Below are 72089 nucleotides of genomic sequence, written 5' to 3'. Positions count from 1 at the left end.
AGCGATTAACAAACCTGCTCTTGAGAAAAATAACTGTGTTAATGTGACCCCAGGGTGGCCAGTCCCTATGGCCAAGCTAATAACACTCAACACTAGACAAGACATGTCATGCAAACTGAGAGAAGTTAGAGACAGAAATCTGAGGCATCTGTGACGTTTTTTTCTATGTGTGTGTGTGTGACAGAGAGAGAGAGAGGTTTAAAGAAGAAAGACAGAGTGTTATCTGAAGCAGCAAAGCCGTCTCTGGCTGCAGGGATCTTTGATGGTGGAAATCAATAGATACTCACTGCATAGTGGCGTAACCTTGTCAGGCCAGAGCAAGGGTACTCTGGTTAAAAATGTGGGTGGAGGAAAGAGAGAAGGAGAAGGGGAGGGAGAGGAGGATGGTGAGAGTGTCATGTGGCTGCCCTCAGCAGATTAGTATGTGAGTGTCCGGTAATCAGGCCATGGCCTTAAAGGCCTTTTAAAAGCCTTCCGCTGAAGCAGATCATCTAAATGTGACCATGGCAGAGTAAAACGAACAGTGACACACATAAACTAACACGGTTACTTCAGGGGTGAGAAACAAGCAAACATCCAATAAATCCTCAGCTTGTGCAGTCAGTGATGTTTTACAGAGGATTGATTCACACACACAGTCATTTCCAACAAACAGAGTCGGTCTAAAGGTTAGCCTGTAAACACATGAGCCCAGGGTCATGTGCACGCGTACCTGCACTGGTTTTGTTAAGTCCAAGACGTGTGATAGCGGCCGGCACAACATAAACAAAAAAATGACTGAGTGCACCTCAAAGAATCAGACAAAGAGCCCAGTGGCCACGTCAATGGGCGAGTGTTTGCATGCGTGTATGTGAGAGACAGACAGATTGAGAAAGATAAAGCCGGCCCTTTGAATGGGTAGGGGTACGGACAGGCCTACAAGCAGTGCCAGGGGGCACAGCCATTGTGCCAGTGTGGGCTCTTTCTTTGAGTCCCAGCTGAAACAACAGTGCTGCAATTACACCTGCCCATCTCCATGCTCCCTGAATCTCCCTCTGTTCGCTCGCTGTCTGTAGTGCCCCTGTTGTTTCTGTTTGTTTATATCATTTAGCTTTTTTACTTTCATTTGTTTTTCTTTTTTTTTGATATCTCATGCTTTTTGTGACAGGGCATGGGGGCTGCCTTTGCCTCCAGGAAATAGCAGACAATTTGCAGCAGCTGTGATGCGCAATAATACAGCAAATTCACTTACTGAATGACAACGGCTTTGTTGACAAGCCAATTCAATTAGCCAGTGAAACCAACGGGAGTAGCAAGCGGGCAGCCAGTCAGACCCCGGGTCTCTCTCTCTTTCGCTCTCTCTCTCTCTCTCTCTCCCCTTAATTCCCTACATCTCTTTCTATCTGTCCAAATGAGAGGATGGCTGTGTGCCTGTGTTTGGCACTGAGAGAGAAGGCCAGAGTTCTGGCCGTTCTGTAGTCAATGAGAGCTGAATGAGTAGTGTGTGTGAGTGTGAAGCTGTGTAATGCTAATTAATGGTAGTTTTTCACACAGACTCACTGGTAATGGCAGCAGAGCTATTATAGCATGGCTCTGACCTATGCCCAGACAAACTGGCCTGCCAGCTTGACCCAGCTAATGGCGGAAGAGGAGTGGGGCCTGCTATTATGCCTTGATCAATCATTTTCCCAGGGCCCCATGTAAAATGTATTGCGCTTGTCTAAGCTAATGTATCGATATTGGACCTTAGGAGACAGCTTAGTCAGACTCGCTCACTTGTTAGCTTAATTATTTCACCTCTTTAATATCCTGTTATTAACATGTATGTGTGTGTGTGCTGAGAGGTGTGGACTCTGCTACCACTCTTTTTCAGTCCTTCTATCTTCCCCCATCTTTTTTTGGTCATTTTTTTCTTGTGAGGAAAATAGCGAATGTAGTCTTTAACGTTAAGTGGGCATTTTCTACACTTCCTGAAGTTTACTGTTATTAAAGACTCCCTCAATCAAATTATAGTGAATTGTTTTTATTATTATTGAAATTATATGGAGAAAGTGACAAAAGCCATTTGCAAATACTTCAAATTCATACGTTGTGCTAACAAGTCCTATATAAATTGTCACATTTTTCTCAACAGACTGAAACCAGTCTTTAAATACATGTTCTATAAACTATCTATCTATGAATTGCTGCTCATACGTTTCTCTTTGCCATCTTAATGCTATCTAAATAGTCAAAAGTGTAGCAGTTTACTGTGCATGTAATTAAGTAAGGATAATAAAATAGCTCCTTGTTACAGTAACCATTAGAAAGTAGGCGACACTGGCTTTTAGTGTTTGTTAGCTAGTCTATATAAGCCGTGTTTGAAATCGCCCACTATACTCTCATTCATTATTCCAGTAATACAGTCCAGTTGAAGGAGTGAATGAAAACAAGTGAGTGAATTCGGACACTGAGTGCAGCTTTTGCATAGTTTGTGCTTGCTGTTTAATAATCATTTGAAACTTGGGAAACTTGGGAAACTGGCAGCTCTAGTAGTAATGAAAATATTTATCTTGAACTCTCATGGAAACTAGCATGTAAACCTTAATTTAATAATTTAATAATCAATTAAAAATAAATGTATACAATATTGCGATTTACCGACATTGGTCAAGCGGTTTGGAAAATGGATGGATAATTCAGCCACAGACGCCATGTTCTGGCGAGGCGTGGGAATTAATTCGGCACTACCCTCACGGTGCATTATGGGTGTGTTGAGCGTACATTGGTTGGTACACTCATTATTGCGGTGCATTATGGGATTAAATAAGTGCACTTGATAATGTGCAGAATGGTTAATGACACAACTAAATGGCTGGGCCCTATTTAAGAGTATAGGGGAGGGGATTTTGGACACATCCATAGTCTGTTAGCATCTACTGCTAGCATTTGATAATTGATAAAAACATATTTAAAATGTATCTCACAAGAGTTCCTAATGAACGGCCAGCAGCAGCAACACTAATTCATTAAAGATGCTTTCAGTTTGTGTGGCTTGCACACCATCTTGGCTCAATATGGAACAGGTCCCTGGAGGTTGTCCACCCCTCCCTCCAGCTACCAGCCCTAATCGCACCTCTGCCCTCCTACCATGACCTTGGGAAGAGCACTTGACCCACCCTGTGGGTCATTGCTAGTGGTTGTAACTGGAGAGCAGAGCTGTTTCTGACAGAGCTGGCCGTGTTTAGTCCAGTGGAGAAATGCTAAGGGCCAAAGCTATTCAAAGAGCCCCTGAAAACTAGAGCCCCACTGTTCCACTGAGTCCCAAAGGCTTCAGATGAGCACTAATGGATGCAAATAAAGCTGATGTGTCACCTGATACTTTTAATTTTAGAGAAGGAATACACAGCCACCACAATCAGAGACCCCCATTATTCGAGAGCAGTTAGTGCTGAAGGTGCTATGCTGATTGCAAATCTGAACAGAATCTGCAGTGCATTTTCACACTGATTCGAAAGGAAAGTCATGTTAAAGTCAGAATGTAATGGAAGTAGCGACAGATCATTTCTTCAGTTTTGAAACATACCGGTACATTCAAGCGTAACGGATTATCCACAATTTAGGATGGGTACTTAGTTCAATTCATTGGTTGTTGTTTATGGAGGCAGGTCTGAATGTGAGCTTTTGATCGATTGTAAGAAAGGGACAGTGTTTAAGTGGACTAAATAATTGGAGAAATCTGCCATATGTCACTAAAGAAAAGTCTGTGTTCTACCAGTAGATTAAGTTATGACATTTTGACTAAAAAGGTTTTTAAAAAAATTGCATGAATGATTCATTCATATTAAGATCTTTAAGATGCATTAAAAATAGGGTGAATTTTTAATGCCAACTTTAAAATGTTATGTTTTAACATGTCTTTAACACTTATTCATAGCTGGGAGCTTAAATGATCTGAAATATTTAATAAATTATATTAATGCATTTGTCAGACTGCATTGTGCAGCATTCAGAATTGATTTGAAAATGCTTTTTATATTCCAATTTAAATTGATTTTAAATTGAAGTAGCAAATAGGATGCAAACCTGCAATTGAAATTTGAATACAAGTAGAATTAAATTAATTGATATTCAAAGACATTCATGTTTTGTTTCCTACAAATTCTTACAATGTTGAGATTGATGGAGCCTTTTTGGTATGTGAGTGCTAGCTAGAAAGCCTGGAAAAACATGGAGCCGAGCTTACAGTATATCAAAGAGGAAATCGATGGAAAATGGCCCGTAGTTGGTCATGACATATATTTAGCTAAAGCAATTTTCCCCAAATAATATCACTGCATAATATCAGTATATATGCCAAAAGCTGTTACTTATCCATGGGAGTGCAGCACCCACTGAAGCTCCGCAGACTCTGCGTGGGCCTAGCCTGATTTGGTATTCACAGGATGTTCTTGCTTTTATTTTGCAGAGATTTAGTGGCGATGGTGTGAGTAGGAAGTCCTCTCTCAGGTGCTGTGGAAGTCAGAGAGAGGGTACAGAGAGAGGAGAGAGTAATAAAGCGCTGATGGTAATTTAAAAAGCAGGCATGCATATCTGAGACTGGCCATGACACCCCTCTGTCCTCTACCCCTCTCCCTCTCTTTGCTTACCGGCCTTCCATTTTTCTTTTTCTCTTCATTTCCTTTCCCCCAGCCTAGACAATCAATTTCCGCCCCTGGCATAGCGTTCATCTCTCTTTTTCTCTCCCTCTCTTTTTCACTCACTCTCTCTCTCTCTCTCTCTCTATTCTCATGGTCAGATGACTGGAGCTGACCTTTTCGCTATAACCCGTTATTAGAGAAACTGACATTCAATCCCTGAGCCCGGAGGACACGGAGAGGCAGCGTCAGTCACCCAGGCCCCCACTGCTGCCCCTGGCTTGCCCCTGACCCTCCCCTTCACGCCGCGCAACCCGTCAATCAACCCGCTATCCTCAGGCGTCCGCCATACCGTTTCTCTGAGAGAAAGGTGCTCTTCGGGAAGGATGGTCTTCGGGGTCGTGTGACCGTCACACCTGTGAGCCGGGCTGTTGTCAGTCGGGGTCACAGTTACTACACAGTAAAATTGGGGAACATTTTGCTTTTTACAGTTACATTACTACGACCCCGTTTACACATGATATTAAGATTCATTTTGGGTGACCATTGCATTTGTTGTGAAGAATTTAACTTAATTTTAATTTTTGATCAAATTTACTTAATGATCAAAAGTGACAGTAAAGATATTAATAATGTTACAAAAATGTTATTTCTATTTTTAAAATAAATGCTGTTCTTTAGATTTTTCTATTCATGAAAAACTCATTAAAAGAATATCATGATAATGATAATATTAAGCAGCACAACTGTTTTCAACATTAATAATAATAAGAAGAAATGTTTCTTGAGCACCAAATCAGCATATTACAATGATTTCTGAATGATCATGTGACACCGAAGACGGGAGTAATGGCTGCTGAAAAATTATATTTAAAATACAGTAGTCAGTATTTGAAGTGGATCAAAACCTTTCATCAAAGTTATATGAATTTGGAACAAAACCTGTTCTTGTCTTAGGACAACTTTGATTAACTTTTTTGATCCACTTCCAATGTTGACTAAAATTGTCATTTTAAACTGTAATAATATTTCACAATATTACTGTTTTTAATGTAGTTTTGATTGAATAAATGTAGCATTGTTGAGCATAAGAGACTTCTTTCAAAAATATTTTAAAAAATCATACCGAAAATCAGAGACCCTCCCCTCGAAATTCGAAGTGGTCACACATCTAATGTCCGTTTTACTATCAGGTGTAAACAATAATGTGCCTTGGCTGACTACTTGTGATCGGATGTGACCCGAGACAGATCTTAAAGGAGAACTCCGGTCAATTTTAACATTGAGCAAATTTTTTGGTACATTTGGAGTGCTGTCAGTACAGAGAACAACGACAAAAATCGGTGTTGCCTACACCGTGTTATCCTCGTTTTAAAATTTGCACCCTGTTGACTTCAATGGGGCAAGTTTTAAACCTGCTTTTAGCCTCTTAACATCCTTGATGTGTATGTACAGGTATGTGCGCTGGCTGAATAAACATCATTTTTTATATATTTCTTTCACATCTACTGCAGTCAGATTCACCCGCGTTCACTCCGAAGGAATCACTCGCATGACCTGTGCACTTGTAATGACACATCAAGGATGTTAAGAGGCTAAAAACAGGTTTAAAACTTGCCCCATTGAAGTCAACAGGGTGCAAATTTTAAAACGAGGATAACACGGTGTAGGCAACACCGATTTTTGTCGTTGTTCTCTGTACTGACAGCACTCCAAATTTACAAAAAAATGAGCTCAATGTTAAAATTGACCGGAGTTCTCCTTTAATAGCCTACCAAGTTTAAACAAAGGCTAAAAAAATTTAGAATCAAGGAAGGGAATAAAAATAAATAAAATCAGGTTTGCTTTAGGTCTAAAGTGTTCTCATTAAATGTTCATTACCATTGGAGTTTAATGAGCTTTTGAAGAAAAGATTAAATGGTAGGCGATGGTGGAAAATTTGATACAGAAAAACAGAGGCATAATTTGCTAGGGAATCAATTCAGGTTTTTTTTTTTTTTTTTTTTTTTTTACAGCAAAGTTTATTGACTGACCAGATGAGACACAGACACTGGCAATTTGGACCGACTGCATGTGTGCTTTACACAATGAAAACACACTTTCTCACACTAATTATTTGCCCTTTGCCTTGGCAGAGAGGGGGGCTCAGGTTATGATAATTTTGTTATTTTTAGGTAATTGTTTCCAGTGTGCAAGTTCATGAACATTAAAGGGCTTGCCGCGTTTTTAATCTAGTGGATGAAGGTTTAACGGCAACAGCGATGTGCTCTAATGACAGGGGAGCCAATCATCGGCTCTCCTCACGCACATGGCAGAGCAAATAAACGGCCACTGGGCTGGGCTGCCTGCTCTCTCAAATTCTCAGTTCCTGCAGAGGCTTGCATGCAGCTCCATATGTGTGCGTGTTTACTTACAAAAGTGTCACTCAGTACAGTGCAGGTGAGAAGCAGGTATGTAGGACGGGGTGTGGTCCAGGCCAGTCGAGCAGGTCAAGCATGTGACCAGCGCCAGCGGGCAGAGGGTGTGGAGCAACCCGGAGAGATAAGCGGAAGAAGGGCCAATCGGGGCCGATTCAGCTTTAGGTACAAAGTGTGCCTGCGGGAAGAGGAGGAGAACTAAAATTTCACACACACATACATAAGCCTTCGGGCTTTTTCCACTGTTTCACAAACAAAAATTGATATAGATGAGTCAGTCTCTCATGCTCAGGTTAACCTCTTAGTGCCTACAAGACAAAAGAACACTCACACTTGTACAGTGAACTCAATGTATGATACACATCTTCAGATGACTTTAGTATGATTGAAAATGAAGTGCACTAAAGTCTATTTCAAATCTTAAACGTATATTTGAAGAAAAGAAAATTATTGCAGATAATATTTTAATGAAATAAAAGGCACGAAGTGCACTTAAAGGGAGTATAATTTCATGATTTCTTAACATACTCAAGTACACTTTGATAAAGTGTACATTGTAATAATGACTAATTAAAAGTTATATTTCAGATCATTTGGTTTCAATAATCTTGTCGTGCTTTCAAGAAGTAGGCCTAAACTTATCTAGAGTACTTTATTATAATTGTAGATGTAGTGTTTTAAGAAATGACATTTAAACTTTATCATTACAAATGTGTTGTTACGAGTTTGTTTAAATACAGTGTAATACACGTTTCAACAGAAATGACATTAAAGCACATTTTAGTTTTTCATAAATAATTGTCAGTATATCTGACAGTACACTTTAACCATATTTCAAAAACAATAGAATTATGAATTTACATCAAAATTGACAGCTAATTGCATTTAATATTTTATGATTTAATATCAGTTAACATGCAATTAATTGTCCGAACATTACATGCAGTTCACAGCTATATTCTTTGAAACACTATTAATTCTGTAATAAGTAGCCTACTCTTTTTTAAAGTGTGCTAAAGTGTACTTCTTTTGCGCAAGGATGACCTTTCAATAAGCCATACATTGTTACTGCTGTCACCTGCCATTTTCTCAAATAAGCTTTTGCTCTTCTTAATATGTTCTGTGAGAGGTCCTTGTGTTTGAACAATTTGGAAACTTTTGGAAATGATCCAATAATGTGGTAATATGAAAAAAAAAAAAAACAATTGTTAATCGTGTAACTGTATAATTTAACAGTTTCTGTAAAGGAAATGGGCAAAAAATGCTTTGTAATGTCACTGTTGTTTTACCACTATGAGGATATTTAATTGAAAATCACTCAACTCATGGAAATCATCAGGACATTCTGAAAAGCCTGTCTGGGTTAGCAACAGTAGCAAAGAGGGCAGAGCTTAGCAAAGGCTCAGTTGAGTGAGTAGAAATTCTATCATTTACATAAAGCTGAGCTATCAGAAATAGTCAGTAATGGGGTACAGAAGCACTTTAAAGTAGTGCAGCTCATCTCAAGGGCCTGGAATCTGGGCCTGGTCTCAATAACAGAGTCGGCTTGATAATGTGAGAGAAAGAGTCAGATGAAAGAAAAAAAGAAGAAATTCTCCACACACATCCTTAAAATAATTAGAACATGTAATCCAGCAAAAAATGTTAAAATTTACAGGAGTAGATGACCCAAAAGGCTTACCTCAGTTTAACAAGCCTCCACAAGCACCAAGTGCTGAGCTGGGCAACTGAGGCTCCTGGGAAATGGGGGACCAGTGCATTAATGCCACTTGCTGGATGGGTAAGTGGCAGACATTAGCAGACATTAGCAAGCCTTGCAGGAGCAGTGCATCAGAATCTACTCGAATCTGCTGGTCATAAACATCCATTATTTTAAAACTGAAACTCAGTTTCTAATGCATGAAGGACCTTTTGGGCAGAAAAGATTTAGAGGGGGATCTTGCCCCCTTTTCCAAAGTGGTCTTGTCTAAGAGAGTTCCGGAATGTTGACTGAGCTGACCCGAGTCATTTAGCATGATAAGTAATAGGCACCTGTGGCCATCCACAGCATTCCAAGAGGACACGACCACTGATATGATCAGCTACTCCAAATACTGATTTCTAGGGCTGAGCACAGAGGTCAGCAAGTACACACACTTACTTACACACACACACACACCCAAGCATAAACCGCATGGCCAGAGAAACAGGCGCGCAGCCATCTTTAGAATTTTAGAACTGTAAGACACCTTATCATACAAAGTGAAAGCTAGAAATGGTTTAACATTACATATGATTATATTTTATTTAAATATTTTTGTATGTATTTTGCCAATATGCCACCTCGTAATACCTGAAACATTGTCAACATATTTTTACAGTGAATTTATGGCAACGACAGGTGCTGTTTTTTGCAGTAAATTTAACGCGATATATTTTGTACAGTGTGTTTCTCCAAATCTGTATGACTTTTTTCTTCTATGGAATAAATGTGAAAGGATTTTCCATGTACTGACAAAGAAAAAAAGAAAAACCTGCCATTTTTCAAATTCTCTTTTATAATCTACAGAAGAAAGTAAGTCATACAGGTTTGGGTAAACATGATGGTGTTTTGGTGAACTGGAGTGAACTGGAGGGAAAAAAAAAGTGTCGGACAGTACAAACTTTGGTCTGTTTGTTTGTGTGTGTATGTCGAATTAGAGGCTGCAGGAGAGTGTCCTCACTGAAATAAATATCTCTCTGACCTTGCACGTGTCATCGCTGTTCAAACACAAATACACTGGTCACTATAGCTGAAGACACCACAACTAATGGGCCCCCACTATTCCAGCCAAGGCAGGAAATGAAAATGTTGATGAAGAGGGTATCGATCGCTCAAATTAATTCGGCCCTGATGGCCTAATAGTCACGGTGTGGTGTGTAAACAGAAAATCCCTAACGCAGGAGGATGAGACAGAAACAGAGAGCAAAACTCATCCACTCACTTCATAAACTGAAGTCTACAGAGTCAGGTTTCAGACATTGAGATTCAGTGTATTGTTTAGTCTTTACCAGACAGGTTAATGTAAGGGCTTTTCACACGTTCACATGTTAATGTAAAAAGGAAGGAAGCTTTGACGCTGTTTGTAATAGAGGTGTTGACCATAAGGATAGTGGGACAGTTAGAGGAGGTGAGGTAAGCAGCTGTTTATGTTATTTATTTATTTATTTATTTATTTAATTTTTTACTGACCCTAAAATTTTCAATGGTAATGTAGCCTATGTTTAATTACAGATAACTTAACTCCTCATTTTTTATCTACTTTTTTTTTTTCATAAAAAAAATAATTATAATAATAATGCTAATTTGGTTGCTCCAAAAGAACTGTAGCTGTTATACTGTAATTCACTTTGAATAAGATCATCTCCTAAAAAAAGCATTACATTTTTTACTAAATATTAATATGAGAATAACATGTAACATATTTTGATAACAAATAAAAAATAAAATGAAATAAAAATGGCAGATGAAAAACACCACTTTATGTGAAATATATAGCAAAATAACAATAACCTGTCTGTACTTTCAGGTTTCAAGTTTTTACATTTGTAAAAATCTCTTATAAAAGCATCTGAACATTGTTCAGAACTGATTGGCTGAACATGACTTCAATCTCAAGTGCAACCTTTGCTGGCTCTCCCCTTCCATTCAGCAGCATGTGTCAGGCCAGACATATTGTAGTTCATGAAAGGGTCTGAGACACTGCAGATCAACCAGATTGTGTAGCATGCAGAGTTCAAAACACCCCCCTCGGACGAGCAAACATAGTGAGGCTGGTGGGGGTGTGGGGGTGTGGGGGGGTGCTGTATGGTAGGCATGCTGCAACGGTGGCCAATCTCAGCACAGTTCTCAGAGGGAGGAGTTGCACGATCCTCCTCTTGGATTCAGACATGCAAGACGCTTCCTTTCTAGTGGGCCGCCGCAACAAAGGTGCTCAGTCATGTGAAACTTAATCTGCAGCCTTGCCATGCTGACCTCTCACCCCCACCACCTTAAGACTGAGAGAAAGAGTGAAAGCCGTGCTTAGACAGAGGGAAACGGCGTGGAGAACATACCAGAGAGACCATGAAGTTTTGAAATGAAGATGGAATGGCCTTTTCAAATCGCTTACAACACATGAAAAATGGTTACTGTGTTCCTGCCACATTTCTCTGTGTGCTTGTTCATGCCTCTGTGTGTATGTGCATGACTCTGGGGATACAAATGTGAACGAGTGTCAAAACGGGCTTAAGCGGTAGACAGAGTGCACTGGGGGTCACTTTAACACAAAACAGTAGGACCACTAGACAAAACACAGCCTCAATCCTGCCCACACTGTTCTTCCCCGGCCCATGTTATCCGATCACAAGAGATCAAGCAAGACAGATCGACATTGACACATGGTATTGTTGTATGAAACAGAAGTTGCGATCGTCTTATGTGCCCTTGTAATCTTTAATCAAATACAGTAATGTATCCTCCCCCCTCGCAATGACAACTCTTCTCTGTGCAACCAGTCACTCACATGAGAACGCAGCAATAGCAAACAACAACGATCCAATCAAATCAAGTCCTGCCCTATTTTTTTCTCATTCAAGAATGTGGTTTTGGACTCCATTTACACCTGTACTTAGGACTGACCACTTTTAAACGGGGATCACCTGAGACCAGTTAATAAAGCAATGCCTCACACACCTGTCCCATCCTCCCCTCCAAAGCCCTCTACCAGCCATTAGGAACTGTCCTGAAAAAAATCTGTGATTCAACTTCAGCCGTCCTCTATGATTACCTCATTCCCCCCCACCCCCCCCATCTCTATCGTAGAGAAGGTGACCCAGGCTGTTCATCTCTACAGCTGCAATTAACCCAGGTCACCCTGCACAGCTCCCAGAGTTGAGCAGAAACGAGACGTGTTAACAGCCAGCACGGACAGGCTTTTTTTTTTTCTCCCGCAGATTAGCTCCAGTCTGCCTGGACGCACTGCCTCGCTCTCAACCATCAGGCTACGCTGGGATTAAGGCCTGCGCCAGATGCCCAGAGGAGAGAAGAAGAGAGGTGAAGGCTGTTGTATATGTGGGTGTGAGAGAAACTACAGACTGTCACCACAGACAAGCACTTGCAAACTGGAAAACAGATTACTGGCCAGTTAATACAGATGCAACTTCAGCACACACACTCATAAATGTTTTTCCTTAGGGAGTGAACTTGACTCTCTGACCTTTACACTCCAGACCATCCATTCACACACTCACACACACACACACACACACACACACACACCCTGCCCTTCAGTCCGCACAGTCTTAACTTTATCTCAGTTGTCCACACCTTGCATTCCAAGTCTCTTGTCTATCTATAGACTTTAGCCTTCCCAGCTCAGCAAACAGCCAGGGTGAGAACAAGGCCAGCCATTAGTCCAACATGCCCTAGGGCGCTAAAAGAGGACAAGAGAGAGACACACACACACACAGGAAGACACTGATAGATTTATGGTAATGACACACTCACTCTGTTGACCATGCAAGGGCAGGGGACTCGGATAAGTCACCAAACACTAAACTCCAACATCTGATGTCTGAGGTTCAAGGCTTGAGGTGTGTGTGTGTGTTAGTTACTATTTATTTGTGTATTTATTTATTTATTTATTTATTAAGTCTTGATATCTTATGCAATTGTGCTTCTCAAGTAAATTTATATCCAAATGTATCAAAGGTGATATCAATAAATGTGTAGTACTCTCAGCTCAGATTAACACATTTAAATCCATTCTGCAGAAATCCACTGGTGTCCCCCCCCCCCCATCTGCACAGAAAATGCAGGAAAAGTCCTGCATTCCGTTTGCGCAAGCAGATGACTAACCTCTTGGCCTCTTTAAAAGTATTATGCGACTGACGGGTTTTATTGGGCTTCGTGACAACTTAATAAAAGTCATTTCTCATGTGTCTTTAAATATGTGAACCTATAACTTCATTAATGCTCACAGAAGGTATATTCGACTGTATGTACAGTATGTTCTAAAAATGACACGTCTCTCCTGGGCCTCACGCCACTGGCGAGAAAAAGAAAGAGAGTCCATATGTGACATAGTTACAGACCGTTCAAATGACACACCTTCTAAGAATTCAACACGCCTCATTCAAACAGGCTGTTATCTCCAAACAGGGCTCAGTGTGGGCTGCGGGCTCTGTTTATTCAAACCTAAAGGGCATTGCAATCTCCACAACAAAGTGTTCACCTGGGATCAATCAGTTAGCTTATTAAAGCACTAACAATATTCAAATGATGCTGCTGCTGTTTAAGTGTGTGTGTGCGCATGTGTGTGTATTTTGCTCCCCTGCACCATTTGTGATTAATTATCCCTCACAAATCTAATCATAGAACACACATGGTTGCTTCTAACTATCTATCTGTTGTCCTGTGCTTGAGGGGGAAAAACAACAATGAAGAGACTGATTCCACCTTTAATGAGATTGGAGTCAGCATACAAGTTCTTGTGGCATTGCTCGACCCCCATTCAGCAAGCAGGTGTCCATTTCTAATGACTCCAAGATCCTGACAGCCTGCCATTAAAAAAAAGTGAGAGAGAGAGAGAGTGAGAGAAGAATAACATGTTAGATATGGCTCACTGGAATGGGGATAAAATGACACTTGACCAATTGACCCCACAAACCTTTGAGCAGGCCTGTCAGGGTCAAAGGTTGAGCTTGGTGTGATGTCTGAGGGCTAATCTAGTTCCCATAACCTCCTAACCAATGGCATTTGACAAAGGGTAAGGAATTGTCTCCAATGTTTTGTGTCTCCTTGAGATCAAATTGTTGTGGAAGTTGTGTCTGTGTGTAAACTGCAGTGCGAGGCCGTTCTGTAAGAGCCAAGTAGTTTGCGTTCAGATGATCTAAGCTTGGTTAACTGTCACGTACTTTGAAAGCGGGCGCAAGGTGGTCATTGTCCATTAAGGTGCACTTACTTTGTGCCCACTCAGCTCCTCACACCGCACAATTAATAGAGCAAACCCAAGCTGGGGTAAAGGAAGTGATGCAAAGCTAGTTCAACACACAAGACGGGCATTGGTGATGAGGCATTCGTGTCTAGTGGTACGCAAACTCTCAAACCGACTAAAAAGTTGACAACGTGTAACGTTTAAACAACTGAGTCAACCTCTGTTTAGACAGCGGTACAGTCCTCTCTGGCAACCTCGTGCTGAATAGCCCAAAGCAGAATGCCTGCCAGCGGGCCATAAACACAAGGAACTTTTGATCAGGAGACCAATTTGCACGGCCAAGCCCACAAAGACACAAAACTAAAACAAACCATGCACCTCAGTGTTTTGAGACTCACATTTTCCAAGTCACTGGAGAATTCTGAACTACAAAACGCTTGGAAAAGAAGGATATCTGGGGATACTGAGTGAGTAATGCCCATATGGATTTTTATAACAGTGAGAACATAATAACAGTGCCAGTGTTCCGATCTTGTTGTCTTTTGTTATCTGTATATATATTGTTGTATTAGTTGCTGGTTTGATTTTTGACAGGCCATGACAGGGACAGTTCATCCAAACGGAAAATTCTTGAAAATTAACTCACTCTCATGTCGTTCCAAACCCGTGGAACACAAAAGGAAAAGTTTAGTAGAATGTCCAAGCTGCTTGCTTCCACACAATGAAAGGGGATGGAGACCAGGAGCTGCCAAGCTGTTAAACGGGGAAAAAAAAGGCAGCATGAAAGTAGTCCATTTAACTTTCACACCAAATTACAGATCTTCCCAAATCATATAGTTTACATATATATATATATAAAAAAAAGCAGTTTGAAATATGTTTTAATCAATGGAAATCTTACATATATTGCTTGACAGCCATGGTCACCATTCACTTCCATTGTATTGGAAAGACCAATTTGGGCATTTAGACTAACATCATACTTTTCTGTTCCACATAAGAAAGCTACAGGGGACATGAGGGTGCGTACATGATGGCAGAATTATCATAAATACAGCATTAAAGTCTGTAAAACTTAAGTACAGGGGTTTATGTGAGCATTCGTTGATCAGCCGTGGAGAGAAAAGTCAGTGATTTGTTTTATTTGTCTGTCTGTAGTTAGCATTGTTCGAGTAGAGTGACATGTTGTCCTTAAGAGCCAGATGAATAAATGGGAATGATTGGGTAGGGAGGGGTTGAAGTTTTGCGTTTTTCACACCTGCCAAAACACAATAGGCCTCTCTAAACACAAGTGGCTGAAGGGAAATCTAAAAGAAACACATCTCTGCCTGGTTTTATGGATTTGTGTTAGACAAAGGAGAAAATTTGAGAGTACATCATTATAAAAAAAAACTTGGTTTGTGGTCAAGGCCTTATTCCACTATACAAAACTAACTTTTGTTGATTTTTGTAGCATATTAAAAATAAAAGAGATATACGAAATAAAGGCGGATTCAATAGTGATCTTGCATATAAGCTGTGCATGTGGTAAACTGCTAAGCTGCTCTTCTGACCTAAAGAACTGGTAAGGTAACACTTTTTAAGTCACTTGGTCACATGACCCCAGAGATCTGCAAAGCAGCCTGAAGGTCCTCCTTCGCCCAAGGGCTGAACACACCAAGCACACAGTAGCGGGCAAAGGAATGGGGGGGAGGGGAGAGGTGCCACGAGTGCAGTAGAGCTGCTCAAGACCACCTTCCTAATTATTATATGCATACACTGAGTGGAATTCAAGGAATTGAAAGTTAAACACCATCATGCTTTAGTATGATGCTCAGCTGTGTGTGTGTGTGTGTGTGTGTGTGTGTGTGTGTGTGCGTGTAAAATATCTATATATATAAAATTAAAAGACAAAAATGCAGAGAGAAATCTTTGTCACCAGACACAGATATACTTTAATTTTTTTTATTAATTGTTTTCAATAAAGGGACAAAATTGGTTGGTGAACAGGATAATGTAGACAACTGCCAGAAAACACAGACAGTGGTTTCTCCAATAAAATTTAACATAGACCAGAAACAAACAAAAAGCAAGTCTGTCAATGACCTTTGGTCATTCTTTTCTTTAAAAAATAAAATAAAAAATGAAAACAAACGAACGAACAAAAAAAGGATCCATTGTATGTCTCCGTTTTGAACAGAGTATTTAAGCAATAATAAATAGTGACTCCCATTGAAAAAGATAAAGTTCAAGTTCAAGTTACAACAAACAGCTCTCATAACAGGAATAGAAAAGGCTGATAACAAAATATTCCGCATTGCCATTTACAAAAGAGTATGAACTTAAGTGGGCTGCTCCTTTAGTTCCATTTCATTTTTAAATATGCTTTGCATATGAAAGTCGTCCCAATCTAAATATAAAGCACCATTTAATATTTGGCAATGAAAAAAAAAACACCTGCAAAACATTGATTATTTGAATGATTTTTTTTTTTTATTGTTTGTTTATTTACTGGTATTTTACTGCATATGAAGTTAGCTTTTTTTCAAGATGCTGGAATGTATTCAGGTGAGACAGGTGAAAAGACAGAAGCACACTACAGAACAACCCAACATTAGCTTGCTGTACTGCATACAGAATGGCAGCAGAGGAGATTTTAAAAAAGAAGAACAGAAAAAAAGATATGTACAACCACCTGTTTTAGCTAGTGTGGACATTCTCAAAAGACTCCTCGGGGAAACCATTGAATGGCCTCCTTTGTTCAATGCCACATACTTTAATTTTTTAATTTGATTTTTTTTTTCGTTTTCTTTTTTTAAACATACAAATAATTCGCACTATATTATCCTGCCAAATTAAAAAAATATACCGTGGCAGCTTGTTGTTTTTTTCCACTACCAAAAAAGGTACAATAATACCTTTTGAGAGAACAAGCAACAGTTAAAAATACAAGCCTCAATATAAATACTGTAGTACCTACACTAGGTGAACATTTAATTCAAATACCATTCTAGAAATACAGAAGAAAGTAGACCATAAATGTGTTTTAGCATAGGAACCGACATGATGTGCATTTTCCTATATTTAAGTTTCTCTATTATATATTTTATATATAATCTTAAACCTTTCCCCAATGCAAGTTTGACCTGAAGAGCTGTGAAGAGCCAAGATGTAAAAAGAAAAAGCAGAAAAAAAAACATATTTTTTCCCATTTTATATATAATGTGATCAAGTCTTGAACACCACCAAGACAAAGAGGAAAAGAGAAACAACAAACTTAAATACAGTTTCCCCTAAGATAATGAAATGTTACCTTTTAAAAAAGTCATTTTATTTTCATACTTAAAAAAAGATTTGTACAAAAAAAAGTTCTTGCAGTGAAAGCAGCAAGTTTCAATTGTCCGTACTTTGTCAAGCACTGTGTGCTTTGACACAATAATATTATATCGGAGTTGGGCTTTATCTTCGTGAGGTGAGAGGAGGAGTTGGCTTTTTTACATTAAATAATGACACCATGTTCGATTCTTTTGGAAGTTTTCCCTCTCGTGAATACCTGTAAACTGGGAAACTTTAACAGTGCACTTCGTTGTCCAACAAGCAAGCAATTGTAATTTATACTCAACTACTATACTTCCAATTAGCATGTCTAATACAAAAAGAAGGGCAGAGTGGCAGGTGCTGTCTAAACACCAAAAACGTTGTCTAAAGTCCTTGATGTCATAATGCAGCAGTGAAAAAGAGTCTCCTTGAATGTCAACTTATACCACACTATGTGTGAAACTCATATAAAACAAAGGAACAAAAGTGACATATATGGTTTTCCCTCTCTCTGTTTCTCTCTCTCTCTCTCTCTCTCTCTCTCTCGCTCAGACGGTCTTTCAGGCTCATTTAGTCTTTTAGGGAGCTCAGACATAGGCAATAATAAAGAAATAAGATTTTGACTCAGACCTGTAGGCAATTCATAGTTAATCATCACTGACAGCTGCAAATATTTCAATGCTTTCTTAATAACCAATTCTCAAGTGTACATTACATTAGTTCGGTCCAAATGCCCTCAAGTGTTCCTTCACAATGGACGTTCACACTAACAATGGTCATCAAAGAAACGTCAAAATGTTGTGCTACTGAAGATAAGACTTGAACAAACACAGAAAAGTCAAATGATTGTGGATTGAAAACTAGTACCGCCAAGTACAGTACCTTCAGATAGAAGAAGTAAACAAGACTGAATCTCACACCATATACTGCTTGTGCCATGCCCAGGACATAAACCACAATGGAAAGATACATTTTACATAGGTACCTAATGATGATTAACTAGAAATTTACTTAGCTTTTTGATTACTACTATTTCTCTCTAAAGTCACAGTTGACTGTAGCGGTCAGGTGCTTGATGCAAGAACCTTTTGAGGATCCAATCGATCCTTACGTAGTATCTAGCTGAGACTCCAGAATTACAGCAGATGAGATTAACCAATGCAATTTCAAGATATCCAAGGCACTCTTTTTGTTTGTTTTACCAAATGATAGTACAAATTCAAATCTTAATGCTGTTTCCTTTTCAAGAAATTCAAAGGCTGTCATTACTTTTATTCCATAATAGGGGCCAATTAATATTTTAACCCTATGTGGACAGAACATCTTTTTGAAAGATTAGTTTAAGTGCGATATCCAGCCCGTCCAAAGAGGGTTAAGCAATAGCCTGTAGTCCTCCATGTTACAACACAAAACTGTACATGATATGTATTACAGAATGTATGCAGCATGGTTGTTTTTCTTTTCTTTTTCTTAGATCTTAAAATAAAAAAATAAAATGAAAGAAAAAACATTTCAAAATAATGAACGTTAAAATAGCAACACATTTACTAAACAACTAACCAACCAGGGACAATTTATTTTAAAATTAGCCAAAATATATCATGCATGCTGTCATAATTTTCCAAAATGGGAAAGAAAAAAGAAAAAGTACACAACATGTAAATTATTGCACAAGAGAAAGGCTCCAAGTTTGCGTCAATGCAATAGTATTGCCCCGATACAGATCATGCATTCAACGGTAAATGAAAAGGGTGTGCTGGTGGTGCCAAGCACGTTGTCTTAGCCGCCACGGGACTAGTGAAACAGGGAAATCTACAAGGATGAGGGTGGGAGTGGGGTAAGGTGTTATTCGCTGTTAACAGGCAAGTGAGTCACCACACTTCACCGCTACTCAGTTTTAATTTCGTTGTTCAATGCGCGGTCACTGTGCCATTTTTTCATGTGTTTCTCAAGGGTGCTGTACACACTAAAAGGCATCTGACAGATTTCACATTTGTAAACGTCCTTGCCCACTTGCCCGTGTGTTTTCATGTGCCGTGTTAGCTTGCTGCTCTGAGCACATGCATAATTGCAGAGATCACACTTATAAGGCCTCTCGCCCGTGTGGCTGCGCCGGTGCACTGTCAGATTGCTGCAGTTTTTAAATATTTTGCCGCAGAACTCACAGGTGTCACTGCGTCGGCCATCTTTCGAGCTGGGCCGACCGTGACCCCCAAGGTGTGGCGTGCTGCCACCACTGCCAGTCCCGCTGCGGCCCGAGACGCCACCATCCAGGTCCCCTGGTGGCGTAGAGAAGCGCAGGCTTCCGTTCTCTGAGGAGTGCTCTGAAGACGAGGCGAAAGGCGATTGTCTGGAATCCCCAAAATTCAGAAAGGGGTCCTTGAGCTGCCGAGAGGCAGCGTAGCCAGCCAACCACTGAGAATAGACATTCTCAGTGTTGGGGATTGTAGGGGTCGAGAGGTCAAAGTCTTTCTCCAGCTTGATTCGTTTGGAGAAAGGACTAAGTGAGCTAGGACTGCCCAGCAAGAGCTTCTTGGACAAACCAACGGAGGCAGACTCGCTGGGGGACGAGCCGCGACCATTGATAGCTGAGCCACAGCCCTCGTCCACTCTGTCTGATTCCAGAGCAGAGTCCTCATCACACATGCCCCTATGTGCATTATTGTCAGAGTTTAGAGCTCCTCGCTTGTGTTGATGAAATGCCTCGCTGTAGTGCTGCATGCTGGCAGCTAAGCCCATGCCCTGAATAACCTCAGGCAGCGAGCGCGGGATCCCATCCTCACCCTCACCTGCACCCAGACGGCCACCGTTGTTCTCGTGGTGCCGTGTAGCCTCAACGTTGAGGCTAAAGTGGTAGTTGTTTCTACCTCTCTCCCTATCCAGCTCCTCTTCCTCTCCTTCCTCCTCTTCCTCTTCCTCCTCCTCTTCTTCCTCCTCCTCCTCTTCCTCTTCCTCTTCTTCCTCTCCATTCTCTGGAATCAGATGATCGTTTTCACTCTTGAATTTGGCTACCACAGACTTGAGGGCATTACTGGCACTACCCACCAAGTCGCTGGTTCCCGGTTCAGGGGAGCTGGCTGTGGACAAGCCATCATCGGATTTGACAGTCATTGGTGATGACTTATTCATGTGTGTCTTCATGTGCCGCTTCAGCTTGCTGGCCTGCGTGCAGGCGTGGTCGCACAGGTGGCACTTGTACGGTTTCTCACCCGTGTGACTGCGTCGATGCACTATTAAATTACTCTGGAACTTGAAGGTCTTCCCACAGAACTCACAAGACTTGGACTTCAAGGGCGTGTTGGGCTGTTGAGTAAGAGGGGTTGGGGTGGACTGGGAGCCAGAGGGGGACTGCATGGAAGGTAGGGGAGGGCTAGAGAGAAAGGGTGGCTTGGTTCCTGACTGGAATGGTTGTAGTAGCCGTTGCACAGGGCTGGGACGGTTGGGTGAGAGAGGAGGAGTTGACCCTGAGGTGTTACCAGCCAGCTCCCTCAACCTACGAGAAAAGTCCATAGCTGGGGGATCCATGGGTATGGGGTTGAGGCGCAGCACCCTGTCGAAGGCACTCGGGTGATGGGTGGCCAAAGCCAGCTCCTCCGGGCTCAGGTGCTCCATGCGATGAGGGTCCAAGTGATGGCGGGGTGGAGGGCTAAAGAGAGGCGGCGTAGGGGGAAACCGACCCTCTCGGAGAGGAGGTCCATCACGTCCAGAGTTGGGTATCCGCAGCAGGTTGAATGGGCTTCCCTCTGGGAGATGGATGCCATGCAAGGGGGGCTGAGAGGAGCAATCTGCGCCCATTCCTGAAGGAGCTCCCACACGGGGCGTGAGCGGACTTCCGCGCTCGCTTTCAAGGTAGATGCGGAAGCCATGAGTGTTCTGGGCATGTTGCAGCAGAAACCAGGCACTGCTGAACGGCTGTTTACAGGTTGTGCAAGTGTAGCTGCTGGGCTCATCTTTACCTGCAAAACACATAACAGAAGAGTTAATTCTCTAACTGTACCAAAGACATTAACTGCAAGTCATGTAAAGGAAAACCATTTGGTTAATAGGTCTCTACATCTGCTACATGTGTTTGTTCACACTCATTCCCTTTCTCAGTTGCTCCCTGGTGTATTTTGGACGTACAAAAACCCTACAGATTGGGCCTTAATCATTTATGAACCTGCCTAGACCCCGGGCCTTTGCAGCCCCCCATACTAACAGTCTTTCAACAGCTTTAGCCCCTCAGCAGGCTAAAGTAAGTATCACATAACAGTAAACACAGGTCTTATTATAAACATGCTCCCAAACAGCAGTACAGGCCAGAACCCAGTGGAGCAGAGCTTTTCACAACATAAGACCAGACAAAGCACTGATATTCCAGCAGAGAAAGACTGTGTTGGGGTTTGGCTCAGGTCTTTGCATGGGGTGATACACTTCTGCTTTGTGGTTGTCAGCCGGGCAGTAAAAGCAAACAATACTGCTTTCTCAAGCTGAACGCTTTCATCCATGTACAAAAACAGATGAACAGGAAGCATACAGTAAACAAAATTTGGAAGGACTAAAGTAATAGATCCCGTAAAGGGAGCAACAGAGGAAGAACACACATTGTTAGGATCTGTTTAAGGTTGCATTACTCAATGTCCAGGTGTTGTAAACCAGTGCAAAGCTAGAGGGGAATAAGAACATTTGTTGTAACACCTCACACAACACTTTGTTTTTTGTTTTAAAATTAGAATTCCATTTAATAAATTGTCTGCTCTTCAAATGCAATTTCACAAAAGATGCGTTCAAACAAAAATAGCTTCAAATGGAAATAAAAGAAGGTAGAATAAAAAAAGAAAAACGAGAGAGACTATCCCCTCCCTTACAACTGAAATTGTGATGTGGACAATTGTCACAGCAAAGGAACACTTAAAACAATAATTGACTTTCAACGGCACTTTGACAGTGACCTGTGATGTTCCTCCCATTGCGTTTGTAATCTCATTTGATGTTTCTGACTCCTACGCCACCTTATTTAGGAGATTAAATAATAAAGGAGGCTGGAAACAAGAGCCTTTCAACATTAAACACACTGTGCTGACGCCTGATGCAGTGTTACCAATTTATGAAATATTTTTCTTTCTGCATTTTGGAGGAACTGATACAGTATTCCCAGTATATTCACATGTGAATGCCTTATTATTTTTGATTACCTGGTCTCAGCTCCCAATGATGACCAGAGATGCTTTTATAACTTAAAAAATAAAAAATAAAAACATCTTCATTTACATACACCTCTCTCATAAATATGCTTGTCTAAATGTTTTATGTAGTCCAGATAAAAAGCTGTCAAAAGCTACAGAACCATTTTTGATAATTACACTGATTACATTTCTAAATAAATAAAAAAAATGTGATGAAAATGGCATTTGCATCTTCAACAGGTAAACAAGCAGCGGGTTCAGGATGCCTATAGTTAAAAACACACGATTAACTCACAAATGGCAATGAAATGGATATTTTCATGAAGTAATGAGTGACAGTTTGAACTCTGAAAATTACCAGCGCTAAAAGGGATGCTATATGCAAGATACAGATATCTACCTACGCTCCCAAAAACGCAAGGTCAAGCGGTCAGGAAAAGAGCCATCATCCACACAGGAACCACAACAACAAACATCAAAAATGGACAGGGGAGATGGATTTAACTCCCCCCACAAGCCAGAGGTCTCTAAACTGCTATCATGTACTGTTTACAACCATCCCGAGAGAAAGAGGGGGAGAGGAAAAAAAGCAAAAAATGGAGAGATGGCGAGAAGAAAGGCTGAAAGAGGTGCTGAACGGTGCCGAACAGGCAGCGTGCACTCTTTCATCTAGTTTGTTTTCCTCAGAGGGGCTTTCTCTGAAGTCTTCAATAGCCAGCAAAGCATGTAACGAGGCAAGGCCTTTCTGTTGCTCAGCGGAGGAAAGGCAGGCCAGAGCCACTGTGGGTTTTCTCAGATAATCCTGTTAATGCACACAAATGGGGGTGGTTCTGGAAGGCTCTGTTGCGGGCAGACAGCCACCTCCGGACATCGCTGAACCCTTTTGTGCTGTCATCATTTTGTCTCTGCCTTGGCACTTCTTAAACATGGTCAACGAAAACACACACCTACATGATGAGCAAGGTGTGTAACAAATAAATGATAGTGTTTAGGAATGGCTGCATGTTAGGAATGACATGAGTGAAGCTAAAAATAATATAACAGATGGTGATGTTTACCAGTGTTTCCCAAAACTTTGCCAACTTGAGCCCTGTCAGTAACACCACCGTAATGTTCTCTTTTACTCAAAATATACTGAATATCAGTTAGCATTATCATTATTCTAATTAAAGTGTACATTTTGAAAATCACCCACTTTTAAACTAAATATTGTCTCTATTTAATAAGACAATTGAACTTGCTTGTCTCTCCCTGAGAATTGAAAGGGACGATATAATATATATATATATTTATGAGATTTATTATGAGATATTTAACAAAAGTACTCAAAAAAGTGTGCGTGTACACACTCAAAATGTACTCTTTAACAAAATTTGAACTTTCTTATTCAAATATCATTTCAAACCTATGATATATCACCCACAAGCAAGTGCACCATAATTAGTACGTTTGTCTATTTTGAGAAGTTATGAATTAAAGGTAACAAACCATACACATTTAAAAGGCCAAAATCAAAATCTTTCCAAATACCACCAGAAACTGCATATAGCCCTGGTATGTGCTAAAGACAAAGCCATTCGGACCTCAAAATAATATCAGATTTGACAGACATTTAAAAAAATAAATAATCCAAGGTCCCAGAACAAAAGAGCAATGGTGACGATATCACATGCCAGCTTTCAGCTGAGAGAGATGGGCAGTGAGGGAGGTGACGGTTGGTGTAAATAGAGAGAAAAATAACAGCACATTGCTGATCTGTGGCCCTGCCACCCACGAGCACCTCCTGACAATCTCACTCATGACCAACAGCTGAAAGCCCTGCACCAAATCAAGACTGCACACTACTTTATAGCAGGGGGGTTGATGCAAAGGCCAGCTAAATTATGGATCATTACAATCTGCAGAAATTACATTTAATTGCTGCCACCTGCAGAGGGTTTAACCTAGTATACATTTTTGTATTATCATGCAAAGGGTATTTTTCACTCCCGTCACACAGCTACAACCATAATGGCTATCTGTTGTTGTCGAGTTGGAGAGAGAGTTTTAATTTGCCTCATGTCGAACACAAAACCCGATTCGCTTTCGAAACCGGGTCTACGGAAGGTTCGAGTCTTTAAATAGACTTTGAGGATTCGGCATCTCCTCACCAGCCATGGGGATCTCTGAAGGACAGGTTACCGCATCTCCATGTTTAACAAGGGCCGACTTCATTTCATTACACATGGCAACGCTCAGCGGAATATGTAATCATCTTTTTCACATGACATTTTGAATATCCAACTAGACAAATAATTGCGGCAATAATTGATAGCTTCACGCAGGCTGCAGTATTATTGACTGGCGTGCCTCTCACAGGCACCGGCGTGTGCCATGCGGGCATCGTGCTTGGCACGCTCGCAGCCAGGTTCTTCTTCTGACAAAACTGTCACAATCTGTTCCGATGACAGGAGTCGGCGAACCACCGACAGGTGCTCCAATAATCTGCTATTAGACTCTGAAGATTTTACTGGGTGGAATTAAAAGCAGCAGCCTGCCAAAGAAATTAGCCTCCCCCTCCTTTTGGTCTAATTTTAATTTTCTCAAGAGAGATGAAAGAGTATTCTTTGCATCATTGACTGTCTTTTTGAGACGGGAAGTCGAGAGCTGAGCATTCGGGATGGATGAGCAATAAAAGCAGATGAGGGACTTGTGGGTTCTCAGCTGTTTAATGTGTGCAACTTACGTGGCCACCGCTGGGTGCGCAAGCTTGCTAAATGTAATGATAATCTGTGCCTTGACACTCTAAACACTTAAGAGAAGTCGAAAAGCGGCCTTGCTCTAATTTTCACCGATTCCTCAGATAATTAGAAAGCTCTCCAATTTGCAGCGAAAGCGGGTCAGTCCGGACAAGCTGGCAAGACGTAGCGTTGGAGGCAGAGACTGCCGGTGACAGTTGTTGGACTGGTCTGCGGGAGCTGGCAGCGGCATGGCTACTTACAGACGGATGCGAGCACTCAGTGCATTGCTGGCAGTTTTTACACAGGGAAATGTCAGAGCAATGTTACAGCACAGAGCCACGGGAAAACAAGAACAACCCCCCCACCCCCAAAACTGCCAACCACATCCTCACAGGACCGACTAATCCAGCTAAATCGGCACACACACACACACACACACCCGCATTAAACTGCAGTTAGATAAAGCCACATTAAATGATCTTGACAAAAAGTAAGGCTGTATTACAGAGCGGTGATGGCTTGGCAGAGAGTGACTGGTGCCCATGGTGTAACCGGAGACGAGGAGGAAGGAAATATGTTGTGAGCCCCCCATCCACCCAATCCCCCCCTTGCTGAGTCCTGCATCTTGCACAGGAAAACTGTAGCACACCAAACAGATAGCTTTACAGTGCAAAAATAACCAAAAAGTGTCAAGTTATGACTTGCGCAAATTTCAGACAGCTCGTCTGGGGTGCAGAATGTATAAAATCCGCCTAGGGGACAGGTCAGTCGAATAATATTGCAAAAGTGCACTCGAACGCACACACGTAACCTGTTTGTCGGTGTTCAAAAGGCATTGTGTTAGTTACACAAGCGCATTTACAAATGAAAAATTGTTTTACCGTCATACCAATTCCATTAAAATACAGTTAAATACTGCTAAGTGCATGAAACGAGCATTACCAATGGATTTATCTTGACTGACACACATGGATGACTGACACGTATAGATGGAGAGCGTGTATATTTGGAGTAATGTCTACAGTTGGCTTTGTTAAGAGAGCGGGGTGCATTTCTATGTGTGCCGTCTGGATCGATGGCGCTGGCAGACTAAGATGAATGCCAGATTAAAACAGCTCGGGCAGCCCAATATCCCCGACATGCAGATTCATCCATTGTTCTTCCTCCCACCACTAAAAACCACCCCCCTCACTCACACACTCACACGCAACACAAACGGCGTCCACGGCAAACAAAAGCACCGGATATGAACGCACTTGCGTAGAGCAATTCAAAACCTCCTACATGCGAAAGCGCAGGTCATTTGGACAGTTGCTGGCATTTCACGAGCTGTACTCTCAGCCTTCCATCTCGACAGCTTCACTGCTGTCACTAGCCGAGACTGCGGCTCCTTTTGTTTTGTCCTTGACGATTGTGTTAAGACAGCTCTCAGAGATAATGGTAATTGAAGTAATGCAACAATGCAGTAACAGGATTACTGAATGCAGGGGGGGAAAGGACAATGCCATGTAATATCATTTTTGAATTTTATCAGCGGCTTATGCTTTCAAGAGCCTCTGCATATATTTGTGTTTGAGGTGTCCCTTCACCTCTGCACCTGCTCAAGTCTCAAAATTATGAAATTACAATTTTCATATTACATTTTCATAAAGTTAATTAAGCACAATGCATCCTGTTTACAACGAATAAAATACATTTTATAAATCAATCAATGTCAAACTTTTTAATAAGTATTTTGGGTTGAAATTTATATAAACGTACATTATAAAGAATACACTACCGCCATTCAAAAGCTTTTGAAAGAAGTATTTTTGATCAAAAATACAGTAAAAACAGGAATATTGTGAAATATTATTAGCATTTGAAATAACTGTTTTGTTCAGTCTTCAGTGACACATGATCCTTCAGAAATCATTCTAATGCTGATTAAAAACAGTTGTACTGCTTCATAAAATGTGATACTTTTTCAGGATTATTTAATGAGAATAAAGTTCAAAAGAACAGTATTTATTTAAAGCAAAAAAACTGTAACATTACTAATGCCTTTACTGTCACTTTTGATCAATTGAATGTGTCCTTGCTAAACAAAAAATATCTTATTGAACCCAAACTTTTTAAATGGTAGTGTACATCTAAAAATTGGAAACTAAAAGTTTTTCACAACTTTTTTGCATTTGCTAGATCATTTTAATTGCCTTGCAGTGTAACAAATGAATTTGTAAAAGTTCAAATATTATACACGCACATACACACGTTTAAAGCAAAATACTGTTTAAAATACTTTGTGGACATGTGAATCTCCCTGTTGAATACATACCAAACATCTAAAAACACAATAAAAAAAGAAAAGAAAATGTTTGTAAATCTGACCAGAGTGAAGTTTCTAATGAGTGTCTGTGTTCAGGTCATGTGTGCCTCCGGCTTGTATCAGTATTCCTCCAAGCAGTCTGGTCGGGTCAGCCCAGCACCGCTCTCACACACTTGCCTCTTTGTCCGGTTCCAGACTCTTTGTGGTGTGCCGAGTGACTGGCCACAAACAAAGGCCTGTTTGACCAACACTTGTTCACTGACAAAGCTGGACAGAGGAAGTGCCATAAAAATCCTGCAAAAGACTCTGAGACACTTCTCACACTGTGTGTCCTCCAAACCCAAACATTATGCATTTCTCTCCGCCTTGCCAAAAGAACGCAGAGTAATATCTAAACAATGAGATGCAATGCGCCCTTTATTTGCACTTTCCAAATAGACAGAGAGGGGGAAAAAAAAGACTTAATTAAAAGAAATACTGAGATGACACAGAAACTATTATCTATGTGTGGAGTTAAGAAACAAACTCGTCTTAAAATCTGTGACACTTGCAGCACTATAGCATTTATAAGGAATGGAGTAAAAATATGGGTTAAAATCCTGCTGGAATTCCCTTTCCACATTATGCAAGTAATCCCAGCATCAACTCATTCCGATGTACACCATCATGTCTCCAGTCTGCCTGCCTGCCGGACAAGCAAACGCAATTAAGAGCAGGAGAGATTTCCACACACCTGATTCCCCTCTCCTTATCATTATTACAGCGAGGAGAGACGTGTCCCCTCCAATCAGAAATACACACGGCTAAACAGGGCCTGCCCAGCTAATGATAACTGCAGAGAGTGGCATACGTTTCCCTCTCAAGCCAGTCAAATCAAACCCGGCTGCTCGGGACCGACCATAACGCGTGCATGTATACAGTTATTGCTGAATACAAGAAGCTGATTTCAGTATTTAAGAGCAACAATGAGGCTAATTTCACAATCCTCTCGGTGTGTCATTAGGCACTGCTCTACAATCTGCCACACAAGAACGAAGACAAAACACAATTACCCCCCAATGCTTTTAAAGAACCGGGATATGAAAGCGTTATTGTTTTGGCGAGGAGGCCAATCAGGACTTTATATGTGTGTATAAATGTATATTTGCGCATGTGAGACACGTGCACATGTGTCATAGTTGGTTTGACTTTTGCTGGGGAGAAATATAAATACTGAGCGCCAGAGAGTTCGACTTCCCTGCTGTGACACTGTGCTTCTCTGCTTGTCACACACACATATTCACTATACGATATAACATTTATTTTTGGCTTTTTTTTTTTTTTTTTTTAACATACAGCCCAAAGCAGTTTATGTTTTAAAGGATAAATATACACCATTCAAAAGTTTGGGGTCAGTAAAGTTTTTTCAAATATTTCATTTTTAAAACTTTTATTCATCAAGGACACATTAAATTAATTAAAAGTGACAGTAAAGACATTTGTTACAAATCATTTATATTTCAAATGAATGCTGTCCTCTTTTATAGTTTTTAAACTGTATTCAACACTGAAGATAATAAGAAATGTTTCTCGAGCATAAAATCAGAATGATTTCTGATCTTGTGACACTTGACACGTGACATCTGTTTTGTATTTTAATATATATATATTATATATATATATATCTTGCCATCCCCAAACTTTTGAACTGTAAAATTGTGTATATTTATCACAACAAAAATATTGTATGAACTTGTTTATACAAAGTCCGTTCTTCTCATTTAGAGTCCATTTAATTAAAAGTAACTGCAAACAGGTCTTTAAATAGTGAAGTGAAGTTTTGGAGAGAAAAAAAAGCATCGTGTGTTTGCAGGTGTCACTTGGTTTGTTATTAATACAAATGACATTCATACACCTGACTTAAGTGACCAAAAGTGTTTAAATGCTCCATATATATGCAGACTTAACAACCCCAGTGAAACCTTTTCTTTATAAAGCACTAACTCAGCAGTCAAACATTACTCTGCTTATGGATGTGAATGTAGGGAGAGCGTGTACCCTGATGATGACTTCATGCAGAAGCAGCCCAGGAGCTGTGCTGGGGATCCGCTTTACCACTGGGGAACATGCCTGGAGAGCAGAAGCCCCAGAGGGACAGATGGAGAACTCTTGGCGAAGACACCCGTGAACAATGAACAGAAACGTTGTTCCGTCACCCGGATTATTGTAACTGCTGCTCCGACCGCTCCTGCACTTTGGATGTGCGAATCAGGCTTCCATAGACGCTGGAATGGACTGTTTAAAAATGAATTCCTGCATAACCTCATAAACATAATTTTAATAATACAGTCAGAGCCTCTTAAACTGTGTTTATGATTGTAATTAAATGGCCAAATCTTTATATAACCGTCAGAGCGTAAAACCATGCGCGCATCCTCTCTCTCTCTCGCTCTCTCTCTCTATCTCTCTTGTGAGGAGAAAACCTCACTGCTGATGGTAGCAACTGTAGACTACTCTTAACCCAAAACCAAAATGTCAAAATTATAGAGAGCACAAATTACAGCATGGGAAGGTTGTGTGCTTTGCTCTTTTTCTTTTTTTAAGCTAAGGAGAAAGAAAAAAAATGCTCAGAAACAAATACCAGGCTAACCTGCATCCAGATACGCACACACAAATCTGGGACCCTAGAAAGAATGACAAGACTGTAGAGGAATGGAAACAGAGAGTGATGTTCATTGTCATAAATAGCCTAATTAATCAATGTGCAAACTACTATACTGCTCCAAATGCATCAATTAATTAAACCCAGATTCATTTAATCCTGTGAGGAACACAGGCTTTGTGCCCAAAATAATTACTGCAGAAAAAAGTCATTATTATTGGAATTATTGTTATAAAATAGATTTCAGTCTGAGGTATCCCCAAAGATTTACAAAAATGCATATTTTGAAATATACTTTTCAATATGGCTGAGTACTAATTAAGCCTTAGCACTCATTTAACCGGCACAAACACCGAAACGGCATCAGTGTTGCCCAAACACACAGATCATTCCTATAACAATGCGCACGGACGGGGCTTCAGCTGCAGCCTCTGAAGCGCAGATCATGGAGACCTCTTTTCTTCATTGTCTCTCTCAGAGCCAGAGAGAACGAGGGAATGAAATAGAGGGGAGGAGGTGGGGGTGAGTGAGATATTCACAGCACGTTCTGCATAAATGTATCGCTGCATCTGTAAGGAAGAGAAATTGGAGCTGCGCAGAGCTGGGGCCCGGGGCATGGCTTCAGACACTGTCAAAACATTTTCAGCCATTTTAATTAGAGGACCAAAGCCAGTTCTGAGGCTCCATAACATTTGCTTTCACATAATTGCACTTCGCTCAGCGTTTTCGCCCTTTCTGTCCCCCATCGTATTCAACTTGGGCAATTCATATTTCCATTAAGGCTTTTTTGTGCTTTTTCAATTTGAATATATTTTCTTATAGGACATTCAAACATTTATGAATAGCGTGTCCTACGGTGGCTGAACAGCTGGAAGTCTGTTCGCTTGTACTTCATTAATTATTCAGCTACCTTCGGCTCTGTCACTGTGGTGTAGTGTATATAAAGTACAGTATCCGAAAAGCTTCCAATCGCGTTTTTTAAGGTTCTTATTCCGCATTTATCCCCTTTGAATCCATATGCTCAGATAAACCTACAACCACACAAATGCTGACACTTGTGATGGGAGGTGTTCACATAAATTCAGAGGGGTAATTTTTTCCTGTTCCTTCACACGCAATAGGTCAGCGGTCACCTGTACGCAAAACACACACACACACACATATACATGGAGAGAACGGGGATGTGCAGGGACATGCAGACCAGAGCAGACAGCAGCAGCAGCTGGCGGCCACAGAAGATCACTCATCAGCCTTATACTATCATAAAGCTCAGCAAACACCAGGTACTGGCCTCACGCACTTGGAAAGACACACATGCATTAAACACAAACACTTTGCCTCTAACAAGCCATTATTTTCTATGTTAGCAATAGGCATACAAGAACAGCTCTAATTTATCTGAATGGATTTCATTTCAATATTTCACTTAAAATCTTTAGCTTCTTTTGCAAAAAAAAAATGTTGCTATTGATATTTTATTAATACTAATACATACGGTAACATCATAAATAATCCAGTGCCAGAACTGATCTAGTTGACTTAGTAGTAGGTGGCAGAATTGCACCTTAATGCTGGGTATAAAGTGCAAAAAAGAAGTAGAATATGATGATGATGATGATGATGTTGATGCAGTGTGTAGCTACTACTGTCACACAAAATCATGTCATCAAAGATGACAAACGAAAGTGACACATTATCGGCACTCAAAAAAGTTAGATAAAACACAAAATGAAGGTAAAGATTAATTTGACTGATAGTCATTTTTTAATTGTAAAATCTGATATTGTGACAGGCCTTGGTCAGGTAAATTTGCATGTGTGCACTCTACAGGCAATTCTACAAACCGAAGGACTCTCATTCCTACATCTGCCATATTAAACATTGTTATTTCTCTTGTGCATCTCCTCTCCTTTATACTGTCTCTGGTATCTCTCTCTTTTGCTCTTTTTCATTTGTCCATCGTCACTAGGGGGCTGTTCAGGTGTTTGTTTTTCCCAGCCCAGACTATCTTTGGAAATGTTTTTTTCTTTTTTCTTCACTATCTGGCTGCAGGTCTGCACTGACTCAACCTTAGGGGTTCAGAAAGGAGAGGAGGGAGTTGATGATGGAGAAAGAGAGAAAAAAAGAACAAAAGGAAAAGTTAAACCTGTAAGTCAGCGCCCTTTTTGCTCTGCAGTCTCCGGAGAAGAAACCTCAGCAAGACTGACCCTCTCTCATAAGCACACACATTCACAATCTAACGCACACCTCACCTCACCAAGAGGCCGCTTTCTTCCTCACAGATGCCCAGAGCTCTCAAAACAACAAGGAAAGATGAAGAGAGAAAGAGAAAGTAAGAGAAAAGGAAATGGGGCATATGGGACTGTGAGCCGGATTCTGACATAAAATAGAATATCGAGAACATTAGAATAGAAAATTAGTCTCAAGAGCTTTTTTTTTTTTTTTACTTTTGTAGGAGAACTGGGTGAGAATTGATTTAATTACTGTGCAACGTACTAAAATCAGCATTTTAACAGCTACAGAAAAATAATCATAATTATATTTTTCAGAAAAAAAGCCTTAATCAGAATATGTAAAATTATGTGCACATAAACATGGTTACTGGAAACACACAGAAACCATACAGGCTTTAGCCAGTTATACAACTTTATCTCATCATTTCATCTCAGCATTTTTCCTCAGTATTAGAAAATAGTCTTCAAATATATTTAACCAAGAGCTACGATCAATAAAAATAATTGTTTAACGCAGATATATACTCGTCAACAGTAAAATCCCCTCAATGATTGTAAGTGGCAGTAAGGGGGGTGAGAGAGCCATAAAAAAGTTTATTCACATAACTCCCTCCTGGAGCCACTGACCCTTGCACTACAAGAGCTGACAGACATGCAGAGAGAGGTGTGAGGAGCCTGTGTGTGTGTGTGTGTGTTCATGAGTAACACATGGGTAAACCCCTGAGATCTGACTGTAGCTAGCTTCTACGCTAACACAAGCTAATACTCAAATCAATAGCAGAGAAAAACTCCCCATGCAGCGTCCACATGGCAACTTTGAAATGCACATAAAAATCACATCCATAACCTATTTAATTATTTATTTTCTTTAGACCAATTAACCAAAGAAAACTGTGTGGTTTTGTGGAATAATTATTTTAATTAATGAGTTTAAAAAAGCTATTTAAGTTATTAAGTATAATTCTGCAAATTTTATTTTAAAGAATATGCATGTTAGTGCCTCGATGTCATACTTTAAAAGATTATTTTTAAATATATATATTTTAACAATATCACACTCAATTCAAAATCATATTCTGGGGGGGGGGGGGGGGGGGGGGGATAATAAGATATAGTTCATTAAACAGTTCGTTAAATTTACACTGTATTTACTTTTGTGAATTCACAAACATGAACTGTGATAAAAAAGTGTATCCAAAAGAAGAAGAAAAAAAAACATTTGAGACTTTGTTAGAACATAGTGAGAAGTCTGCGTTGGTGAGGCTTGGTGAAAATAAAGAGATGAGAGAAGGTCCAAACAGATAGATCACTCACTCTGCCTCACGGCTCAAGCCTGTGTCTGACAAGAGGACAAAAATTTTTCTAAATTATTCAGAGTGGACAAGCACACATCTACTGGGCACTGCCCTAAAAAGAACATATCCAGAGAGCGGAAAAGTAAGCGAGAGGCTAGCAGGGGTTGGGAGGGAGAAAATGGGAAAGGGAGAGAGAGAAGCAGCAGTTTGATGAACGTCAGAAGAAAGGCAGTATTGCAGCAGCAGGCCGCCTGGGGCTAGTTGTGTAGGAGAACACAGAGGCACACAGCCGTTACAGAGCAGTCAATAACGACACAGCCTCTGACATTTACACAAACACCAAGGCCCCGCCACTAGCGCCAAACAAACACCCCCAAAACACATACACACCGCCTTTAAAGGAAGCCCACAGTAGCTCCTCACACGGCAAAGCAGAACGGGAAAGAAAAAGAGGAAGCTACGGACAAGAGTATGTAGAGGCTCTTTGTGCAGGAGTGGATTTAAAGACAGGGCATGTAAGGAGATTGAGAGGTGTTGAAGATCCCTTTGCTTTACCGCTTTCTCTTATCATCAATCTCGTCCAGAGAAATTACCGACCACCCTGGTTTCATTTTTTATCTTACTTAAGAGGCAAGGGAGAGGGCAACTGGCAAATTACAGAAATATATAAATCACACATTAAAAAGTTCCAGAAAACTATTTGCAATCCTTTTTTTAGTGGTGTGTGCGTGCTGGAGTGTGAGTGCTCCATTAGGGCATTTTGAGAGCAGTCTAATGTGGCTAATGTTCCCATCAGAGATACTCTAAGTGCTGTGCCATTCATTTCCCTTCCACCCCCTTGAGCGCAGCGGTCACAAGCCCTCCAAATGTTTCCCTTCGAGGAGTGGCCAGCGCCTTTTAGCCAGGCCCAAAAGATCGGCCGGCTGCGCGGGAAGAGCCAGTGCCCGACCACCGACGCCCTCTCCCAAAGCTATGGGTCTACTAATTACCCCCATCTCAACACCAACAAACAACTTTTAAGACCTATTAGAGGGCAGTTGTCCGGGAAGGGGTTTTATATCCCATTAAAACCAGAAGATTAAATTGCTATTCACATAAATTCACCCGGCCTCATACCAGTAGGACTCGGATGCTAATAGCGTGTGGCCTATCGCTGCTAAACAGGCTACAGCAGGATGGCACCCTCCTGGAAAATAGCCTCGAGTGCGATCACATAAATAACCTCGGCTTTTCCGTTGAAGCCATTTCAGGTTTCAGTGGAATTCCTGTTCTCACGTCTCTCCCGACCTGTTTTTGTCTTTGCGCTCCACTCCCAGAATCCCCTCAGCATTCGCTATCTGGGTTTCTTTGTTGATCCTACCTTTCTCAGCTTTCGGTACGGCCTGGAGGGGGGGGGGGGGGGCGGGCAGGACGAACGGGCTGGATCTGCCGGGGCAAGAACTAGAGGTAATGTCAGCCAAGGCCAGAGAGAGCGAAACCCAGCAACCATGTCAAAGCCAACAAACACTCCCTATCTCATTCCCAAAGGAACTCTGTGACTCACTCTCCAGCAAGCCCCCGATTCGCTCTCAGCGTAGCCATAACATACATGCCTCAAATTTGGCGTAGAAACCACAGCGACTAATACCAGAGACGTGAGTGTTGGGGTGAAAACGGGTGAAGATGTAAAACTTGATAAAACTTTTCTGGGCGCGAGGACACCAAACCCAACAGAACTCCGGCTGACCTGATACATCACACCACCCTCCTGACTGCCGCCCCAAGCTGTGTGACATGTCCACCGGGTCTGGGGAGAACATGTGACATTCATGCCTTTAAGAAGGAGCTCTCAGCACATCTATCGAGCTCAGCTGGGACACGAGGCCACACACAAACAGAGCACTGTTTCAAGAGCGGCCAAGGCAGTGCTGTTGCATTCCTCCCGACTGGCGCATGGCCGGCTGGTGAGAGTGCGGTCGGCCTCCAAAGCTGCCCCTCATCTCAATCACTCATAAGCACTGGGTCTGCTCTCACTCACTCTCTCTCTCTCCCTGGAGACGTATGTTTTGCCGGCCTGGGCCGTAATACTGTAGTGTATACCAGGAAATTACATGTTCATTTAAAGCTTCTCATAAATACAGCTAAATTTATAATAAATTGGTGACTCATCTGAAGCCAAATAGGAATTCCCTGCCATCTAAAGTACCCTTTTTCCAAACTTTTATGACTTCATATTATCCAGTGTAACACAAAACAAGGCAGCTGAAGTGTCTTGGTGTTTTTTGTTCATACAATGATTGTCAATGGGGTCCAATGTTGTTTTGGGCCCCATTGACTTTGCCTATGGACAAATACAGTTGAAACCATTTTTAAAGTATCTTTTAAGTTCTGCAAAATATAGAAAGTCATACAGGTTTGGACAACATGAGGTAAATTATGCCTTCAAATTTTATTATTTAGGATTGCTAGTGTCCAGAGGGCAATGAAGTAGACCAATATCTTAAAGAGTTCAATAAAGTATGAATGAAAGACCCTGGTGGAAAGATTGCCTCTGTCTATCTCATTTCACATTAACCTTTGGGCTTGAAATCTGCTGCTTGAACTCTTTTTCAGTATCTTCGTTTACAGTACATGTTGGTGCTAGAGAGGTGGAATGTCCATCAGGGCCAAGGGCCAAGGCTATAGAGGTATATAAAAGAAAGAAAGCAAAATTCAGATGAGGGAGGGTGGGGTGTGAAAATGATAATGAGACAGACATCAAAGATCAGACCAGGAAACAAACTGCTTCCACATGGTCATAAAACAATTTGAGCCATGCGTCAATACGCTGATAAGGCACATCAGATGCCCGTGGTGAGGCAGTGAGGCAGAGGTGAATGGACAAACACTTGTCTGTGTGTATATGTGTGTGTGTGTGTGTGTGTGTGCTTTATTCATGTGGGACGGAGCGCATGACTCAAAGGCACTCGGCCCTGCACTTTATTGGGATAAAAAATTCAGACTGACCCTTCTACTGCCCCCGTTTGCAGGCCACAGCCATTAGCAGAAAGAGAGAGAGAAGGAAGGAAAAAGAGAGAGACCTTTAGGTTTTTGTGACACCAGAGCACTTCTCCCACAAGTCTGATATAGCAGTGATGGGGAAGATACTTTGAAACTTTAGCGTCTAAAGTTTAAAAGCTACTCAACATTTTAAGTATTTAAACTCAAGTCAAGCTACTCCTTTTTAAAAAAATAGTCACCTTCTCTTGAAGCTACTAACAAAAATCTAAATAAAAATATCTAAACAAAAGTATAATATACAATACATTATAAAAGTATACAATAAATGATCAAATATAATAAAATATAATAATATACATTACAAAATATATAATTATATACAAATTATGTCTACTATATATAACTCTCAGAGAGATTGGCATGGTAACAGAAATTGGCATGGTAATGGATATAGCCATGTTAATGTATTTGGTCTATTGATGATAGATCTGCTACGCTGCTGCAGAGCAAATACAGAGACTTGCTACTGCGAATACATTCACAGAAGTTGCTGTGAGCAAGTAAGACATGCTGCTGCTGCACATGTAACATACATGAAATAACCCTCATAGCAGATCTACACAGGTGGAGTGTTTCTAAAAGCGTGCTGCAGACTGTAACAGCAACACTACCGGTATTGGAATGTTGAGCCGCAGCTCATTGGCCGCTAATGCAATCAGCTGCGCTATGTAGATAATGATGTGATCGCTACCAAATGAGATAAAGATCTATCAGCCTGCGCCATTTACAGTTTCATCCCAGAACTAGGTATATATATATATATATATATATATATATATATATATATATATATATATATATATATATATATATACAAACACTATATAATACAGCAACAAATCAATCACGATTACACTGAAAAGATAAATTATTAATAGAAAATGCCACAGTTTCTTGAAATGCTGCAGTTCACCATGTTTTCAATTCCGATACTATACCTACAGAAAGATTTTATTAACACTGACATGAACTATTCCAATTATCCTATGAATCAGACTGCCCAATGTTACACATAAGAGAAGGCAGTGTGACTATTTCTTTAACTTTCTTGGCTGCAAAGTTACACACACAATAAAATATGTGTGTATGTGTGTGTGTGTGTGTGTGTGTGTGTGTGTGTGTGGGGTGGGGTGGGGTGGGGTGGGGGGGGGTGCTGCAATTATAGCATTTGTGTATTATTATTTTGACTACTGTCAAAAGTAGCAGCTACTGTGGCACTACTAGAAAGTGTAAAGTAGAAATGCTGTTTTTAGTTAGTTACTCCACAATTCTGTATGACAGTCTGAGAAAACGCTGCAAATACTTAATTGCATCTCTCTGAGGTTGTTTGATGGGTGGAGGGGACAGACATTAGCACGGTGTGGAAAGAAGATGCTAATACTACAGTATAACATTTACCATTTATAACGGGGTGGTAAGATGGATGCCATGCATGCAGGGCTGTGGCTTTTGCTGCTCAGTCTAATTCTTCATGGCAGCGCTTCTACCCACATTTACTCGCAGACCCACAGATAATTCAATACAAGTGTTCTAATCCATATCATCCCATCGTACGTTACCACTGACAGCTCAGCATTGGGGCTACAGACACTCCGCCTCTAACAACCAGTCAGTACGGCCACAGTCCGAACCCGCCTCTGCAAAAACTAACATATTACCATTTGTTTCATCTCCATCCATTTTTTTTCTGCTTGGAGACAGAGTTAGTGATATGAGTTGGACACAAAGCAAATGCTCTGAGCTCAGCATGAAGGCCTTTTCATGTATGAAAACCAGCCATTCATAAGCAAAAATGTGACTCGTTCCAACCCGGGACGCTTACACAACTGATACAAAAATCTTAATCACTGCAGATGTACCTGCAAGCCCTCTTCAACAGCTAAAGTCAATAAATCAGGTTTTAACACGGCAATGAACCACAACTCAAAGCATGCTGGAACATTACCTGCATGCTCTGCCAAAAATGTGTCCGGGGTCCCATAGATCAGAGATCTTATAGGGGTGGCGTGAAACAGGGTACAAGGAAGTGAGGAGAACGGAGGGGGAAAGAGCTTTCTGTAAGGTCTCTCAGGTTGACGCAACATATCTCAGATGCTTATCTCAAGTGCCTGGACTTCCCAAAAACAGCCTTGAGAAAAGAGAGAGGTGTGTGTCTCTGACATTTATTATGATGCAGTGTGTTTACTGTTTCTAGAAAATTGACTCACCAAACCTGTTTGAGCCCTTGACTTCAGGTTTTTTCCAGTAGCTGAGATGAGCAAAGGACACCGGTCTCTCTCTATCTGAGTATGTGTAGGCGAGACTTCACTATGTGCATATGATCCTGTTTCAGCTTCTAATTTTTGACCCCAACCTTGCCCTCCAGAGCTCGGTCCTCGACCCCACGTTGCATTACAGAACACAAAGTTATAAAAAGCGACGTAAGTAGAGCAAAGCGCAAGCAGCACCGTTTCTGCCCTCTGTGGCTCCCAGCCAAACATATAATGTATATTCAGCCTGCGGTGCAAACTAGGTCTGTATTTGTAAATACCACAACTCCGTACAGTATCAGACTGTTTTTAGAAGCCTGTCTGAGTGAACACAGTCTTTTCACGGTGGACAAGTGGAACTAATCCATTTCATTAAAAACAGACAATCAGATTCCAGTCACAGAACAGAGCACTTAGCGCAGACTGGCTTCAAACGGCAACTGACATCAATACTCTCTGCCCCGTAGTAGCGTGAGGAAGCGGGCGGGCTAAAATTGTTGCCGTTCACAGTTCATACCCCCTCTACTTTCTGAGCTCGTTTACAACTGTCTTTTTTCACGCATTTCATCAGGCTGGAACAGGCCAGAGAGTGGCCTCTAATAAACTCCAGATCACTGTGCACACACATGTACATGTATTTACATATTCACATAACAGGGCACGGTATATGAACACAAATATTACACGTTAAAGACAGGAACAAAGGGTAGTGTCCATAGGGGTGCTATCTCAAAATTCTCAAAAAGTTATCTCCTAAGTCAGAGACGGGACCTACAATAAAACCAGAATTAATAGAGGAAAAGGGGAAGCATTCAATACATATATATATATATATATATACACAAGATACATTATGATCATCAATGAGACTCCCATACAGCATGTAGGTCTGCTCAGCTTAAATCTCAACGTGAATGAGAAGTGTAACACAGCAATTCTCAACCCTTCTGACTCAAAGGACCCCCTCATTGTCCAAAACAATATTCAATACCCATATTGAATTAGATGTTTCCTCTGGTATTTCTGCTGCTTATTTTCAAACTTTTTTATTAACAGAAACTGACAGTGTGGATATATTACATCACTTAACCACGAAAAAAAACTAAAACATTTTGTTATTCCAAAAGATTCAAGATTCTGATTCTGTATGTTTTTCAACAAACACAATAGTTATTAAATATTTTAAGTCACCCCTCGGAAGTTTGCTGAGGGCCAGCCCATTGGGCCCCGGCCCCAGGTTGAGAACCACTGGTGTTGTGCTATAATACATAACATGCTATCATTTTTAAAAGTCCATTTCCACATTAAAGTCAAGATAGATGATAGATAGATAGATAGATAGATAGATAGATAGATAGATAGATAGATAGATAGATAGATAGATAGATAGATAGATAGATAGATAGATAGATAGATAGATAGATAGAATTCATTTAAGAATATATTTAATTTAAGTATATTCATTAAATTAAATTTAAAACTGCACATTATTTTGAGTCTGTTATAAACATTAACAATTAAATGATTAATTTAAAAACAGGGAATCACCCCTGCATGAGTCCTATATGTCAGGACACACCTCTGGAGGGAAAAGACAGAAAGAGGTAGAAGTACAAGGCTGCAAGAAACTTTGCCATGTCACTTGATAAACAACACTGGGCAGGGCGTGGTGACATTGTAAGAGTCACGGTACAGTAAGGCAGACCAGGAAATCCCCTCTGACCTACAATAAACACACAAACACACATTCACAAAGGCTCCTTCAGCTGTCTGGAGCTTCTTACCTGGACAAAAGCACCTCAATCTGAGGAAATTGCATGAACCTTGACAGAACCGAGCGTAACTATGAGTATATGAAACTTTTGAGAAGGATATGGAAAAAAATAAGATGACAGCCTCACTCATCAACAGGGTGTGGAGTGTCTCTCACAGGGAAACAAGCCGAGAAGCTATGTCAACTTTTCTAATCAATGTGCTTTGTGTGTTTAATGAGGATGAAACAGGACTTTTTGCCTCTGTTGGAAATAAGGCGGCGAATAGATCGAGGGAGAGTCAGTGGACAGCGTCAGCCGTGGCACCCTTTTCCCGGTGGTGCCAGATTACATTTCCAACAACAGCTGCCTCCTTTGTCCGCTCGCAGCCAAGCCAAACTGCGCCTAAAATTTCATTTAATCTGCTGCAAAACCTGAGTGTCAGCCACTTAAATGGCAGCTAAAAGCACTACTCTCAGATAACTGACTGACACTTGCTAATAATAGACCCTGGCAACAGGGGAGCCACGGCGGACATTTTGTGTAACCGTAGAGATTCGCCGGGTGCCTGGGAAACAGGGGAGTGGACGGTCCCAGCTCCCCTGATGGGTGGGATCCTCTCACAGGCCGCCTGCAACGTAGCCCCCTCAAGCTCCACCCTTCCCCATGCCCCGATTAGCCAATCCTAAACCAATGACCCAGGTTCTCTCTTTCAGCCCTCAGCCGCCATGCAACAATGGGCCTACATGCTTTTGTCTCCAAGTCTGGGGGCAAGTAGGAGGCAAGGAGGTGCAATCCAAAAGAAAGAGTGAGGATTTATAGATGATATAAAAATGTCCCCTTTTCAACTTAAGCCCCATATGTCTGAATGGAGACTTGGCTCTCCGGTCACAGGTCCGTCAAGCTGTGACGGTTTGGACCCGGTCAAGGAGCAGAAGATTAGCGCATGGAAGAAGGGGGGAAATTGGAGGAGGAGAAGGGGGGACAGGTTGAGCAGCTTCTGTGGTACTGTGTCATTACACGAGGTCTCAACACGCCCTATACGTGGGAATCTGAGACAAAGCCTGGCAGGTCAGGGCTGAGCTCAAAGCAACAGAGCACCACGCTAAAACCACTGCTTGTGTGTTCAAGAGCCAAAAACCCAACGGACACATCATCTTGCTCTCTTTCACTCATTCGCAAAGGAGAGAGAGTTTTTATAGAGAGGAGGAAACACCCTTTGACTGAAAAATAAACAGATTCACTGTACTTCGTTGAGGCAACAACATAAAAAAAACGTTCCGGTTCAGTGGGTTCACAGATGCTGCTCTCTCGGTTTTGTTTTTCACTACCCGTTTTCTTCTTTTCTTTCCTCAGGTGTCGAGAGGTGAAGCCGTCTGGAGTGGACACGTGTGGCAGGAAAACCTCAGCAAGAAACAGCGCGAGAGGGACAAAGGGACAAAGGAGGCGTGAGACACTATTGGGTTTGACTAACTTTCACATTAGTGAGGTTTCGATGCGTCTATATATACATATAGTTTTGCAATGTTCCTGAACTGAAAGTCACCGTTAAGGTGCGATCATATAAACGAAACTTGCAGATTAGTGAAATTGATCAGGTCCATTGTCCATGATGCAGGAAGAACCGCTTAGTCTTACTCAGAGGACACTTCCAAACTTAGCAACTTTATCTTGGTCAGCACAGCAAATTTGAAACATTCAAAGTTTAACACACTTTAAAATGATCCGAAATGCTAGTGTGGAAACGTTTTGACTCTATCGCCCCTTACGTTAAATTCCAGATCACGCAGATTCCTATTACAAAGGTAAGTGTGTTACAGTTATGTGCCCCTATAACAATCAGATCCCAAAATGGCACCATGACACATCTCAAAAGCAACAAGGTCCCCTTTTTCACGTTTGCATAATGGCTGCAAATGAATAACAATCAGCATGAGGGTTTTGAAGTTTAACTCACGCGGTTAATGCATTTTTATCACTTTCTTTGCACTTTGTCACTTCTAAGTACTCATGCCCATCTCTAACATATCTGCTCAAAAGCAGGCTGGAAACAGAGAGATGGACAGAGAGAGTAAGACAGGAGGAAGAGAGCGGGCAGGGGGCCTCTTACAGCCTCTGATGAAGACATAAAGGGGAGTGAATGGAGGGGGTGATTTAGTCTTCTGTGGGAGATTTTCACTTCTGCATTCTTGTCATGTCCAGATGTTCTCCTCCAAACACACACACACACACACACACACACACACACACACACACACGCACACATGCACGTACACACCAAACAGTGTCCACATGTACTCACTCAGTCTATACAAACACAGTAAACATCAGCGCAGTGACTACTGCATCAATACTAGTGGTCAGATGATGGATTTTTCCTAGAGAGCAGGACCGATGGCTGATATAATGCCCATATAATACAATTAAAATATTCCAAATGATATGCACACAAAATGCTGAATTTAAAAATAATCAGTTAAATAATTATTTAACAAAATATTCACTTACTTAAATGCACTAAACTGATGTTTTTTCGGAATATTTTTTCTTTGTAATGTTTTTTTTTTTTTTACCTTTTTGCGTTTGTTGTAAATAAGGGATACAGTACGATTCAAAATGTTGGGGTCGGTAAGATTTTTTTATCCTTTATTCAGCAAGGAGGCATGACAATATTAAATGTGACAGTAAAGATTTTTACATTGTTCATTTATATTTCAAATAAATGCTTTCAATTCATCAAAAAATCCTGAAAAAAAAGTATCAGTTTCCACAAAAATATCGAGCAGCACAACTGTTTCAATTGTGATAATAAAAATAAATGTTTTTGAGCACCAAATCAGCATATTATAATGATTTCTGAAGAATTATGTGACACTGAAGACTGGAGTAATGATGATGAAAGCTTTGCCATCACAGGAATAGACACTTTAGTTATTAGTTATATTAGATATTTTAAATTGTTATTATATTTCACAATATTTCTGTTTTTACTGTATTTTTTATCAAATAAATGCAGCCTTATTGAGCATAAAAACGTTTTTTTAAAGATTTTAAAAAAATCCTACCAACCCCAAACAGTAGTTCATTCGGCGGGCATTAAATCTGAAAACAGAAAATGTGTATTTTGCATTGACAAGGCTGTCAACAGATTTTGAAAATGACCCAAGTGTGATATCACTAATTAATACTGCTCTTTTTGCGCTGCAAAACTTGCACAAAATTCTCTCTCTCTATAGTCTCACAATCAAGTTTAAATATAGTCCATTAGAAGTTAGTTTTACTCTTGTACAGGAAGCACAGTGGTGAACCTGTTAAGCAAAACAACCTCTGTCATCTCCACCGAGAGCGACGCATTTCGGACTAGGCCATGACAGCGGCGGGCCGCTTGGCGCACGCTGACGAGCGAGGGGAATTGTGCGCCGATTACTGGCAGCTTGCCTTTCTGACTTGGCAGCTAGTGGTCACTGGGGGAGGAGGACATGATAGAGGCAGGATTTAGCCTCCGCTATACACACAGGGTAATGAGAGCCAGCCAGCGTGGATTTATGTGCATTAGGAGGCACTGGGCAACCCGGCCTGTGATACATTTATTTGGCTTTATTAGCCTTGTGGCATATACGTATTGGAGGTAATTTGGTTAAGGCCATTATGCAGCGAGCATCGTCGGAGGAGGGAAAGGGCTGTTATTAGCGGTTATCGGGTGAGAATTATGAATGATAACGGAGGCCCATCTCTAATTTGTGTGACTAAGGTCTCCATTTAAATTATGCATACAGTGCAGAGCCGATAAACAGCGGGGCATCTGTGCAGGGATGCGGCCGTTCCTGTGGTCAGGAGAATACTCTGCTCCCTGCTTTAAAATAAACACACGCACTTACAAACGCACACAAATACCCACAGAAAATCAATCCTGAACTGTGCTCGCCCTTTAGTCTATAACAGCTCTCTGTGTGTTCCTGTTTGCAGTGGCCTGGGCTGTATCTAAAGCCTGTTGGTCAGCTGTGTGTGACTGCGTTGTGATGCTGGGGTCACCCTATTCTGAAGGTCAGCGGGGACACGGATCAGTTTATTGACCGCCAGCTGAATGCAGAGCTCACCCCCGGCGGACTGCTCTTACAGTTTACTCTCTTCCTGTGACACGCTCACCTCCGCCGGGGCCTGTGGACACTCAGTGTCAGAGAGTAAAGCTCTTTTGTTCATTTCTGTGTAAAAGATAAATAAATAAAGTACAAGGGCATGTAAGACATATGAAGAGTGTTACAGTCCTTTAGTCTGCAAGGCACAGGGGTCACCTGAGAATTCGGCTCTCTGCTGCTAACAGGTCCCGCACAGCACTGCCTGGTCAAGCAGAAACAGACATCTGTGTCTGGTCACAGGGACCATGAGAGGAAAACACGAAGACAAAATAGGAGAGGGGATGAGAGAAACACAAAGAGGGCAAAGGGTTGCTTCACATAGGAGTCATCATGAATCAAACATGCTAACAAAATAAATAATAATAATAAAAAATAAAAAAATATTAAAAAAAATAAGATAAAAATAAAATAAAATAAAATAAAATAAAATAAAATAAAATAAAATAAAATAAAATAAAATAAAATAAAATAAAATAAAATAAAATAAAAATATGGCTCATTAAAATGGCTAAATTAAAAACTGAACTGAAATGCTCAAAATAATATTAAAAATACATACTACATAGAAATAAATATTTGTATATTTAAAAAGAATTGGAATATTGTAATGTTTACAAATTGATTTTTTTTTCAGATGCTTTTATTCAAAGCAACTTTATAAAACATTATTATAAAATTATAATAATATATATTTATTATTATAATCAATATATTATAATATGTTATAATAAAAATATATTTTGTGCTGAACTTTAAGAGGCTGACTCAGCACATTATAATTTCACTTTATCATAATTAACTGAATATGGGTTTATAATTTTTTTGTCTGGAAAAAATTCCATAATTGATAAAACACCTTTTCTGTTCTGCAACCACTTGCATATATATAACATATATTGTGCCAACATTTCATTATTGTTTTCTGAACATTATTATTATTTTATTTTTTTACAGTCAACATTCAAAGACATTAAAAAGCTGCTATGGTGCATCCACACTCATCCTCAACACAAACAAACACCCAGCCAGCCAGGTAAAAATAGGCAAAAGGAACCAAATGCATGAATCTTAATGTCACCCATCTCATCATAGTAGAGTAAAACTGCGCTTTTTACAGTACGGCTCCCCCCATCCTGTGCAAGTACTACTGTACAGTTAAAAATAACTGAAGAGCGAGCAACTCTCTGGCTATTGATACAACCTCAACTCCAGCAGTGAGGTCACACACAGTCTCCTCCCCCACGGCCCGTCCACGCACGCTCCCTCGCACATGCAGCCGACCCATAACTTATCAAAGGCATTAACAACTTTTCGTTAAAAGGCTATAAAGTCTGGCAGAGGTCAGAGTTCACAGCGTTAGCTCTCCAGAGCAGAACAGCACAGCTTATGGAATCAGTGTAATGTGTTTAACAACGCAGAGTTATAAAAATGGAATGTTTAAAAAAAGAGAGGGAGAGAGAGAGAGACAGAGATACACTCCTACACAAGCCCCTGTGTGTGTCGGAAAGGCAGAGCAGTACAACATTGAACAAAGAGCAGCCAGGCTGGCATGATGCGTGTGTGTATGTGTGTACGTGTGTACGCAAAAGAGAGAGAGAGAGGGTGAGAGTTTGCCCGCGGCATGCCGAGATGTCAAAACTGTCTCTCAGTAGCTGCAGAGAGACGCAGACAAAGGCAGAGAGTCAGCCACTGCTGCTATTGATTACTTCTCACTGGAGAGCACTGTGTGAAGAGGGAAGACAATGGAGCAGATCAAACTCACACGCTCACCTCTCCACCCCACACAGAGTGCCACCGGCCTCTGCTCTCATGCAAACCACAAAGCCTGTGCTGCGCTCGCCAAAAACTCGCCACATTTCAGAATTAAAGGAATAGTTCGGTCAAAGATGAAAATGACATCATTCACTCGCCCTCGTGATGTTCCTAACCTGTATGACTCTCTTTCTTCCGTGGAACACTAAAGGAGAATTTCTGAAAAATGTACCGGCTGCACTTTTCAATATAATGAAAGTAAATGCGTACTGTAGCTGGCGAGCTTCTAAAAAGGCAAAAGCATCATAGAAGTGGTTCCTGCGACTGGTGGTTCACCGTATTCCATATCTAAGTGGTTCAGTGTACTCCATATCTTCTAAAGTCATACAAAAGATTTTTGTGATGGTATTAGTTTTATTTATTTGGTTATTTTTTTGTTATTTTCATTATTAATCCTACTTATTTACATTTTATTTATATTCTCTCGTGCACACGTGTATGTATCTGTACCAAGAGCTCCTGGAAAGCTCTCTTTCATTGCTTGCTTTCAGAAAATAGCATGTAAATCTCAGTCTGTTCATCATACAAACCTACCTTATGTGGACTACTTCTTATGAAACTTTTATGGTGCTTTTGCATCCTTTTTTTAAGATATTCTTAAAGGATATTCTTGTAGGATTATGCTTCCTACAGTAGAAATTTATACAGGTTTGGGATCACATAAGAGTAAGTAAATACTGAGCGAAATTTTCCTTTTTGGTGAACTATTCCTTTAAAAAAATGGATTTTACAGCTGCACGGATTAATTTCTCTATATATTCCATGTTCTATATCCTAATGAATTGCACACATAAAGCTGTCTGGATATTTTAGTATTCAGGATTATAGTTTTGTTGGACACGTTGAAGCTATCAGTTGTGGACTGGGCCCCATTAAGGGCACTGATGTGGCTTTTGATGGTCCTTCTGCAGGAGTAATAGCTGTGGAAAACGTCTCTCTCTCCCTCTTTTTTTTCACTCTCACTCTATGCCTCAGTGCCAAAGAGCTCTTGTCCAGGCAAACTGTTAATAAAAAGCACTTTAACAAGACTTCACACAGCCCAAAAGCAAACATCACAGATACTCTGGCCCCTGTAAGCAGAACAACTACACGTTTACATAACTAAACAGAAACATTTAACAGTGGGTGAACCTGTATCCAAGATAAACATGACTATATCGTTTCATGGCACGGACAGTAAAAAACAGAAATGGGTTATATAAACATAATTATATATTTATATAAACATTAAAAAAAGAAGAAAAAAAAGTGCAACCTCTTTGTCTCTGCACTTTTTTTTAATTCAAGCCAATTATAACTCCATAAATGAAGGTGCACCAGGGGTGTGAGGGGGCAGTTTTGGCTGCTGTGTTCAGGATGGAGGGAAAGGAAGGGTGAGCAGGTGCTGATGTGAATCTGGAGGGCATGTCCATTCATCAAACGGCCCAATCTTACGGCCCCCGCACACAAACAAAATATGCCACGGTAAACATAATCCATACATCAAACTCCAACACAGCAGCCCCATTACCTTGTTCTCTCTCCACTGACGTGAACAGAAGCAGTAGAAGCGACAGCCGGTTTAAGGCCGGTAAAGATCATTCACTTCCCTCTTTTGAAATTCCAGAACCCTCTGCTTTCGTTTTAAAAGAATATTAACACAAAAACACTGCCAAAACAACATTGCAAAAGAGCTCCATATGAGAGATTTGAATCTCACAAGAGTTTGAAGTTAGCATGTTGCTAAGCTAATAACCAATTTCTTGTCATCTTCCCTAACCAGTAATGAGAAACGCTTGTAAACTGGCTGTTGTCAACAACAGAGAAGCTTTTAGGGCTTCATCTGCAGTTTTCTGACAAAATAAAAGATTGGTGGTTTAAAGTATTGAAAATGGAATCAAGACATTAAGGCAAGCCATAAATATTTTACATTTGCACCGTAAAATTTGACCAAATTGAGGTAAAATGAGAAAAAGTCTTTGAATCTCTATGATGCCTTAAAACACAGCTCACAAGGTATTGAAGAGAGCAACTGAAGTGTGAAGGGAAAGAGACAGTTGAAAAGAGGAGGAAGTAGTGGACTTTTTTCAGTTGGTGTCGTGGGATTTTACTTTTGAAAGTTTCTGTTTGTCTAGGGAGTGTAATGCTAATGTCAAATAAAATACATTAAGAGACGAGCGTTTTTGCAGTTTCTTGGACATCGTGTCTGTATGCACAGCTTGTCCATTTTACAGAAATAGCCTGTTGGCCAAAGTTGCGAGAAATAGTATCGAGTTTGTTCTGTGCCATTTAATACATGCATAGCTAGATCACATCTATCCTTAGAAATCCAAGCCAACTAAGACGGTGGGCAGGGTGTAATGAATTCCATGTTGTCTATGTTGAGCCTGTCCTCCTATACGTTCCGCTCTGGCCTCTCTATGTCCGGTCAGCCTGTCAGTCTGGCCCAGGCTGAGCCGTATCTGGCCTGTGGTTACATCTGGGGTTCAGATCTCTGACCCCAATCGGGTTACATGTACCACAGTCCGTTCTTCCACACACATACATGAGCGGCAACATGAACACACTCTGAAATGCCAGCCGTCTCATGTAGCACACACACTGTGACCTGTGTATCTGCCACCAAAACACTGTACTGGGTGCCGAACTTGTACATACCTTATGCTGGTGTTCAAAGGGATACTTTCTTTCTTTAATTCTTCTGTGGAACACAAAAGAACATATTTTGAAGATTTTTTGTTTGTTTGTTTGTTTGTTTGTTTTTTGGTCCATTAAATGAAAGTCAATGGAGTCTTAAGGTGTTTTGGACCCCATTGACTTCCATTATATGTACAAAAACAGTTGAAATGTTTCTCAAAATATCTTCTTTGGTGTTTCATAGATGAAAAAGGAAGTCTTACAGGTTTAAAATGCCATGACGGTGAGTAAATGATGAGGAATTTTCATTTTTGAGTGAACTATCCCTTTAATACAACGTGGTTTTCAGGAAGACTGATAACACACACACACACATACAAAGCATTTGACCGAAGACTCACATTTGCTGGTCTGTCGCCGTGAATTCAGGAAAAGAGCTGGAGATATACACAACCGGTTCCCTAAAGAGCACTCGGAGAAAACTTCTAGACTGACTATTCAGGTCAGCCACACACACTCACTCACATACAAATAAATGTGACTGCCCCCCGGCAAACACATATTTGAGGAAAAATAAAACTCACCAGGAAATCATTCCACTAAAACTGGTGCGGGTTAATACAAATGCATAAAAAGAACAGCGATTATGTCATAAACATCTGGTGACATACTGAATGCTTTGAGGAGCATAGCAGAATGTACATAAACACACACACCCCACACTCTCACACACAAATAAAGCCATATAAAAGAAAAAATACGTATTTTTTGTCTGGAAAAATCTAAATGACAACATCATCTGTCATTTAAACAAAACATTCAAAGCATTAGGCCAGAGTCGCCCCTCATACCCCCAACCTGCGATTGACAGTTGGTGGCCACTAGAGTGATCAAATGGATAACTGTTGTAGCTGTGCTGGTCTAAGGCAGGTGTGTGTGCGTATGTGTGTGTGTGTGTGTGTTTGTCTGGCAAGGTTGAATAAGACCAGTACTGACCTCTGTTCCCTGTGTCCAAGCTCACCTTTGATACAGAACCTAGCATGAGATGGGAAAGTGGGCCGTGCCTCAGATAAGACAGAATGCTTTTATGACACATTGCTTTAAAAGGAAGGAGTTTACCCTCACCCTCTCGAGATCATTCTAGTGTAGAATATTTTAAAAAGTGTATGTATCAGACCCCCCCCCCCCCCCTCCTCTCCCACTGCTATTAAGTTTGATACAACGAAATCCAACAAATCAAGCAAATCGAAGACTCACACAAGTCAAGATCTGTTCTATCAAATCAACAGGAGGTGTGCATTTATGACTTTTCAAAATATTCACGATTGCTAGGACTGCAACAATATATTCAAATTCTGGCCAATATCAATAAGACAATAATTATTTTCATGTTATGGCTGATGACTGGCCAATGTTATAAATCTAAATTAATGGTAAAAAAAAAAAACTAATTTTTGTAACATTAATCGTTTGTAACATTAAAATGTCTGTCACTTTTGATCAATTTCATGTATGCTTGAAGTATTCATTTCTGAGAAGAACAAAAAAAGTGCTGACCCCAAATGTTTGTAACTTTATATTCACTAGATAATATAATATAATTTCCATTACAGTTTTTAAAGGCCTAAAATTCCCTGATAATTCCAGGTTTTAATGCCTGTGGGAACCCAGTAGACCCGTATCTAAATCAAACGACCTAGCCAAAGTTTCAGATCGCACTAGGAATGAATTATGAAGCACAGTCACAACTGATGAATCACTGTTGCTGGGTCAGTGCCGGCCCAGGGTTCACTGACCATCCCTCAGAGAAGAGGGAGAAATCGATGGTGTCCTCTGTTGGCCGAGGGTAAGTGGGTCATACATCAGGGGTCCCGGGTTCAGAGAGCTGTTTAGCAAGTGGCGATCAGGCACTGGGCGGACAGTGACAGACTCCACAGAGGAAATGCCCTTGCTATGGCTCACTCGACAGGTGACCCTGTCCAGTCAAACAAACACACACAAGGCCTTCATGTCCCGTTTAATGCCCTGCTATAGCCTAAGCACAGCATAATGGACAAAACAGTCATAAACCGACTCCTCAAACACATCGATCAAAGCGGGTTTTTCTCAACCTAACAGCGCTTTTTCTCGTTCATTTGAACTCCTCCTTTCCTTTAAATCACCAACGGGTACCCGCAGGTCATGAGCATTATCAGAATTGTGCTTTCATTTTCTTTTGGTGTTTTGTTTTTGTTCTCCAAAGTCCTCCAAGCTAAAGAAGAAGATGACGGAGCCCTGGCTACAAGGCCAGCTAACCGGTCTAAACTGGTTCTGACATTGGAGGGTGTGCAGCTGGTGGAGAGAGAAAAGTAGCATTGTTTTTGCCTTCAGCAAAAAGGAACCTGGAAGCATTTGAGGAATCGGCTGCAGGTACAGTAAAAGAGAGAGAGAGAAATCAAGAAAGAGAGGAGAATGAAAATGAGAGGTAGGAAAAAAACAAGCAGGCAGCACGACTGATGAGCGAGAGAGGAGGGTGAGAGGAATTGTAAAGGCTTGAGTGAGTGCGGGCTATGACACTGTCTCATCAAACAGCTGGACCTCAGCCAAGTTCATCTGTTAATGGACAACCACCATAGGGCCCCCTGCACTCCCCCTTCAACCAGCGCCTCCCTCACCCCCTCAAACCCTCGCCGCTCTCTCTTTCTCCCAAAAAGAAACAGACGTAGATTATTCTAAAGCCTTTTCTTTTTGTTGGAGATAAACAAAGTACTTCAGGTTCAGGGCTCGCCCTGGGACTCTGACAAAGCAATCTATCATCCTGTCTGGCTCAGCCAGTTTGACCACACTGAGTCCAAGGAGGCTAATGGACCCACTGGACAATTTTGTCTTTGTGTGGTGGATGCCCCCTCCATTCTGCCAGCTCCGTTCCAATGCCCCCTCACAGGCACAGATGTGCTTGACCAGGCCCTCTCTAACCTGGATCCATCTCTTCCTCTGTTTTATTAGATCCCAAAAAGTGAAAATGCTTCTAGTTTGCATTTTTGTAATCTATTGAAATATTTTAAATGACAAATTATATTATCAGCTGACAACCTGAGTGAATTATTGAATAAAAAACTGAAAATGCATTTTAGAATGTATTAGTTTTAATGACAGCAGCACTCATGTTGCATGAACTCCACATGCTTTATCGCCTTAGAGCATTTTGTGTTTCAATGGAAGCAAGAACATCTGACAGTCTATACAAAGAATCACATGATCAATGTGACAAGTTTCTTATTTTAAATCATAACATAGCTTTATTTTCGAAAACATTATTTATTCTCAGGTTTTCAATGAGTACACCGTGTGAGACTTTAATACAGAGTGATATCAAAATAAGGGGAAAAAAGAGGAAAAATAAGAATTAAAGATGAAAATGATAGTTTGTGAGAGAAAGAGCAGGGGAGATAAGAGATAAAAAGAATGGTTAGCATTAGCCTCAGACGTGTCGAGACACATACGCCTCCTGGATTTTCCCTGGAATGACATGCAACGGAATGAAACTCATGAGAGGGAAAAGTATAAAAGAACAAGGGAGGGAGAAGGAGAGAAAGTGCAGAAGAAAGGGGGGAAAAGAAGTGGACTTAAGAGTATTTTAGTCCTTGCTTGCAGGGATTTTCAAACAGAGGGCGATTTCACAGCAGTTTTGTCTCGCAATCAAAGGCAGCATTATATATTCTTTTCATACTTTTCCTCGGTCAGGTAACACATTTGTCATATTGCACAATGTTCTATGCAGTTGATAAATCATGTGGTATAAGACATGTCACCAAACTATTCGAAATGTTTGGAAAGTTCCTCACCAACTTTTTTGGATATATTTGAGGGGGAAAAACAACAGTTAACAAATGCTGATTTAATAATAAATGTGATGAATGTAAAACAAAAAAGAACAAATAACAAAGTGAGCAACCAATCAAAAAACACAGTGATTTTGATCTCCTGAGCCTTAAACACAACACAGCACTCTATCCATTCTTGGTTCATGAAGTTAGACAAGGTAAAATTACTTGCAATTCGGTAAGTGAGCCAAATAAAATTAGAAACTGCTCCAATGGATTACAAAAAAAAGTTTGTTATTCACTAAAAAAAGAACCCACTTAAAGTAATTATTCACCTGGGAATCAGACTTCACTGGTTGCACGGTATGTTTTTGATTGACTAAAAAAGTACCGTCACATAAGAGTCATTCATTTGAGAATCTGACTTTAAATGACTTTTTTCAGTCTATTTCAATCGATGCGAAAAGTGCTTAATTTACTCTGCGACACATCTTCCTTTACAGCAGGGACTACCAGACAAATGTTACGTCCACTAATTAATATTCATAAGCCTGATAAAGTTTATAATATGTCCCCTCCCACTTTTCAGATCATTCCTGGTTTCTGCTGAAAACTGATACAAGGATTAAGGCAGACACAACATGAGCAGGTCGTCTATATATCATGCATGATCCAAATACACAGGTAAAGCCCCACTGCGTGTTTATGCATGCATACATGTGTGTGTGTGTGTGTGTGTGTGTGTGTGTGTGTGTGTGTTGTATGAGCTCATGCAACAGACTAGAGACAGCAGCACCCATCAGGGATAGGTTCCTGTTCAGAGCACAAACAGACACGGTTCACAACCCCCACTGTGAAACAAACAGTCCAGAGCCTCTGCCAGGATCTCATCTCACACTTACACACACACACACACACACGAGTGAATGCATGCGACATACAACAGATCACACAAGCTGACTGCAAGCAGTCCAGAGCAAGACGTCTCAATCAAACAACAAATATAATTCCCAAAGGATGACAACACAGCCTCTGCTGCACAGGTGCAAAGAGATGGTGACAAAGAGGGAAAAGAGCTTAAAGCAGAATTCAAGACGGAATTAGACACAGATGGCCGGAGAGAAGACCTCAGGATGGAGAGATATTTGCTTTTTAAGTCCGCTAATCAAGGAGAAAAGAGAACTAATCAACCCGTATTACAGAGATCAGATGTGCCGCCCGGGACGGAGTCAAACGGACAGCCAACGCTCTTCTCCTAAACATGCACAGCCGTTTCGTTCTTTCTTTACCCATTTTGAGACGATAAATTATCCATTAGATTTCATCATATCTAACTAAGGCAATTACATCAAGAAAATGATAGCGCATTTGGAATCAATTATGCATGCCCTTGGCCGGAGACCAGAGGCTGGGAAGTCGGAAAGGGCAGATCCACTCCGCACATGCACACAAACACACACACACACACCCATACATGCAAAGAAACCCATACTACACTGCGCTACACACACACACACACACACAAATAAAAAAAGACCCTGGATCTCACAGATGTGCCCCATCAGTTCATCTTACTGCCTAAAAAGTTCATGCACTTAATAATTTATTTGTGTTCTGGATACGGTTTCCCAGCTGAATATTAACAACTTTGAAGCGTGCTCACAGCCAGGGTAGGGCTAAAGGAGTCCGGAGGAAACAGCGCCTGCCGAGTCCCACCGGCCCGAGTCCATTCTCCTCCCCCTCCTCTCCTGAAACCGGCGTGTCCGTCCGAGGAATGAACCATACGCAACTTACTTTTACCCTGATTAAGAATTCTTTTTCAATGTAGGTTTCAGTTCTCCCTCGAAGCATTTTTGACATAAAACCGACGAGGAGAGAAAGGAAAAGAAAAAAAAAAAAACATAATATGCAACAAAAAAATTTTTTATTAAAATTATTATAATTTTATTTAACATTTTATTTATTTCAGCTCTCTTCCTCTAATTGCTCATTATAATATATGCATTATAATATGCATTTATTTGATTGACATTTTTTGTCCACAAGCAGCCTCTTCCTGGTTCAATTACATTTGACAGTCTCTCTTTTGGGAAATGCATACACTGAGATGTGTTTGCATTTCCATATGGGCTCCTCCGACTGTACGAATGCATGTTTGAGATCTGGAACCATTACAGCCACATGTCCACATGTGGAGGGACACACGCGACGTGCTGAAAGATTTAATTAATTTCCCTCAGCATGTTAACAGAGAGCCTCACTTAGTAAGACAAATCACTCTCAGAAAATGGCACTAGCATTTGAATCCCAGCAAGTGTGTGTGTGTGTGTGTTTGGGGGGGAGGGGGTTGCTCAACATCTGCTTCCTTGTTGGGAAGGGGGTTTACGGTGGGTTTGGAGCAGAAAAAAAGAAAATGTGTGAATGTTGTTATATGCAGAAGGTAGAATCGTCATCCGTGTGTGTGTAATTTGAGTGGTTAGACGAGGCTCTCACTGCTATCTCTGCAGTGTGTTACAGCGCAGGGCTGAGCCGGGTCTGATCAGCAGTGATTAAGTGCGCCGCTGTATGCAAAGTGCATTAATGAGGGTGTGCAGAGTCATCAAGTAAATTAAATATGTCAAATCTCCCGGTGAACTTTCAATCTTCACATACAAAATGCTGCTTTCATTTACATCCTCCATTTCTCGCTCAAAATCCGGGATGAAAAAAAGCAAAGCACAGAAGCAATTTATACCTTTGCTTCTTTTCTTTTTTTTTACGCAGGACCCCCTCCCCTGTGGAAGCATGCACACACACACACTTACAAACACACGCATGCTTTCTCATACACAGCTCCCTGCAGAAGGTCTGACAGGCCGTGCTGATGTGTTCAGAATGCGTATGGTAATAGGCCAATCAAAAATGCAAAACAATTGGCAATTACTGAGAAGACCTAATGGTCATTAGAATTTACAACTAGGTAATGAACTAAAGTCTGCCCACACCATGCATATTCATAAAGCAATTTAGGCTTTGAAGATTAAAGAAGTGCTTAAAATTCAAATGAGCCTGAGCAAATTATCAGTAAGATTCAGTCAGGAAGTAGCGGTGTGTGTGTGTGTGTGTGTGTGTGTCGCCTGCACATGTTTTTACGAGTAGATGTTGCACCATTTTCCTCAAGTTTGTTAACAGGAAAAGCTGCCCAGCGTGTGTGTGTGTAAGCGAGTATGTGAGCCCCGTGGGCCTGACGGAGACTAGTGAGGGTCTAGGTGTGAGCTCAGAGACCAATCAACACAATAATGGCTGCTTAACATAGCTGGCTCTCAGCTTTACTCGACTCTTCGAAATCTTTATTTGTCTCTGTCCTCTCTTGCTCAGATTGGTTAATTCATAAAGACAAAGCGCTTTTCTGGCAATGGCCGTTTTTAAATGGTGTAAATGGTCATTTGAAAAGCGGTTCAATATTTGTGGTATAGCAAACATCTGATGAGGTAGAGCGGTAACAGAGGTAATAAAACTAGCTTTAGTGCGCATATAATAATTTGTTAAAATAGAACCATAACAATTTTCCATTCATTATGCAAATTACAGTGCTGATATTATACTTACAATGAAAGCGATTAAATTCAATCAAATAGCAAAATAAATACAAATACATTGTGTTTATCAAAAAGACAATTTTGCACAAAAAAAGTCATATTTACATCTTTTGTACTATAAAAAAAAACACAAAATGAGACATATCGCTGAGAAATAAAATTCATTATCCTTAAATACACTAACAGAATAAGGTTTTCAGATGAGCGCTCATGGAACGACAAATCCTTGTCTTCATCAATGAAATGAAAGGTTGATATCTGTGTCTAAATGTACATGGATCAAATATTAGAGCTTCTGTGGTCACAGGTAGATTGAGTCTGTGTGGGCTGCAGCTGGGATCTAGGTGGCTTCATCCCACTCAAATCTAAAAATAAAGCAATTAACTTATTGGCAGGCAGGAGGGGAAAGAGTATGACAGGCTGTCCTGCTCTGGGTGAGGGGTTGTGACCCACACGGATCTCCAGCACAGTAAAGAAGAGCATAGTCACCGCTGGAACTGACAGAACAGAACATTTCTGAGCATTCATATGGATTCACAGTATACACACACACACACACAAAGCTAGAGTGAGCTTATCACACTATGTGAATCCAATATCAAACACAATAAGAAGAATCAAATAAATATAACCAATTAACCTATTGTTAAACTGTTTTATTTGCTTATTTTTAAAATGCTAAACAAAGTAACAAAAAAGCTCACAAGAATCCTAATGTAACGTTTCGAGCATATCAGCTCATCATTCCAATGAAGAGCTGATTTGCTCGAAAACATCACATTGTGTACTTTTTTGGGTGTGCTGGCTTTTCATGTTCATTTGATATCCTCTGATTAATTTTACATGTATACATTTTAAACATAAAAAATAATCGTTATTAATCTATGAAAGATCTGAGCCCTCGTCACGCAACGCGTCTGCATACCGTCACCGCTGCAGAGTTTAAACCACATACACACACGCAAATACGTGCGCACACACATACGCAAACACTACAACCCACTAAAACTAGGCAGGCACCCAATACCAACATGAGCAGAGCAGGCAACCACCCAAATCACACACAAACACGGAGAGGGAGATACGGACAGCAGCTCCAGTCGTGGCACGCACGTTCTGGAGGACCTCACATGGGTAAGGGGTGTGGAGTGGCTTCAAGTAAAAGTCTGAGTGAAAGGATTTGACGGCGATCCACCAGCCTGCAAGAGACGGCCTGTCCCGCTTAAGACTCTCTTGTTGTTTTTTTATATAACCGGATCAGAGAGCGGGTATAACATCCCGTCTTCACCTGTGTGAGAAATCTGAGGGCACTTCCCTGAGGAAAATTTCATTGCTCTTTTATAGCTCAGGTGAAAACTTTAAGAGGGGGGAAAAAGAATTGTAGGAAAAGTCAAATACAAATTAAAGCTCAGATAATTCAGTTATGGGAGAATTTATTAAGAAATGATTGAGTTCCATCTGAGATCTCATTTGATTGCAAACCTTGGTATCTTGGCAAATCTGAGCACGGTTTGAAACGTTAAACTGGAGAAAAATCTGAGAAGCACAAGATTACAGCAAAAAATCTCAAGCTCTTTAACTTTAAGAAGGAGGATAAAATAATTTTAGAAAGAAAATATGACACAAAGTTGATCTTTTCTCAGATGCTTTGCTAAAACACAAACAAACACACATGAGTTAACTTTAAACAGACAAACAAGAAAATGAATGTGGATAAATTAAAATGAAATAAAACTATAGCTCGGATAATTCAGTTCTTGAAGAATTTGATAAGAACTTTGATTTCTTGGCAAATCAGAGCACAATCTGTAATCTCTTCTATGAGATTCCCGTTTTTCTGAATAGAAAAATCTGATAAGCACAAGATTTCAGCAAAAAAAATCTAAATTTAATCACACTGTCGTTTTGAGCAACTTTTGAGATCCTAAAGCGATCTCATTTGTGATTTTTCTTCCCTACAGGTGGAAAGCGGACCTCCCTTAAGAGATTAGGAGAGACAGAATGATAGAAGGAGCGACAAAACAGACAGGAAGGGAGAAGAAAGAAAAAAAACACAGAGCTCTCAAGGTGTCTGTAGAGACTCAAGTCCTGCCATCTGTAACCATTAGAGCCCAGATGAATTGATCGTATTGAGCGACCCGGCTGGCGCGGGGGGCAAAGCTGGTCAAGGTGACCTCATAGTGGAGCTGTGTCCGCCCGGTGATACCAGGAGAGATAGAGCAAAAAGAAAGAAGACAGAAGTAAAAAATGAACTAGCCTAGCTCTGGAGCAGTGACGAGGCCATCGCATGTGTCTGACAGCGTGTGTGTGTGTAAAAGGTAAACAGAGTAGTGGAGGACACCCCTCCTGAAGCCCACCCGATGCCTCTAGCCCTGCTCTGTGCCAATTTCTCTTTGGCATTGGCCACTGAGGGATGTCCTGCAGTACTAGTGCCAACTCACACACACCTCGCATGCACGGCTGCAGAAAACCACAAACAAACTCACAGGCCTCTCGCAGCCCCACACACACGCGCGCGCGCGCGCGGCCTAGAAATTCGGCACCATTCCTATCTGTGTTTATAGAAGCTGTCTGTAATCCGCAGAGATTTATAAATATGCTTTGTAGTACATAAACATTTTTATGGACGCGTTCCTCTAAAACATCTGACACAATTTGAGAGCTGCAATACGACAGGACCCAGTGGGTCTGTGCGCGTCCACCCACATACAAAACACGCATTCATGTTGGCACAAATAAAACGAGGAGATCAGACCAGAGGGGAGCTTGAATATCAGCTAAATTATCACAAAATCTCTCCGTAGAGGTATAATCACACTTCTCACGAACCTAAAATCAAACCCTACACCTTCTAGACCTGCACGTACCTGCGAACAATAACAGCGTTTTACATCGAGCAGACAATCACTTTTATTTTTCATTTAACATCCGGAAGAAAGACAAAGCGATCGCTCGAGGTAGTCCAGGAAAGACGGCGTGATCAGGTGGCATTATGGAGATGAGGACAGACAGAAAGGAGAGAGCTGGGTATTTCTCCTCTTGCGATGGAGGAGGCGATGCCATTGTCTGCAGGAGGGAGGGACGAGGGAGGGACGGGGGGGGGGAGCATCATTGGGTGCTAAGAGCGTATGAAGGGGTGCGGGGGTGGGAGAACTGAGACGGAGCGGGTGGCACCGTGCCAGGCAGTGCCCGTCTGGCTGCTAAATACCTTTGTTTCCTTGCACGCCAAAAAAAACAGGTAAAACGGACATGATTTGTAGGGTTTTAAGACTTCAAATATACTTTTTTCATGAACATCTCTCAATTTCAAGCGAATATAAAAACAATGGCATTGCACAGATAACAAAATACATATATTCTCGTTTTTTCCCAGGCAACACAAAATTCCCAACCCAACAAAAAATGTGTGCTGTAGCCCATTAGATGAGAATGGCGAATGAAAGGAAGCCGTCCACCCCCACAGCACCAAGCCGACTGTATCATGCAAATCAAGCCCGAGGATGCAGAATATCACAATGTTTCTGCGAGGGATGCTGCGAGACACATCTCCACATGCAGCAAAACCGCTCCAAGTGAATTAAACATCATTCTGTGCTATTATTACACCTCATCCCTCTGGAAAAGCTGCACACCTCTCACACACACACACACACACACTCACTCACATATTCAGTAATGCTATTTTTCTAAGATCAGACATGAGATGGTACGTATGCAGGGACTGGATACAAACACATACAAACACAGATGGGCATACAACAGCACGGTTTGCTTTGAAATGGAAGGGAAGACGGGTCTTGTGTGTGAAGAAATCCTGTCGGTGAAAGGAAATAAAGGTTTGGAAAATTAGACCCCCCCCCCCATTTAAATTTGAATACATATTCATAAAGAGTCTCTTTCAAGGCACCATCGCCGTTCGGGCAAGACATGTCTCTTTGTCGCTTCCTTATAATTCATTTTCCTGATTGTAAAAAAAAAAACATGCAAGGTTTGGGTGTTGCCCCAATATTAAGCCGTGACAGCGCGCACACACACACACACACCTGCACAAATAAAATGATCTTGTGACACTGAGCTTCCTCTGTATACATGCATTTTTCCACATTACGTGTCACACACACTGCCATGCAACACGGGGCGGTTTCGAAAATAAAAGCAACTGTCGTGGTAGCCTCGGCTCTCATTGATGACTGAACGTCAGCTAACGCTGCTCCTCACAAGTCCTCTTAAAAAACGATCAGTGTCAGCACACTCGCAGCTGAACTCCAGAAGGGCGCTTTGATGATAATTATGATCATGACAGATCGTCAAGCTCCAGATAATATGTGATTTAAAAAAAGGAGGAAGAAAAAAAAAAAACAATAAGGGAAAAAAAAGCTTAAATTGCTGGGGTCTTTGTTAAGCCACTCATTTGGGTCACATTTTGGCACAGAAAATTGCAGGCAGCTCACATGCCAGACAATCGCACACAGTGTAATTGATTCAATATTAATTGGATGCCCCTGATTTACATTGACTGTTACAGCCATATGCATAGCAGAGAGGGAAAGAGTGACAAAATGGGTGAGCGAGCGAGCAGGAGAGTTAGAGGCATTAAAAACCCACCCAGCAAAGGCCATTTAAAAAACAATTATCTGTATTGAGGTCCGTTCTGCATGGCGGCAGTGTTAGTCCGATTTAATCTGCCGATTTATTGGAGAGCAGTCATAATTTCTGAAGGGCTGCCATAGCGAAAGACAGAGTCTTGAAAATCGTTTGATAAAAAAAAAAGTTCAGAGCTCCAAATGGCCCCCATATCGTGAGCCAAAGCGAATTCAATCTGTTCCATCGACATGTTTTTGGACAACGCGTTGCGAAACAGAAGATCATAGGATGTTACTCTGCATAATTTTTACATTTCATCAGACGTCTTACATTGTGAAGCAAAGGACACGATGCAGATTATATCAAGAGAGCGTATTCAAAGCTCTGGGAGCAGCATTAATTCAACTAGACACTTTTGTGACAACCTGTCAAATTTTTTTGCCATTTTCAGGGAATTGGCGGCTCCAAAATTTCATTTAGAGATTAAAAATTAAATAAATGCATTATGTCTGTATCAAATCACAGCATGGGAGAGGAGAGGGTCTCAGTCTTCTCTAAGGCCCTCTCACCAGGATGCATTGTGCTATTTGGGGTAATAGACAGCCACACACACGTGTGTATATTGCCACTTTCTATGCTCACACAGCAAGTCCATTCCTCTGTGGCAGGTACTGCTTTTCCTCACACTGAGCTGCTCTACATGGAAATGGAGTTGTTACATCACACATAACAATTTCCTTATTTGGTCATCTGAACTACACCATAATGATCCCGCTTAAAATAGATCAAATAAAATAAAATACATAAAACTAAACATTAATAATAAAAATATGAAATAAAATAAAAATAATATATAAACAAATAAAAGTTAAGAATATAAAAAATAAATATTCAAATAATATATAAAAATAATTCATAGAAAGAATGTACATAAAAAAATCTTTCAAAAATAAATAATAGATCACAAAAATCCATACATAAATAACAGAATGTAAATGTTTTTCTTTAAAGTGTTAAACTATCACCTTCAGTTTCGTGATGTTCCAGCCCACCTCTAACCCAGGTACAGATACACGCACACTATCACAAAGAATTCTAGTTTACATATTCATGGTAAGCTGCAGTCATAACTAACCTTGAATGTGTTATGTCTGAAATCGTCTATAATATGGCTAATTAATATCTCTTCCCTGTCTGACCTGCCATGGCAGCATATTCAGTAACATGCTGAGAAGCTGTTATGGTCCTTCTCGCAAAATTGTTTTAAAAAAAATAATAATAACAAGCACACATAATACCAGTGACCCAACGCTATCAGCTGAACCCTGATACATTATGATGTAAATGAGTTTAATAACCCAGTTTAGCGGCTGACAGAAACAAGAGACGTGTGCGATATCCGGCTCGCATAAAGGTTGTATAATTTGTGCTGAAACTGCATCAACATGCTTAAAACAAAGAGGGCAAGCAGACACAAATGACCCAGTTCAGCCTCCATATCTGATCAGATTTAAACGTACTATAGCACAGCACTGTGTTCCACAGCAGATTATTGAATACGTTTTATATGCACACAAAGTAACTATACAAATGCAAAATATGCAAGTGGGGAACTGTTGGAAAACAACTTGATACTTGAACTCAGACGTCGATAATTAGCCCAGAGCAAAGGGTCAAGTCCAAATGACTGTTGATGGGGCTAACCGGACCCAGACGCTTCCTGGAACCTGATCTTTGAGGCAGACCAGAGAATGGCCAAATGCAAAGCCAGGGCAGAAAAACAGACTGGAAAGTCTCACTCTCACATTTTCTGCATTTAAAAAACAGCCACTCTAAATCGCCCCACCAGCCCAAGACACTCATGGACACATAATAGCACGCCGGCAACTTAATTTCACTTAACGCTCAGCTTAAGGAAGATTAGACTTATGCTGCTATAAAATTCCAGCGTTTTCTTTTCTTTTCTTTTTATAAAGTTGTTTACAGTGGAAATTAGGAGCTTGTTTTTTATTGACTGTATTTTCTGTTTTATATAGTGCAAGTCAACCTCTAATTAAAATGCACATCCACGAAACTCAAACAAATAATTAGCGTTGTATTATTGTTCCCTGACAAACCAAAATAACCAAACGGCCTTCCATTTCCTTTCCTTTTTTGACAGAAAGTGAAAATGTGCAGGCGTGCATTTATACGGATAAGATGTGGCTGTGCAAGAACCCACAACGAAATCAAGATACATCTGTCGAGACCACATGAGAGAGGCTGTGCAGCACAGAGAGGCATTTCCCATGAGTCTGTGGACACACACCGAGGGGGATGGCCTCTCCTGTCACAGCAAGGACTCCTCGAACCGCCCCTCCAGTGCCAAATTCTCCCCCTCTCAATCCCTCTTTTTCTCCCAGTAGGGATGAGCGGCCCGTCGTGCCATTAAGAACACACCCTTTGCACTCTACTTTGGCGGCCAGTAACAAAACTGCAACTTTTAAGTCAAAGTCTGCAACTATGGGCCTCGAGGGGAGCGAACGACAAGTTACCAGAGAAAAGGAATTTAAAAAACACAAAGTGCAAATGTGCTAAACCGAAGCATACAGACGGTGGTGGGAATGTGTGATCTACGGTTAGAATCTGAGCTTAATTATCCAAATCCCACAGAGTACAACTGATGCTCGATTCAAAGCAGCGATGAACTTGAGATAATAATTTTTTTCTTTCTATCTGTGTATGAAGTAATGCCGGTTCCTCTTTTGGTCTTAATAGCTTCTCACTCTGAGGTTTGATTGAATATACCCCCTTCCCCTTCCTGCCCCACAGCTTTTAAATATTCAGCATTCTGATACGTCTCCAGAGCTGGGAACGAGACGCCCCACGGAGGAAGGACATGTGTCTACGATATGTAGCCCGCGCAACAACTCGGCTCCACCACAAATGTTCCTCACACAGACACAAAAAAAGAAATACAAATCACATGGGATGAGATTACCTGTAATGTTTTCCTGTTTGGGACAGATTCCTCGAGAAGACGTCGATAAGCAGTCGTCATCCTCCGGCGTGACCTGGACGCCCACCTCCACGGGGTTGGACGCTCTCCTCAGCTCACCATGCGAGGGCGAGGGGGGCTTATCCACTGCTTTGTCCATGCACAAAGTGCCATTGCACTGCTTCCTTTTGTGCTCAATGAAAATAAGGATGTCTCCCAAAGGGAAGTTCATCTGACACTGGCCACAGGTGAGCAGGTCCTGGTCTCCCTCTGGAGATACCTGTACCAGCCCGCGCTGTTCCTGCCTCTCCTCCGAGACCACGGCTGACAGGGGCTCGGCTGCATACAGGAAGAATCCATATGCGACACAGAGGGAACGAAAAGCAGAGGGAATATTAGAGACTGGGTGCTGTAATGAACGCAGGCAAGATGAGGGAGCACATATATATCAGGACAAAAAGAAGAAAGAAAAAAACACATTTTATGCTCCACATCAAACTCCCACCATTAAATGTAATTACCTCACACAAGTTATAAATAATAATAATAACAAACATACAAAAAAATCAATTAGTCATTGCCAGTTGAACTTCAGTACAAAAACATAAGATTCCCATAACTAATAGCAAGGGCATGGCATTTTATTAACATTTCATTTATTAAATGTAAAAGTAACATCATTTTGTTTTATCTGTTTTGGTTCATTAACATTGTGTCTAAAACTATACAGTAAATTCATCTCAGACTGACTCTTTGTTTCACTCAACCATACACACATCTGGATCGTGAAATGACTGCATGGACGACACGTGTAGATCTCCAGCAACCTCAACACAGTCACAGCTGCAGCAATACATGCTTCACGCTTTTTTCCCCTCACGACAAAGTTAGCTATACGGTTCACACACACATTCAGGTATTTTATAATGATTGTTTAGTGAAAGCTTTTGCGCAGAGGTTACACTAGCTTGCTAACGGTTAAGAATCTTGACCTTCTTTATAAGCTGCCAATTTCATGCTTTAATGAACCTAAAACCACAGAGAATCAAAAAATAGATTTTAATTTTAGTGGGTGATGATTGGTACAGATTTTGATAAAAAGGTGTTGGGATCATGTGCAGGTCGGATAAATTTACTTCAGCCCAGTCTGGGGCAGCTATGAGGGGCAGATGTGGAGAACCTCCTAGACGTGCTTATCAGGAAAATATCCCACGCATTTGCACATGAAATAACAAAGACGAAGTGTGATAATTCTCCCTTCTCTATATGGAGTAGGCCTAATGCTTTTCGACATTTTTTTTTTTTTAAGTTTAAATGTTCACCATACAAATAATAAAAGAAAGCCTAAGCGATCAAAAGTGAACTCAAACTATTTTAATTCTCATAGATGCAGAGTGATTCTTCATAGTGATATTGATTCGTAATGAATTCGTATGTGTGATTGTGATAAAACAGAGATAATCGATATATGCAAAACTTCAGACATTATTTAATAATACCGAGCGAGTATTAAAGTTACAAAATATACATTTCAGTTAAAATACCTCACAATAAAATAGCAGCCTATATGCAACACTTCATTTAGCTATAACAATTATATACTTATTTTACTATCGCAGCTGCAATATAAAGATATCCGTACATATGCATATTTTTTAATTATATTAAAGAAACTTTATACGACTGGTCTTGTATAAATAAACAACGATTCTGTAAATATGTTGCAAATTAATATTCTACAATCTAGACTTTTTTTTTTTAAATGATAATAATAATAATAATAAGTTGGCTCAGAAAGTGTGGAAACTGTGGAAAAGTGTTTCATATTGAGTTTTCCCAACTGTTTTAAATTCCACTACACTCAGCGCTGGCAACGATATTACATTCAAACTGTTTTTAAACCCGAGAATATATTTAGTTATTTCAAATCAATTCAAGTGTCTGAAATCAAAAGATGCTTAATGCCAAAAAAAAACAATGATAATATTTTCAAATAGTCATCCTCTAAAAAGTAGGCTATCTCTGTGTGTAGGCTATGAACGTGGACATTTAAAGCTGGTTTTGAATAAAATAATACAAACATATTAATAACAGCTCATTCGTTATAGTGTCTCATTCGCTTTAAAAAAATAACTGCCTTCTGTGTTAGATAGCAAAGTTTATCATGATTGACATTTGGTCTATACTGCCTAATCCTCATTTGTTAGTTTGCTTGATCTACTAGGGTACAAAAATACAAGGTATAAAAATTCTACATGTCATGCCAGGTCAGGACGGGGTTAAAAAAAAAACAGTTACCAGTTCATATACAATACGTTTCGCTCTTGCTAACATATGGTCAAAAATAGATAAAGATAGCGGTGAAAGTGATCGGGTTCGAGTCTAGTTTATGATCGTCGTCTGCCCCCTAGCGGTGCGTTTATGCCATGTACAGCAGCGAGCACACGGAGTAACCCGCGCTCGGATCCCACAGCTTGTGTGTGGAAACCCAATAATGTTACACGATACTTTACAATGTTACAACAACTCGGGATTTGTGTCAAACATGTTTATCTAATAAAACGCGGACTGATGATTTTGTAGCTTTACATTTGAGGTAAATATCTAAAAGACTGGAGCTACAACGTTTTCGTTTCGTCGTCTTCCTGACAACATTTCAGGTCTATAAAATACAAAGCACACTTTGTTTACAAAAATGCAACTTACCACGTAACTTCAAGACATGTTTAGAGTAAATTAAATAATTATAAAGATAATTCTAAGAATAGTAGCCTAGCAGTAGGCTACAAATGTGTGCATACAAGAAGAGCAAAACTGGCTGGGTTTCTCGATACATTTGTATCTAAATAGTTGTAGCCTATTACATTTAGGTGTCGTCTTACCTTTGCCACCGACATTTAAGACAAAATCAGGCCTACGTGAAATTGAATTTATCCTTGCAAATGCACTCGAAACGGCAAAGAGCGTAGCGTAAAATCGTCTCCTACTGCTTTTAAGCGAGAGCCCAAACGAGTAGATCAGAATCGCGTTTTGCTTCAAATGTAAGAAAAGCTTAAGTTTCAAATTCAAGCAGATTTTATATGCAGACGGGTTTCTCTGCAATGTTAGTCTCACACAGGCGACTATGCGTGCTCTATTTGCTGGCAGTGGGTAGTACGCGCACGCGGCGCTTGTAAACAGTCGGACACGAGATTTTTCCCAATCAAAATTCACTTCCACTCTTTGAAAATCTTCCAAAAATAGTGCGTGAGGGGGGAAATCCTGCCCAGAATCACAGACAGACAGCGTTACGGGACATTCCACGAGATGTGAGCGCAAATAAGCGAGCGAAAGCCAGCGTGCATATACCCACCACAGTCCGGTATATGTGAGCGCTTGCTCTTAAGTGGTCAAAGCGGCTGGGGCACGAGAGCCAAGACATATGCGCCTAAACACAGAGTCGGCATGAACTTCTCCAAGTATAGCGATGGAAAGCAAACTTTTCTGGCATTTCGGCGGACGAAGGTGCGCGTAAAGGCATTTCAGAGATGGGAGCGCTCTCTTCTCTAAAGTCCACTTGATCTGCGCTGTCCAGTGTCCAGTGTGTCTTCACTGAGAATTACGCTCCTCTCCAGCAACTCAACACTACAGAACGGAGCCAAAAACAGGTAAACGGAACGGGAACAACATATATTTGTCTTTACTTACGCGAAAAATCCCGTTTGCTTAAGTGCTGGGGTTTGCCTTGCTTGCGGCGAGACATGGTGGTTGGTGGTGGCTTTCAGCTCGGTTCACATCGGGAGAGCCGGGTTAGAAGGGAGACTCCAGAGAAAATATCTTCATCAATGCCTTTGACATCCAAAATAAATTAGAAATAATACAAAGATGGCGCAGGGAAGATGGATTGTGGGATAGCCGTCATGGCTTTTTTGAAAAGAGAGAGAGAGAGATGAAAAAATGGCAAAAGCCCCCCTGAGCTGCAAGTTCAAGTGCGGACGTGACGTCCCTGCGAACTTGAACGTCAGGAGATGGATGGACATAGACATACAGAACATGGGCAGGGCAAAGCCGTGGAGTGGGAGGAGGGAGTGGAAATAACAAAACCAATGGACACTCATTAGGGGCTGGACATGAAAAATAGACCCGAAGAAGCCAATGGACAGAAAGATCAGGGGGCCGGACAAGAGGCGAGAGAGAGAGAGCGAGAGACACGCACACACTGAAAGAGAGAGAGGGGGGAGATATGCTTAATGAAAGCAATGTGCGCTGCGGTGCGTGTGTGTGTGTGTGTGTGTGTGTGTGTGTGTGCGTGCGCGCGCGCGCTGGGGGTGGACGCAGGAAAACAGAGCACGAAAAGCCAATGGACAGGAGATTCAAGGGGGCCGGACATGCTATATATACAAAAACAGGGGAGAGGGACCTCGCATATAAGGTTTCGTAGTGGACACTGATGGTGCTTCAAACACAGTCACTCAACTCCTGGTCAAACAGTCAGAGGTAGCGCGCAAGCTGCTTCTCGGCGAGACACGATCGGGTTGCATGAACAGGACAGACAGGTTCCGAGTCGGGGCATGTGGGTTCAACCGCCGCGTGCGCTACCACATTCCTCCAGAACAGAAGCCCAGAGAAACTTAAGGGACATCGCGTTGAGCGGGATAGGATACTAGCTCGCGCGCTTTGCGGGCGATGTAGGTGGGACTTAAATACTACAAGTGTAATTGTAAAAATATAACAACACACACTGACGAATAGATTGTGGGAGCAGCCCACTAGAAAGAAAGGGGACGGGGTAATAACTTTCAGATGTGTTCAGATTATAGAGAATGGCGACTGGGGGGGGAGGAGGGGGTGTCAGTAAACCGCCGCGTGGATTTAGAAATATAAAGATGCTGTAAACAGCGCCGATGCATTTGAAATTAAAGAGACATGAAGCGTATAACCGAGCGCGATGACAAGCTTGTTCAATGCATGAGGTGGGAGGAAGAGAGAGACACCCCTGCGAACTAGTAGAAGTACGACTAGACTATAGCGACTGCTCCAGAGACTCAAAGCAGAGGCTGCGTGAACAAGTGACAGTCTGCGGGGAAAAGGCACAATTCAATAGGGAACCGATCGGAACTGAAATCGAATGCTGGAGATAATACGTGACCCGTGAGCGAGCGAGCGAGCGAGTGAGTGAAACTGCTTTGCAGGCTTATACGCTGACATCTTTGTTTCTGGACCAAGACTGATCGCTGTGTTGATGCGTGTGTGGGTTTTTTTTTTTTTTTTTTTTTTTTTTTGTCTCGGCGCGAGGTGTCCGATGTTAACGCGAAAGTTGTGTCAGGTTTGCGTTGGGTAAAAAGGTCAACTCTGCGCGAAGGCTATCTGGGAATGCCAATGGATTCGCTCGACTGTATCACACTGACTGTGCCGATGCTTTTCAGGTCATTGTTCTCAACAAGTGAAAAAGCACCGTATCGATCTGAATTTTGTATATAAAGCCTTTGATTTAGTTTCATTGCAGCGCACTATTCTCCAGCATGCACAAAGAGAGCTAGCTACATTTACAGCAATTTTGTGAGTGCAGCGCGTATAAAAAAAAAAGCTATTATTAATAATAATAATGTGTTTTAAGCAAAAAACGATATATTCAAAGAAACATGTAGGGTTCTTGCATTTGATATTATTTGCATATTATAAAAGCTTAGAGATAATTGCATTTGTTTAAAACACCAGATTGGTTTCTGGATAAAAAGTATCGTAAGAAGGTTCTCATGCGGAATCAAGCTGTAACACACTTTTTGTCTCTAACTAGGACCTTTATTTTTAAGTGTCTAATATTTCTGCGACCGTGCAGCGTGATTGACAGAAATGCACTACGGATTCCTTTAGGACCTCTCGAGAGGGATCGTGCTCTGTATTTCATGCATCCCACAAAAGGATTGCATTGTTAAACCTCGCTCGGAATATTTCGTAAAAAAAAAGAAACTTAAACCAAACTTAAAATTTGTGGGTAGAAATTGCGTTTGAGGTTTGCTGTAGACTGAAAAGGAACATTTCCCCGCGCGTGAATAGCAATTTGGTGAGGTTAGAGCGCAACGTCTGGAAATAGCGTTTACTTTTGACTGATCGGTCGCTGTGTAGCTTTTGGTGCTGCTGGACAATTTTGAGGACGTTCATGCACTTCTGTAAGACTAACCATGGCACCTGCCCACTCAGGCCATTGGCTGATGGACCGCCTTTTTTTTTCTTTTTTTTAATACATTTTCACTTTTCTTGAGAGTCTGTCCCTGCTCCCAGGCGGGCATTGATCAGCGCAAACGGAGCGTACACCTCCTTAAGGAATGAAAGCTATCAGCCTGCAACAAAACGCCGCGTACAAACAGAATCTCAATATGTAAATGACAATGCGACTGATCCCATCATAAATCAGCCAGACGTTAAATGCATAGCAATATCCATCTCTCCAATGCACGGTCAGGCGCGCTCGCTCGTACAGAAAAGGTGCTTTTGTGTTAGAGAGTGACAGAGGAAGCAATTGGAAATGAGAGTGAGAGGAAAGTGCGATGACAGATTCATGCTTAAAATAACGTTTCAGCTCAATGCGCGAGGCCCTGTGGATGACACAAAAACCAGATTACCAAACCTATAACTGTTGCTATAAGATTCTTCTTGTAAATAGTATAGGTTTTCAATATTTAGGACTCCAAGGGGAAATGTTTATTGGTCCATAGGTCAGAGAAGGAAAAACCAAGACAGTTAAATTTCTTTTGGCCATGTGCTTGCCCTCCACGGGTAGTGGCTCAAGGAAATTGACTGACTGGCCCCTTGGGCACATTTTAATATATGGAAATGACCAAGGGTTTATGCGATAAATCAACGCCCAACGCCCTGTTCATGCTTCACTCCTCTCATTTTCCCACTTGCTCTGGCAATTCATCAGCAGATCTGTTTTCCTGCAACTGTTGTCCAGCGCTGATGTCATGTTGAAAGAGGGGCTTTATTGGCATCTATGTTTTACCAGAGAGATTAGCACTGAGTAATAACCGTCGCGTGCAGTTTGTGTGCGTATGAGGGAGAGAGCGCGCTTTAGTGTTTTCATTCATCTTTACCCAACTTTATATGTAAAGACTTTTAAGGACTGATGCTCGTTATGTGCCTTTCTGGTTGTAATTTATTTATTATTACAAAAGTAGGTTTTCCGCGTGTATTCCACTTGAAAACGTGACAGGACTGTTCCAATACGTTATCTTGCCAAATCTATTAAAACTTTTCAAATAAAGTTTTAGTGATCAAAGAGCAGCTGTCACTCAGTATTGAGCATTTTATAGATAAAAAAAAAGTTTAAGGTAAACACTACTAGTACTTGTTCTAACACTAATTCGTGTTAGTAAAACATTTTGTGCATCCTTAATGTTTTGTGAATTACGTACTTAATAAAAAACTTGCTTATTTTTTATTGTTATTTTTGTTATATCAATTGCAAAGTTTTTTTTTTTTTATTGCACAATGTCTTTTCTAATTTAAAAAGTGGGCATTTATACTCTTATGGAAACTTTCTTAAACGACTACAGTGCAAATATGTTACAGAGAATTTTTTTTAGCCACGTTTTAATGCTTTAATCCAAATACAGAGCCAATGGCAAAATGTACATGAAAAAGTAAAAAAATATTTCCCATATTATTTATTTGCCTCTTTATCTGCCCGTTTTGTTTGGCAGATGTGGCTAGTATGCTAAGATCTCATACTATCTGGTTCACACAGATGTTTGTGGATGCCGTTGGACTGATGTACAGACAGATCAAGAGTGAAGGCCATGTACTGACCCACCACCTGGATGGAAAAAAAAAATCGGTTGTCTTGCCTTGTTGATAGTTCTAAATTAAATGGCATGTATTTCTGAGATATGGTTGTAATCATTATTATCCTCACGCGTCTCTGCAAATCGCTGTTGAGTTATTAATGTAAAATGTCA

The 72089-nt window shown here is 40.9% G+C and overlaps 1 protein-coding gene across 2 annotated transcripts; it reads right to left on the bottom strand.

The window, feature by feature from the left end:
• Positions 1-17461: 17461 nt before the first annotated feature.
• Positions 17462-68165, bottom strand: bcl11aa (BCL11 transcription factor A a). Of its 2 annotated transcripts, none has more exons than XM_084391081.1 (3): positions 67840-68165; positions 64156-64491; positions 17462-21200 (listed from the first exon to the last, which is right to left on the bottom strand). In XM_084391081.1, exons 1-3 carry the CDS (start codon positions 67892-67894, stop codon positions 19132-19134), a joined length of 2460 nt encoding a protein of 819 aa, XP_084247207.1. In that variant the 5' UTR covers positions 67895-68165; the 3' UTR covers positions 17462-19131. The 2 variants fall into 2 exon arrangements, with proteins under 2 accessions (XP_084247207.1, XP_084247208.1); XM_084391082.1 differs by lacking the exon at positions 67840-68165 and adding an exon at positions 67035-67291.
• Positions 68166-72089: the final 3924 nt, after the last annotated feature.

This window comes from Rutilus rutilus (genome assembly GCF_951802725.1).
Source record: "Rutilus rutilus genome assembly, chromosome: 20".
In the NCBI taxonomy this organism is placed as follows: Eukaryota; Metazoa; Chordata; class Actinopteri; order Cypriniformes; family Leuciscidae; genus Rutilus; species Rutilus rutilus.
The sequence above is the reverse complement of the archived record's forward strand: the minus strand, read 5'-3'. Positions and strand labels throughout refer to the sequence as shown.

Excerpts from the sequence above, each read along its gene's own strand:
- bcl11aa (XM_084391081.1), bottom strand. The coding sequence starts at position 67,894 with ATGTCTCGCCGCAAGCAAGGCAAACCCCAGCACTTAAGCAAACGGGAT. Across the intron at positions 64,492-67,839 it reads AAGCAAACGGGATTTTTCGC|CCGAGCCCCTGTCAGCCGTG; the intron begins GTAAGTAAAGAC and ends TCCTGTATGCAG. Across the intron at positions 21,201-64,155 it reads CAAACAGGAAAACATTACAG|GTAAAGATGAGCCCAGCAGC; the intron begins GTAATCTCATCC and ends TGTGTTTTGCAG.